Here is a 72,089-nt window from a genome sequence, read left to right as displayed (position 1 = left end):
ATGTCATAATCATTTTGTTGATGTCATAATCATTTGATGATGTCATAATCGTTAGATGATGTCATCATCATTTTGTTGATGTCATAATCATTTGATGATGTCATAATCATTTTGTTGATGTCAGAATCATTTGATGATGTCATAATCATTTTGTTGATGTCAGAATCATTTGATGATGTCATAATCATTTTTTTGATGTCATATGATTTGATGATGTCATAATCATTTGATGTCATAATCATTGGATGATGTCATAATCATTTGATGTCATAATCATTGGATGATGTCATAATCATTTTGTTGATGTCATAATCATTTGATGATGTCATAATCATTAGATGATGTCATAATCATTTTGTTTATGTCATAATCATTTGATGATGTCATAATCATTTGATGTCACAATCATTGGATGATAACATAATCATTTGATGATGTCATAATCATTTGATGATGTCATAATCATTTTGTTGATGTAATAATCATTTTGTTGATGTCATAATGATTTGATGATGTCATAATCATTTGATGTCATAATCATTGGATGATGTCATAATCATTTTGTTGATGTCATAATCATTTGATGATGCCATAATCATTTGATGATGTCATAATCATTAGATGATGTCATAATTATTTTGTTGATGTCATAATCATTTGATGATGTCATAATCATTTTGTTGATGTCATAATCATTTGATGATGTCATAATCATTTGATGTCATAATCATTGGATGATGTCATAATCATTTTGTTGATGTCATAATCATTTGATGATGTCATAATCATTAGATGATGTCATAATCATTTTTTTGATGTCATAATCATTTGATGATGTCATAATCATTTAATGATGTCATAATCATTTTGTTGATGTCATAATCATTTGATGATGTCATAATAATTAGATGATGTCATAATCATTTGATGATGTCATAATCATTTGATGTCATAATCATTGGATGATGTCATAATCATGTTGTTGATGTCATAATCATTTGATGTCATAATCATTGGATGATGTCATAATCATTTTGTTGATGTCATAATCATTTGATGATGTCATAGTCATTTGATGTCATAATCATTGGATGATGTCATAATCATTTTGTTGACGTCATAATCATTTGATGATGTCATAATCATTGGATGATGTCATAATCATTTTGTTGATGTCATAAACATTTGATGATGTCATAATCATTTTGTTGATGTCAGAATCATTTGGTGATGTCATAATCATTTTGTTGATGTCATAATCATTTGATGATGTCATAATCATTTTGTTGATGTCATAATCATTTTGTTGATGTCATATGATTTGATGATGTCATAATCATTTGATGTCATAATCATTGGATGATGTCATAATCATTTTGTTGATGTCATAATCATTTGATGATGTCATAATCATTTGATGTCACAATCATTGGATGATGTCATAATCATTTTGTTGATGTCATAATCATTTGATGATGTCATAATCATTAGATGATGTCATAATCATTTTGTTGATGTCATAATCATTTGATGATGTCATAATCATTTGATGTCATAATCATTGGATGATGACATAATCATTTTGTTGATGTCATAATCATTTGATGATGTCATAATCATTTTGTTGATGTAATAATCATTTTGTTGATGTCATAATGATTTGATGATGTCATAATGATTTGAGGTCATAATCATTGGATGATGTCATAATCATTTTGTTGATGTCATAATCATTTGATGATGCCATAATCATTTGATGATGTCATGATCATTAGATGATGTCATAATCATTTTGTTGATGTCATAATCATTTGATGATGTCATAATCATTTTGTTGATGTCATAATCATTTGATGATGTCATCATCATTAGATGATGTCATAATCATTTTGTTGATGTCATAATCATTTGATGATGTCGTAATCATTTTGTTGATGTCATAATCATTTTGTTGATGTCATAATGATTTGATGATGTCATAATCATTTGATGTCATAATCATTGGATGATGTCATAATCATTTTGTTGATGTCATAATCATTTGATGATGTCATAATCATTTTGTTGATGTTACAATCATTTTGTTGATGTCATAATCATTTGATGATGTCATAATCATTTTGTTGATGTCATAATCATTTTGTTGATGTCATAATCATTTTGTTGATGTCATAATCATTTGATGATGTCATAATCATTTTGTTGATGTCATAATCATTTGATGATGTCATAATCATTAGATGATGTCATAATCATTTTGTTGATGTCATAATCATTTGATGATGTCATAATCATTTTGTTGATGTCATAATCATTTGATGATGTCATAATCATTTGATGTCATAATCCTTAGATGATGTCATAATCATTTTGTTGATGTCATAATCATTTGATGATGTCATAATCATTAGATGATGTCATAATCATTTTGTTGATGTCATAATCATTTGATGATGTCATAATCATTTTGTTGATGTCATAATCATTTTGTTGATGTCATAATGATTTGATGATGTCATAATCATTTGATGTCATAATCATTGGATGATGTCATAATCATTTTGTTGATGTCATAATCATTTGATGATGTCATAATCATTAGATGATGTCATAATCATTTTGTTGATGTCAGAATCATTTGATGATGTCATAATCATTTTGTTGATGTCATAATCATTTGATGATGTCATAATCATTTTGTTGATGTCATAATCATTTTGTTGATGTCATAATCATTTGATGTAATAATCATTGGATGATGTCATAATCATTTTTTGATGTCACAATCATTTGATGATGTCATAATCATTAGATGATGTCATAATCATTTTGTTGATGTCATAATCATTTGATTATGTCATAATCATTAGATGATGTCATAATCATTTTGTTGATGTCATAATCATTTGATGATGTCATAATCATTTTGTTGATGTCATAATCATTTGATGATGTCATAATCATTTGATGTCACAATCATTGGATGATGTCATAATCATTTTGTTGATGTCATAATCATTTGATGATGTCATAATCATTAGATGATGTCATAATCATTTTGTTGATGTCATAATCATTTGATGATGTCATAATCATTGGATGATGACATAATCATTTTGTTGATGTCATAATCATTTGATGATGTCATAATCATTTTGATGATGTGATAATCATTTTGTTCATGTCATAATGATTTGATGATGTCATAATGATTTGAGGTCATAATCATTGGATGATGTCATAATCATTTTGTTGATGTCATAATCATTTGATGATGCCATAATCATTTGATGATGTCATGATCATTAGATGATGTCATAATCATTTTGTTGATGTCATAATCATTTTGTTGATGTCATAATCATTTGATGATGTCATCATCATTAGATGATGTCATAATCATTTTGTTGATGTCATAATCATTTGATGATGTCATAATCATTTTGTTGATGTCATAATCATTTGATGATGTCATAATCATTAGATGATGTCATAATCATTTTGTTGTTGTCATAATCATTTGATGATGTCATAATCATTTTGTTGATGTCATAATCATTTGATGATGTCATAATCATTTGATGTCATAATCCTTAGATGATGTCATAATCATTTTGTTGATGTCATAATCATTTGATGATGTCATAATCCTTAGATGATGTCATAATCATTTTGTTGATGTCATAATCATTTGATGATGTCATAATCATTAGATGATGTCATAATCATTTTGTTGTTGTCATAATCATTTGATGATGTCATAATCATTTTGTTGATGTCATAATGATTTGATGATGTCATAATCATTTGATGTCATAATCATTGGATGATGTCATAATCATTTTATTGATGTCATAATCATTTGATGATGTCATAATCATTTGATGATGTCATAATCATTTTGTTGATGTCATAATCATTTGATGATGTCATAATCATTTGATGTCATAATCATTGGATGATGTCATAATCATTTTGTTGATGTCATAATCATTTGATGATGTCATAATCATTAGATGATGTCATAATCATTTTTTTGATGTCATAATCATTTGATGATGTCATAATCATTTAATGATGTCATAATCATTTTGTTGATGTCATAATCATTTGATGATGTCATAATCATTAGATGATGTCATAATCATTTGATGATGTCATAATCATTTGATGTCATAATCATTGGATGATGTCACAATCATTTTGTTGATGTCATAATCATTTGATGTCATAATCATTGGATGATGTCATAATCATTTTGTTGATGTCATAATCATTTGATGATGTCATAGTCATTTGATGTCATAATCATTGGATGATGTCATAATCATTTTGTTGACGTCATAATCATTTGATGATGTCATAATCATTGGATGATGTCATAATCATTTTGTTGATGTCATAAACATTTGATGATGTCATAATCATTTTGTTGATGTCAGAATCATTTGGTGATGTCATAATCATTTTGTTGATGTCATAATCATTTGATGATGTCATAATCATTTTGTTGATGTCATAATCATTTTGTTGATGTCATATGATTTGATGATGTCATAATCATTTGATGTCATAATCATTGGATGATGTCATAATCATTTTGTTGATGTCATAATCATTTGATGATGTCATAATCATTTGATGTCACAATCATTGGATGATGTCATAATCATTTTGTTGATGTCATAATCATTTGATGATGTCATAATCATTAGATGATGTCATAATCATTTTGTTGATGTCATAATCATTTGATGATGTCATAATCATTTGATGATGTCATAATCATTTGATGTCATAATCATTGGATGATGTCATAATCATTTTGTTGATGTCATAATCATTTGATGATGCCATAATCATTTGATGATGTCATAATCATTTTTTTATGTCATAATCATTTGATGATGTCATAATCATTTGATGTCATAATCATTGGATGATGTCATAATCATTTTGTTGATGTCATAATCATTTGATGATGCCATAATCATTTGATGATGTCATAATCATTTTGTTGATGTCATAATCATTTGATGATGTCATAGTCATTTGATGTCATAATCATTGGATGATGTCATAATCATTTTGTTGACGTCATAATCATTTGATGATGTCATAATCATTGGATGATGTCATAATCATTTTGTTGATGTCATAAACATTTGATGTTGTCATAATCATTTTGTTGATGTCAGAATCATTTGGTGATGTCATAATCATTTTGTTGATGTCATAATCATTTGATGATGTCATAATCATTTTGTTGATGTCATAATCATTTTGTTGATGTCATATGATTTGATGATGTCATAATCATTTGATGTCATAATCATTGGATGATGTCATAATCATTTTGTTGATGTCATAATCATTTGATGATGTCATAATCATTTTGTTGATGTCATAATCATTTGATGATGTCATCATCATTAGATGATGTCATAATCATTTTGTTGATGTCATAATCATTTGATGATGTCGTAATCATTTTGTTGATGTCATAATCATTTTGTTGATGTCATAATGATTTGATGATGTCATAATCATTTGATGTCATAATCATTGGATGATGTCATAATCATTTTGTTGATGTCATAATCATTTGATGATGTCATAATCATTTTGTTGATGTTACAATCATTTGATGATGTCATAATCATTTTGTTGATGTCATAATCATTTTGTTGATGTCATAATCATTTGATGATGTCATAATCATTTTGTTGATGTCATAATCATTTGATGATGTCATAATCATTAGATGATGTCATAATCATTTTGTTGATGTCATAATCATTTGATGATGTCATAATCATTTTGTTGATGTCATAATCATTTGATGATGTCATAATCATTTGATGTCATAATCCTTAGATGATGTCATAATCATTTTGTTGATGTCATAATCATTTGATGATGTCATAATCATTAGATGATGTCATAATCATTTTGTTGATGTCATAATCATTTGATGATGTCATAATCATTTTGTTGATGTCATAATCATTTTGTTGATGTCATAATGATTTGATGATGTCATAATCATTTGATGTCATAATCATTGGATGATGTCATAATCATTTTGTTGATGTCATAATCATTTGATGATGTCATAATCATTAGATGATGTCATAATCATTTTGTTGATGTCAGAATCATTTGATGATGTCATAATCATTTTGTTGATGTCATAATCATTTGATGATGTCATAATCATTTTGTTGATGTCATAATCATTTTGTTGATGTCATAATCATTTGATGTAATAATCATTGGATGATGTCATAATCATTTTTTTGATGTCACAATCATTTGATGATGTCATAATCATTAGATGATGTCATAATCATTTTGTTGATGTCATAATCATTTGATTATGTCATAATCATTAGATGATGTCATAATCATTTTGTTGATGTCATAATCATTTGATGATGTCATAATCATTTTGTTGATGTCATAATCATTTGATGATGTCATAATCATTTGATGTCACAATCATTGGATGATGTCATAATCATTTTGTTGATGTCATAATCATTTGATGATGTCATAATCATTAGATGATGTCATAATCATTTTGTTGATGTCATAATCATTTGATGATGTCATAATCATTGGATGATGACATAATCATTTTGTTGATGTCATAATCATTTGATGATGTCATAATCATTTTGATGATGTGATAATCATTTTGTTCATGTCATAATGATTTGATGATGTCATAATGATTTGAGGTCATAATCATTGGATGATGTCATAATCATTTTGTTGATGTCATAATCATTTGATGATGCCATAATCATTTGATGATGTCATGATCATTAGATGATGTCATAATCATTTTGTTGATGTCATAATCATTTTGTTGATGTCATAATCATTTGATGATGTCATCATCATTAGATGATGTCATAATCATTTTGTTGATGTCATAATCATTTGATGATGTCATAATCATTTTGTTGAAGTCATAATCATTTGATGATGTCATAATCATTAGATGATGTCATAATCATTTTGTTGTTGTCATAATCATTTGATGATGTCATAATCATTTTGTTGATGTCATAATCATTTGATGATGTCATAATCATTTGATGTCATAATCCTTAGATGATGTCATAATCATTTTGTTGATGTCATAATCATTTGATGATGTCATAATCCTTAGATGATGTCATAATCATTTTGTTGATGTCATAATCATTTGATGATGTCATAATCATTAGATGATGTCATAATCATTTTGTTGTTGTCATAATCATTTGATGATGTCATAATCATTTTGTTGATGTCATAATGATTTGATGATGTCATAATCATTTGATGTCATAATCATTGGATGATGTCATAATCATTTTATTGATGTCATAATCATTTGATGATGTCATAATCATTTGATGATGTCATAATCATTTTGTTGATGTCATAATCATTTGATGATGTCATAATCATTTGATGTCATAATCATTGGATGATGTCATAATCATTTTGTTGATGTCATAATCATTTGATGATGTCATAATCATTAGATGATGTCATAATCATTTTTTTGATGTCATAATCATTTGATGATGTCATAATCATTTAATGATGTCATAATCATTTTGTTGATGTCATAATCATTTGATGATGTCATAATCATTAGATGATGTCATAATCATTTGATGATGTCATAATCATTTGACGTCATAATCATTGGATGATGTCACAATCATTTTGTTGATGTCATAATCATTTGATGTCATAATCATTGGATGATGTCATAATCATTTTGTTGATGTCATAATCATTTGATGATGTCATAGTCATTTGATGTCATAATCATTGGATGATGTCATAATCATTTAGTTGACGTCATAATCATTTGATGATGTCATAATCATTGGATGATGTCATAATCATTTTGTTGATGTCATAAACATTTGATGATGTCATAATCATTTTGTTGATGTCAGAATCATTTGGTGATGTCATAATCATTTTGTTGATGTCATAATCATTTGATGATGTCATAATCATTTTGTTGATGTCATAATCATTTTGTTGATGTCATATGATTTGATGATGTCATAATCATTTGATGTCATAATCATTGGATGATGTCATAATCATTTTGTTGATGTCATAATCATTTGATGATGTCATAATCATTTGATGATGTCATAATCATTTGATGTCACAATCATTGGATGATGTCATAATCATTTTGTTGATGTCATAATCATTTGATGATGTCATAATCATTAGATGATGTCATAATCATTTTGTTGATGTCATAATCATTTGATGATGTCATAATCATTTGATGATGTCATAATCATTTGATGTCATAATCATTGGATGATGTCATAATCATTTTGTTGATGTCATAATCATTTGATGATGCCATAATCATTTGATGATGTCATAATCATTTTTTTTATGTCATAATCATTTGATGATGTCATAATCATTTAATGATGTCATAATCATTTTGTTGATGTCATAATCATTTGATGATGTCATAATCATTAGATGATGTCATAATCATTTGATGATGTCATAATCATTTGATGTCATAATCATTGGATGATGTCATAATCATTTTGTTGATGTCATAATCATTTGATGTCATAATCATTGGATGATGTCATAATCATTTTGTTGATGTCATAATCATTTGATGATGTCATAGTCATTTGATGTCATAATCATTGGATGATGTCATAATCATTTTGTTGACGTCATAATCATTTGATGATGTCATAATCATTGGATGATGTCATAATCATTTTGTTGTTGTCATAAACATTTTGTTGATGTCATAATCATTTGATGATGTCATAATCATTTGATGTCACAATCATTGGATGATGTCATAATCATTTTGTTGATGTCATAATCATTTGATGATGTCATAATCATTAGATGATGTCATAATCATTTTGTTGATGTCATAATCATTTGATGATGTCATAATCATTTGATGATGTCATAATCATTTGATGTCATAATCATTGGATGATGTCATAATCATTTTGTTGATGTCATAATCATTTGATGATGCCATAATCATTTGATGATGTCATAATCATTTTTTTTATGTCATAATCATTTGATGATGTCATAATCATTTAATGATGTCATAATCATTTTGTTGATGTCATAATCATTAGATGATGTCATAATCATTTGATGATGTCATAATCATTTGATGTCATAATCATTGGATGATGTCATAATCATTTTGTTGATGTCATAATCATTTGATGTCATAATCATTGGATGATGTCATAATCATTTTGTTGATGTCATAATCATTTGATGATGTCATAGTCATTTGATGTCATAATCATTGGATGATGTCATAATCATTTTGTTGACGTCATAATCATTTGATGATGTCATAATCATTGGATGATGTCATAATCATTTTGTTGATGTCATAAACATTTTGTTGATGTCATAATCATTTGATGATGTCATCATCATTAGATGATGTCATAATCATTTTGTTGATGTCATAATCATTTGATGATGTCATAATCATTTTGTTGATGTCATAATCATTTTGTTGATGTCATAATCATTTGATGATGTCATAATCATTAGATGATGTCATAATCATTTTGTTGATGTCATAATCATTTGATGATGTCATAATCATTTTGTTGATGTCATAATCATTTTGTTGATGTCATAATCATTTGATGATGTCATAATCATTTGATGTCATAATCATTGGATGATGTCATAATCATTTTATTGATGTCATAATCATTTGATGATGTCATAATCATTTGATGATGTCATAATCATTTTGTTGATGTCATAATCATTTGATGACGTCATAATCATTTGATGTCATAATCATTGGATGATGTCATAATCATTTTGTTGATGTCATAATCATTTGATGTCATAATCATTGGATGATGTCATAATCATTTTGTTGATGTCATAATCATTTGATTATGTCATAGTCATTTGATGTCATAATCATTGGATGATGTCATAATCATTTTGTTGACGTCATAATCATTTGATGATGTCATAATCATTGGATGATGTCATAATCATTTTGTTGATGTCATAAACATTTGATGTTGTCATAATCATTTTGTTGATGTCAGAATCATTTGGTGATGTCATAATCATTTTGTTGATGTCATAATCATTTGATGATGTCATAATCATTTTGTTGATGTCATAATCATTTTGTTGATGTCATATGATTTGATGATGTCATAATCATTTGATGTCATAATCATTGGATGATGTCATAATCATTTTGTTGATGTCATAATCATTTGATGATGTCATAATCATTTGATGATGTCATAATCATTTGATGTCACAATCATTGGATGATGTCATAATCATTTTGTTGATGTCATAATCATTTGATGATGTCATAATCATTAGATGATGTCATAATCATTTTGTTGATGTCATAATCATTTGATGATGTCATAATCATTTGATGATGTCATAATCATTTGATGTCACAATCATTGGATGATGTCATAATCATTTTGTTGATGTCATAATCATTTGATGATGCCATAATCATTTGATGATGTCATAATCATTAGATGATGTCATAATCATTTTGTTGATGTCATAATCATTTGATGATGTCATAATCATTTTGTTGATGTCATAATCATTTGATGATGTCATAATTATTTGATGTCATAATCATTGGATGATGTCATAATCATTTTGTTGATGTCATAATCATTTGATGATGTCATAATCATTAGATGATGTCATAATCATTTTTTTTTATGTCATAATCATTTGATGATGTCATAATCATTTAATGATGTCATAATCATTTTGTTGATGTCATAATCATTTGATGATGTCATAATCCTTAGATGATGTCATAATCATTTGATGATGTCATAATCATTTGATGTCATAATCATTGGATGATGTCATAATCATTTTGTTGATGTCATAATCATTTGATGTCATAATCATTGGATGATGTCATAATCATTTTGTTGATGTCATAATCATTTGATGATGTCATAGTCATTTGATGTCATAATCATTGGATGATGTCATAATCATTTTGTTGACGTCATAATCATTTGATGATGTCATAATCATTGGATGATGTCATAATCATTTTGTTGATGTCATAAACATTTGATGATGTCGTAATCATTTTGTTGATGTCAGAATCATTTGGTGATGTCATAATCATTTTGTTGATGTCATAATCATTGGATGATGTCATAATCATTTTGTTGATGTCATAATCATTTTGTTGATGTCATATGATTTGATGATGTCATAATCATTTGATGTCATAATCATTGGATGATGTCATAATCATTTGATGATGTCATAATCATTTGATGATGTCATAATCATTTGATGTCACAATCATTGGATGATGTCATAATCATTTTGTTGATGTCATAATCATTTGATGATGTCATAATCATTAGATGATGTCATAATCATTAGATGATGTCATAATCATTTTGTTGATGTCATAATCATTTGATGATGTCATAATCATTTTGTTGATGTCATAATCATTTGATGATGTCATAATCATTTGATGATGTCATAATCATTTTGTTGATGTAATAATCATTTTGTTGATGTCATAAAGATTTGATGATGTCATAATGATTTGAGGTCATAATCATTGGATGATGTCATAATCATTTTGTTGATGTCATAATCATTTGATGATGCCATAATCATTTGATGATGTCATGATCATTAGATGATGTCATAATCATTTTGTTGATGTCATAATCATTTGATGATGTCATAATCATTTTGTTGATGTCATAATCATTTGATGATGTCATCATCATTAGATGATGTCATAATCATTTTGTTGATGTCATAATCATTTGATGATGTCGTAATCATTTTGTTGATGTCATAATCATTTTGTTGATGTCATAATGATTTGATGATGTCATAATCATTTGATGTCATAATCATTGGATGATGTCATAATCATTTTGTTGATGTCATAATCATTTGATGATGTCATAATCATTTTGTTGATGTTACAATCATTTGATGATGTCATAATCATTTTGTTGATGTCATAATCATTTTGTTGATGTCATAATCATTTGATGATGTCATACTCATTTTGTTGATGTCATAATCATTTGATGATGTCATAATCATTAGATGATGTCATAATCATTTTGTTGATGTCGTAATCATTTGATGATGTCATAATCATTTTGTTGATGTCATAATCATTTGATGATGTCATAATCATTAGATGATGTCATAATCATTTTGTTGATGTCATAATCATTTGATGATGTCATAATCATTTTGTTGATGTCATAATCATTTGATGATGTCATAATCATTTGATGTCACAATCATTGGATGATGTCATAATCATTTTGTTGATGTCATAATCATTTGATGATGTCATAATCATTAGATGATGTCATAATCATTTGATGATGTCATAATCATTTGATGTCATGATCATTGGATGATGACATAATCATTTTGTTGATGTCATAATCATTTTGTTGATGTAATAATCATTTTGTTCATGTCATAATGATTTGATGATGTCATAATGATTTGAGGTCATAATCATTGGATGATGTCATAATCATTTTGTTGATGTCATAATCATTTGATGATGCCATAATCATTTGATGATGTCATGATCATTAGATGATGTCATAATCATTTTGTTGATGTCATAATCATTTTGTTGATGTCATAATCATTTGATGATGTCATCATCATTAGATGATGTCATAATCATTTTGTTGATGTCATAATCATTTGATGATGTCATAATCATTTTGTTGATGTCATAATCATTTGATGATGTCATAATCATTAGATGATGTCATAATCATTTTGTTGTTGTCATAATCATTTGATGATGTCATAATCATTTTGTTGATGTCATAATCATTTGATGATGTCATAATCATTTGATGTCATAATCCTTAGATGATGTCATAATCATTTTGTTGATGTCATAATCATTTGATGATGTCATAATCATTAGATGATGTCATAATCATTTTGTTGATGTCATAATCATTTGATGATGTCATAATCATTTTGTTGATGTCATAATCATTTTGTTGATGTCATATGATTTCATGATGTCATAATCATTTGATGTCATAATCATTGGATGATGTCATAATCATTTTTTTGATGTCATAATTATTTGATGATGTCATAATCATTAGATGATGTCATAATCATTTTGTTGATGTCATAATCATTTGATTATGTCATAATCATTAGATGATGTCATAATCATTTTGTTGATGTCATAATCATTTGATGATGTCATAATCATTTTGTTGATGTCATAATCATTTGATGATGTCATAATCATTTGATGTCACAATCATTGGATGATGTCATAATCATTTTGTTGATGTCATAATCATTTGATGATGTCATAATCATTAGATGATGTCATAATCATTTGATGTCATGATCATTGGATGATGACATAATCATTTTGTTGATGTCATAATCATTTGATGATGTCATAATCATTTTGTTGATGTAATAATCATTTTGTTGATGTCATAATGATTTGATGATGTCATAATGATTTGAGGTCATAATCATTGGATGATGTCATAATCATTAGATGATGTCATAATCATTTTTTTGATGTCATAATCATTTGATGATGTCATAATCATTAGATGATGTCATAATCATTTTGTTGATGTCATAATCATTTGATGATGTCATAATCATTTTGTTGATGTCATAATCATTTGATGATGTCATAATCATTTGATGTCACAATCATTGGATGATGTCATAATCATTTTGTTGATGTCATAATCATTTGATGATGTCATAATCATTAGATGATGTCATAATCATTTGATGATGTCATAATCATTTGATGTCATGATCATTGGATGATGACATAATCATTTTGTTGATGTCATAATCATTTTGTTGATGTAATAATCATTTTGTTCATGTCATAATGATTTGATGATGTCATAATGATTTGAGGTCATAATCATTGGATGATGTCATAATCATTTTGTTGATGTCATAATCATTTGATGATGCCATAATCATTTGATGATGTCATGATCATTAGATGATGTCATAATCATTTTGTTGATGTCATAATCATTTTGTTGATGTCATAATCATTTGATGATGTCATCATCATTAGATGATGTCATAATCATTTTGTTGATGTCATAATCATTTGATGATGTCATAATCATTTTGTTGATGTCATAATCATTTGATGATGTCATAATCATTAGATGATGTCATAATCATTTTGTTGTTGTCATAATCATTTGATGATGTCATAATCATTTTGTTGATGTCATAATCATTTGATGATGTCATAATCATTTGATGTCATAATCCTTAGATGATGTCATAATCATTTTGTTGATGTCATAATCATTTGATGATGTCATAATCATTAGATGATGTCATAATCATTTTGTTGATGTCATAATCATTTGATGATGTCATAATCATTTTGTTGATGTCATAATCATTTTGTTGATGTCATATGATTTCATGATGTCATAATCATTTGATGTCATAATCATTGGATGATGTCATAATCATTTTTTTGATGTCATAATTATTTGATGATGTCATAATCATTAGATGATGTCATAATCATTTTGTTGATGTCATAATCATTTGATTATGTCATAATCATTAGATGATGTCATAATCATTTTGTTGATGTCATAATCATTTGATGATGTCATAATCATTTTGTTGATGTCATAATCATTTGATGATGTCATAATCATTTGATGTCACAATCATTGGATGATGTCATAATCATTTTGTTGATGTCATAATCATTTGATGATGTCATAATCATTAGATGATGTCATAATCATTTGATGTCATGATCATTGGATGATGACATAATCATTTTGTTGATGTCATAATCATTTGATGATGTCATAATCATTTTGTTGATGTAATAATCATTTTGTTGATGTCATAATGATTTGATGATGTCATAATGATTTGAGGTCATAATCATTGGATGATGTCATAATCATTTTGTTGATGTCATAATCATTTGATGATGCCATAATCATTTGATGATGTCATGATCATTAGATGATGTCATAATCATTTTGTTGATGTCATAATCATTTGATGATGTCATAATCATTTGATGTCATAATCATTGGATGATGTCATAATCATTTTGTTGATGTCATAATCATTTGATGATGTCATAATCATTAGATGATGTCATAATCATTTGATGATGTCATAATCATTTGATGTCATAATCATTGGATGATGTCATAATCATTTTGTTGATGTCATAATCATTTGATGATGTCATAATCATTAGATGATGTCATAATCATTTTTTTGATGTCATAATCATTTGATGATGTCATAATCATTTAATGATGTCATAATCATTTTGTTGATGTCATAATCATTTGATGATGTCATAATCATTAGATGATGTCATAATCATTTGATGATGTCATAATCATTTGATGTCATAATCATTGGATGATGTCATAATCATTTTGTTGATGTCATAATCATTTGATGTCATAATCATTGGATGATGTCATAATCATTTTGTTGATGTCATAATCATTTGATGATGTCATAGTCATTTGATGTCATAATCATTGGATGATGTCATAATCATTTTGTTGACGTCATAATCATTTGATGATGTCATAATCATTGGATGATGTCATAATCATTTTGTTGATGTCATAAACATTTGATGATGTCATAATCATTTTGTTGATGTCAGAATCATTTGGTGATGTCATAATCATTTTGTTGATGTCATAATCATTTGATGATGTCATAATCATTTTGTTGATGTCATAATCATTTTGTTGATGTCATATGATTTGATGATGTCATAATCATTTGATGTCATAATCATTGGATGATGTCATAATCATTTTGTTGATGTCATAATCATTTGATGATGTCATAATCATTTGATGTCACAATCATTGGATGATGTCATAATCATTTTGTTGATGTCATAATCATTTGATGATGTCATAATCATTAGATGATGTCATAATCATTTTGTTGATGTCATAATCATTTGATGATGTCATAATCATTTGATGTCATAATCATTGGATGATGACATAATCATTTTGTTGATGTCATAATCATTTGATGATGTCATAATCATTTTGTTGATGTAATAATCATTTTGTTGATGTCATAATGATTTGATGATGTCATAATGATTTGAGGTCATAATCATTAGATGATGTCATAATCATTTGATGATGTCATAATCATTTGATGTCATAATCATTGGATGATGTCATAATCATTTTGTTGATGTCATAATCATTTGATGTCATAATCATTGGATGATGTCATAATCATTTTGTTGATGTCATAATCATTTGATGATGTCATAGTCATTTGATGTCATAATCATTGGATGATGTCATAATCATTTTGTTGACGTCATAATCATTTGATGATGTCATAATCATTGGATGATGTCATAATCATTTTGTTGATGTCATAAACATTTTGTTGATGTCATAATCATTTGATGATGTCATAATCATTTGATGTCACAATCATTGGATGATGTCATAATCATTTTGTTGATGTCATAATCATTTGATGATGTCATAATCATTAGATGATGTCATAATCATTTTGTTGATGTCATAATCATTTGATGATGTCATAATCATTTGATGATGTCATAATCATTTGATGTCATAATCATTGGATGATGTCATAATCATTTTGTTGATGTCATAATCATTTGATGATGCCATAATCATTTGATGATGTCATAATCATTTTTTTTATGTCATAATCATTTGATGATGTCATAATCATTTAATGATGTCATAATCATTTTGTTGATGTCATAATCATTTGATGATGTCATAATCATTAGATGATGTCATAATCATTTGATGATGTCATAATCATTTGATGTCATAATCATTGGATGATGTCATAATCATTTTGTTGATGTCATAATCATTTGATGTCATAATCATTGGATGATGTCATAATCATTTTGTTGATGTCATAATCATTTGATGATGTCATAGTCATTTGATGTCATAATCATTGGATGATGTCATAATCATTTTGTTGACGTCATAATCATTTGATGATGTCATAATCATTGGATGATGTCATAATCATTTTGTTGATGTCATAAACATTTTGTTGATGTCATAATCATTTGATGATGTCATCATCATTAGATGATGTCATAATCATTTTGTTGATGTCATAATCATTTGATGATGTCATAATCATTTTGTTGATGTCATAATCATTTGATGATGTCATAATCATTAGATGATGTCATAATCATTTTGTTGATGTCATAATCATTTGATGATGTCATAATCATTTTGTTGATGTCATAATCATTTGATGTCATAATCATTGGATGATGTCATAATCATTTTATTGATGTCATAATCATTTGATGATGTCATAATCATTTGATGATGTCATAATCATTTTGTTGATGTCATAATCATTTGATGACGTCATAATCATTTGATGTCATAATCATTGGATGATGTCATAATCATTTTGTTGATGTCATAATCATTTGATGATGTCATAGTCATTTGATGTCATAATCATTGGATGATGTCATAATCATTTTGTTGACGTCATAATCATTTGATGATGTCATAATCATTGGATGATGTCATAATCATTTTGTTGATGTCATAAACATTTGATGATGTCATAATCATTTTGTTGATGTCAGAATCATTTGGTGATGTCATAATCATTTTGTTGATGTCATAATCATTTGATGATGTCATAATCATTTTGTTGATGTCATAATCATTTTGTTGATGTCATATGATTTGATGATGTCATAATCATTTGATGTCATAATCATTGGATGATGTCATAATCATTTTGTTGATGTCATAATCATTTGATGATGTCATAATCATTTGATGATGTCATAATCATTTGATGCCACAATCATTGGATGATGTCATAATCATTTTGTTGATGTCATAATCATTTGATGATGTCATAATCATTAGATGATGTCATAATCATTTTGTTGATGTCATAATCATTTGATGATGTCATAATCATTTGATGATGTCATAATCATTTGATGTCATAATCATTGGATGATGTCATAATCATTTTGTTGATGTCATAATCATTTGATGATGCCATAATCATTTGATGATGTCATAATCATTAGATGATGTCATAATCATTTTGTTGATTTCATAATCATTTGATGATGTCATAATCATTTTGTTGATGTCATAATCATTTGATGATGTCATAATCATTTGATGTCATAATCATTGGATGATGTCATAATCATTTTGTTGATGTCATAATCATTTGATGATGTCATAATCATTAGATGATGTCATAATCATTTTTTTTATGTCATAATCATTTGATGATGTCATAATCATTTAATGATGTCATAATCATTTTGTTGATGTCATAATCATTTGATGATGTCATAATCCTTAGATGATGTCATAATCATTTGATGATGTCATAATCATTTGATGTCATAATCATTGGATGATGTCATAATCATTTTGTTGATGTCATAATCATTTGATGTCATAATCATTGGATGATGTCATAATCATTTTGTTGATGTCATAATCATTTGATGATGTCATAGTCATTTGATGTCATAATCATTGGATGATGTCATAATCATTTTGTTGACGTCATAATCATTTGATGATGTCATAATCATTGGATGATGTCATAATCATTTTGTTGATGTCATAAACATTTGATGATGTCATAATCATTTTGTTGATGTCAGAATCATTTGGTGATGTCATAATCATTTTGTTGATGTCATAATCATTGGATGATGTCATAATCATTTTGTTGATGTCATAATCATTTTGTTGATGTCATATGATTTGATGATGTCATAATCATTTGATGTCATAATCATTGGATGATGTCATAATCATTTGATGATGTCATAATCATTTGATGATGTCATAATCATTTGATGTCACAATCATTGGATGATGTCATAATCATTTTGTTGATGTCATAATCATTTGATGATGTCATAATCATTAGATGATGTCATAATCATTTTGTTGATGTCATAATCATTTGATGATGTCATAATCATTTGATGTCATAATCATTGGATGATGACATAATCATTTTGTTGATGTCATAATCATTTGATGATGTCATAATCATTTTGTTGATGTAATAATCATTTTGTTGATGTCATAATGATTTGATGATGTCATAATGATTTGAGGTCATAATCATTGGATGATGTCATAATCATTTTGTTGAGGTCATAATCATTTGATGATGCCATAATCATTTGATGATGTCATGATCATTAGATGATGTCATAATCATTTTGTTGATGTCATAATCATTTGATGATGTCATAATCATTTTGTTGATGTCATAATCATTTGATGATGTCATCATCATTAGATGATGTCATAATCATTTTGTTGATGTCATAATCATTTGATGATGTCGTAATCATTTTGTTGATGTCATAATCATTTTGTTGATGTCATAATGATTTGATGATGTCATAATCATTTGATGTCATAATCATTGGATGATGTCATAATCATTTTGTTGATGTCATAATCATTTGATGATGTCATAATCATTTTGTTGATGTTACAATCATTTGATGATGTCATAATCATTTTGTTGATGTCATAATCATTTTGTTGATGTCATAATCATTTGATGATGTCATAATCATTTTGTTGATGTCATAATCATTTGATGATGTCATAATCATTAGATGATGTCATAATCATTTTGTTGATGTCATAATCATTTGATGATGTCATAATCATTTTGTTGATGTCATAATCATTTGATGATGTCATAATCATTTGATGTCATAATCCTTAGATGATGTCATAATCATTTTGTTGATGTCATAATCATTTGATGATGTCATAATCATTAGATGATGTCATAATCATTTTGTTGATGTCATAATCATTTGATGATGTCATAATCATTTTGTTGATGTCATAATCATTTTGTTGATGTCATAATGATTTGATGATGTCATAATCATTTGATGTCATAATCATTGGATGATATCATAATCATTTTGTTGATGTCATAATCATTTGATGATGCCATAATCATTAGATGATGTCATAATCATTTTGTTGATGTCAGAATCATTTGATGATGTCATAATCATTTTGTTGATGTCATAATCATTTGATGATGTCATAATCATTTTGTTGATGTCATAATCATTTTGTTGATGTCATATGATTTCATGATGTCATAATCATTTGATGTCATAATCATTGGATGATGTCATAATCATTTTTTTGATGTCATAATCATTTGATGATGTCATAATCATTAGATGATGTCATAATCATTTTGTTGATGTCATAATCATTTGATGATGTCATAATCATTTTGTTGATGTCATAATCATTTGATGATGTCATAATCATTTGATGTCACAATCATTGGATGATGTCATAATCATTTTGTTGATGTCATAATCATTTGATGATGTCATAATCATTAGATGATGTCATAATCATTTTGTTGATGTCATAATCATTTGATGATGTCATAATCATTTGATGTCATGATCATTGGATGATGACATAATCATTTTGTTGATGTCATAATCATTTGATGATGTCATAATCATTTTGTTGATGTAATAATCATTTTGTTCATGTCATAATGATTTGATGATGTCATAATGATTTGAGGTCATAATCATTGGATGATGTCATAATCATTTTGTTGATGTCATAATCATTTGATGATGCCATAATCATTTGATGATGTCATGATCATTAGATGATGTCATAATCATTTTGTTGATGTCATAATCATTTGATGATGTCATCATCATTAGATGATGTCATAATCATTTTGTTGATGTCATAATCATTTGATGATGTCATAATCATTTTGTTGATGTCATAATCATTTGATGATGTCATAATCATTAGATGATGTCATAATCATTTTGTTGTTGTCATAATCATTTGATGATGTCATAATCATTTTGTTGATGTCATAATCATTTGATGATGTCATAATCATTTGATGTCATAATCCTTAGATGATGTCATAATCATTTTGTTGATGTCATAATCATTTGATGATGTCATAATCATTAGATGATGTCATAATCATTTTGTTGATGTCATAATCATTTGATGATGTCATAATCATTTTGTTGATGTCATAATCATTTTGTTGATGTCATATGATTTCATGATGTCATAATCATTTGATGTCATAATCATTGGATGATGTCATAATCATTTTTTTGATGTCATAATTATTTGATGATGTCATAATCATTAGATGATGTCATAATCATTTTGTTGATGTCATAATCATTTGATTATGTCATAATCATTAGATGATGTCATAATCATTTTGTTGATGTCATAATCATTTGATGATGTCATAATCATTTTGTTGATGTCATAATCATTTGATGATGTCATAATCATTTGATGTCACAATCATTGGATGATGTCATAATCATTTTGTTGATGTCATAATCATTTGATGATGTCATAATCATTAGATGATGTCATAATCATTTGATGTCATGATCATTGGATGATGACATAATCATTTTGTTGATGTCATAATCATTTGATGATGTCATAATCATTTTGTTGATGTAATAATCATTTTGTTGATGTCATAATGATTTGATGATGTCATAATGATTTGAGGTCATAATCATTGGATGATGTCATAATCATTTTGTTGATGTCATAATCATTTGATGATGCCATAATCATTTGATGATGTCATGATCATTAGATGATGTCATAATCATTTTGTTGATGTCATAATCATTTGATGATGTCATAATCATTTTGTTGATGTCATAATCATTTGATGATGTCATCATCATTAGATGATGTCATAATCATTTTGTTGATGTCATAATCATTTGATGATGTCGTAATCATTTTGTTGATGTCATAATAATTTTGTTGATGTCATAATGATTTGATGATGTCATAATCATTTGATGTCATAATCATTAGATGATGTCATAATCATTTTGTTGATGTCATAATCATTTGATGATGTCATAATCATTTGATGTCATAATCATTGGATGATGTCATAATCATTTTGTTGATGTCATAATCATTTGATGATGTCATAATCATTAGATGATGTCATAATCATTTGATGATGTCATAATCATTTGATGTCATAATCATTGGATGATGTCATAATCATTTTGTTGATGTCATAATCATTTGATGATGTCATAATCATTAGATGATGTCATAATCATTTTTTTGATGTCATAATCATTTGATGATGTCATAATCATTTAATGATGTCATAATCATTTTGTTGATGTCATAATCATTTGATGATGTCATAATCATTAGATGATGTCATAATCATTTGATGATGTCATAATCATTTGATGTCATAATCATTGGATGATGTCATAATCATTTTGTTGATGTCATAATCATTTGATGTCATAATCATTGGATGATGTCATAATCATTTTGTTGATGTCATAATCATTTGATGATGTCATAGTCATTTGATGTCATAATCATTGGATGATGTCATAATCATTTTGTTGACGTCATAATCATTTGATGATGTCATAATCATTGGATGATGTCATAATCATTTTGTTGATGTCATAAACATTTGATGATGTCATAATCATTTTGTTGATGTCAGAATCATTTGGTGATGTCATAATCATTTTGTTGATGTCATAATCATTTGATGATGTCATAATCATTTTGTTGATGTCATAATCATTTTGTTGATGTCATATGATTTGATGATGTCATAATCATTTGATGTCATAATCATTGGATGATGTCATAATCATTTTGTTGATGTCATAATCATTTGATGATGTCATAATCATTTGATGTCACAATCATTGGATGATGTCATAATCATTTTGTTGATGTCATAATCATTTGATGATGTCATAATCATTAGATGATGTCATAATCATTTTGTTGATGTCATAATCATTTGATGATGTCATAATCATTTGATGTCATAATCATTGGATGATGACATAATCATTTTGTTGATGTCATAATCATTTGATGATGTCATAATCATTTTGTTGATGTAATAATCATTTTGTTGATGTCATAATGATTTGATGATGTCATAATGATTTGAGGTCATAATCATTGGATGATGTCATAATCATTTTGTTGATGTCATAATCATTTGATGATGCCATAATCATTTGATGATGTCATGATCATTAGATGATGTCATAATCATTTTGTTGATGTCATAATCATTTGATGATGTCATAATCATTTTGTTGATGTCATAATCATTTGATGATGTCATCATCATTAGATGATGTCATAATCATTTTGTTGATGTCATAATCATTTGATGATGTCGTAATCATTTTGTTGATGTCATAATCATTTTGTTGATGTCATAATGATTTGATGATGTCATAATCATTTGATGTCATAATCATTGGATGATGTCATAATCATTTTGTTGATGTCATAATCATTTGATGATGTCATAATCATTTTGTTGATGTTACAATCATTTGATGATGTCATAATCATTTTGTTGATGTCATAATCATTTTGTTGATGTCATAATCATTTGATGATGTCATAATCATTTTGTTGATGTCATAATCATTTGATGATGTCATAATCATTAGATGATGTCATAATCATTTTGTTGATGTCATAATCATTTGATGATGTCATAATCATTTTGTTGATGTCATAATCATTTGATGATGTCATAATCATTTGATGTCATAATCCTTAGATGATGTCATAATCATTTTGTTGATGTCATAATCATTTGATGATGTCATAATCATTAGATGATGTCATAATCATTTTGTTGATGTCATAATCATTTGATGATGTCATAATCATTTTGTTGATGTCATAATCATTTTGTTGATGTCATAATGATTTGATGATGTCATAATCATTTGATGTCATAATCATTGGATGATGTCATAATCATTTTGTTGATGTCAGAATCATTTGATGATGTCATAATCATTTTGTTGATGTCATAATCATTTGATGATGTCATAATCATTTTGTTGATGTCATAATCATTTTGTTGATGTCATAATCATTTGATGTCATAATCATTGGATGATGTCATAATCATTTTTTTGATGTCACAATCATTTGATGATGTCATAATCATTAGATGATGTCATAATCATTTTGTTGATGTCATAATCATTTGATTATGTCATAATCATTAGATGATGTCATAATCATTTTGTTGATGTCATAATCATTTGATGATGTCATAATCATTTTGTTGATGTCATAATCATTTGATGATGTCATAATCATTTGATGTCACAATCATTGGATGATGTCATAATCATTTTGTTGATGTCATAATCATTTGATGATGTCATAATCATTAGATGATGTCATAATCATTTTGTTGATGTCATAATCATTTGATGATGTCATAATCATTGGATGATGACATAATCATTTTGTTGATGTCATAATCATTTGATGATGTCATAATCATTTTGATGATGTGATAATCATTTTGTTCATGTCATAATGATTTGATGATGTCATAATGATTTGAGGTCATAATCATTGGATGATGTCATAATCATTTTGTTGATGTCATAATCATTTGATGATGCCATAATCATTTGATGATGTCATGATCATTAGATGATGTCATAATCATTTTGTTGATGTCATAATCATTTTGTTGATGTCATAATCATTTGATGATGTCATCATCATTAGATGATGTCATAATCATTTTGTTGATGTCATAATCATTTGATGATGTCATGATCATTTTGTTGATGTCATAATCATTTGATGATGTCATAATCATTAGATGATGTCATAATCATTTTGTTGTTGTCATAATCATTTGATGATGTCATAATCATTTTGTTGATGTCATAATCATTTGATGATGTCATAATCATTTAATGTCATAATCCTTAGATGATGTCATAATCATTTTGTTGATGTCATAATCATTTGATGATGTCATAATCATTAGATGATGTCATAATCATTTTGTTGATGTCATAATCATTTGATGATGTCATAATCATTTTGTTGATGTCATAATCATTTTGTTGATGTCATAATGATTTGATGATGTCATAATCATTTGATGTCATAATCATTGGATGATGTCATAATCATTTTATTGATGTCATAATCATTTGATGATGTCATAATCATTTGATGATGTCATAATCATTTTGTTGATGTCATAATCATTTGATGATGTCATACTCATTTGATGTCATAATCATTGGATGATGTCATAATCATTTTGTTGATGTCATAATCATTTGATGATGTCATAATCATTAGATGATGTCATAATCATTTTTTGATGTCATAATCATTTGATGATGTCATAATCATTTAATGATGTCATAATCATTTTGTTGATGTCATAATCATTTGATGATGTCATAATCATTAGATGATGTCATAATCATTTGATGATGTCATAATCATTTGATGTCATAATCATTGGATGATGTCACAATCATTTTGTTGATGTCATAATCATTTGATGTCATAATCATTGGATGATGTCATAATCATTTTGTTGATGTCATAATCATTTGATGATGTCATAGTCATTTGATGTCATAATCATTGGATGATGTCATAATCATTTTGTTGACGTCATAATCATTTGATGATGTCATAATCATTGGATGATGTCATAATCATTTTGTTGATGTCATAAACATTTGATGATGTCATAATCATTTTGTTGATGTCAGAATCATTTGGTGATGTCATAATCATTTTGTTGATGTCATAATCATTTGATGATGTCATAATCATTTTGTTGATGTCATAATCATTTTGTTGATGTCATATGATTTGATGATGTCATAATCATTTGATGTCATAATCATTGGATGATGTCATAATCATTTTGTTGATGTCATAATCATTTGATGATGTCATAATCATTTGATGTCACAATCATTGGATGATGTCATAATCATTTTGTTGATGTCATAATCATTTGATGATGTCATAATCATTAGATGATGTCACAATCATTTTGTTGATGTCATAATCATTTGATGATGTCATAATCATTTAATGATGTCATAATCATTTTGTTGATGTCATAATCATTTGATGATGTCATAATCATTAGATGATGTCATAATCATTTGATGATGTCATAATCATTTGATGTCATAATCATTGGATGATGTCATAATCATTTTGTTGATGTCATAATCATTTGATGTCATAATCATTGGATGATGTCATAATCATTTTGTTGATGTCATAATCATTTGATGATGTCATAGTCATTTGATGTCATAATCATTGGATGATGTCATAATCATTTTGTTGACGTCATAATCATTTGATGATGTCATAATCATTGGATGATGTCATAATCATTTTGTTGATGTCATAAACATTTTGTTGATGTCATAATCATTTGATGATGTCATAATCATTTGATGTCACAATCATTGGATGATGTCATAATCATTTTGTTGATGTCATAATCATTTGATGATGTCATAATCATTAGATGATGTCATAATCATTTTGTTGATGTCATAATCATTTGATGATGTCATAATCATTTGATGATGTCATAATCATTTGATGTCATAATCATTGGATGATGTCATAATCATTTTGTTGATGTCATAATCATTTGATGATGCCATAATCATTTGATGATGTCATAATCATTTTTTATGTCATAATCATTTGATGATGTCATAATCATTTAATGATGTCATAATCATTTTGTTGATGTCATAATCATTTGATGATGTCATAATCATTAGATGATGTCATAATCATTTGATGATGTCATAATCATTTGATGTCATAATCATTGGATGATGTCATAATCATTTTGTTGATGTCATAATCATTTGATGTCATAATCATTGGATGATGTCATAATCATTTTGTTGATGTCATAATCATTTGATGATGTCATAGTCATTTGATGTCATAATCATTGGATGATGTCATAATCATTTTGTTGACGTCATAATCATTTGATGATGTCATAATCATTGGATGATGTCATAATCATTTTGTTGATGTCATAAACATTTTGTTGATGTCATAATCATTTGATGATGTCATCATCATTAGATGATGTCATAATCATTTTGTTGATGTCATAATCATTTGATGATGTCATAATCATTTTGTTGATGTCATAATCATTTTGTTGATGTCATAATCATTTGATGATGTCATAATCATTAGATGATGTCATAATCATTTTGTTGATGTCATAATCATTTGATGATGTCATAATCATTTTGTTGATGTCATAATCATTTTGTTGATGTCATAATGATTTGATGATGTCATAATCATTTGATGTCATAATCATTGGATGATGTCATAATCATTTTATTGATGTCATAATCATTTGATGATGTCATAATCATTTGATGATGTCATAATCATTTTGTTGATGTCATAATCATTTGATGACGTCATAATCATTTGATGTCATAATCATTGGATGATGTCATAATCATTTTGTTGATGTCATAATCATTTGATGTCATAATCATTGGATGATGTCATAATCATTTTGTTGATGTCATAATCATTTGATGATGTCATAGTCATTTGATGTCATAATCATTGGATGATGTCATAATCATTTTGTTGACGTCATAATCATTTGATGATGTCATAATCATTGGATGATGTCATAATCATTTTGTTGATGTCATAAACATTTGATGATGTCATAATCATTTTGTTGATGTCAGAATCATTTGGTGATGTCATAATCATTTTGTTGATGTCATAATCATTTGATGATGTCATAATCATTTTGTTGATGTCATAATCATTTTGTTGATGTCATATGATTTGATGATGTCATAATCATTTGATGTCATAATCATTGGATGATGTCATAATCATTTTGTTGATGTCATAATCATTTGATGATGTCATAATCATTTGATGATGTCATAATCATTTGATGTCACAATCATTGGATGATGTCATAATCATTTTGTTGATGTCATAATCATTTGATGATGTCATAATCATTAGATGATGTCATAATCATTTTGTTGATGTCATAATCATTTGATGATGTCATAATCATTTGATGATGTCATAATCATTTGATGTCATAATCATTGGATGATGTCATAATCATTTTGTTGATGTCATAATCATTTGATGATGCCATAATCATTTGATGATGTCATAATCATTAGATGATGTCATAATCATTTTGTTGATGTCATAATCATTTGATGATGTCATAATCATTTTGTTGATGTCATAATCATTTGATGATGTCATAATCATTTGATGTCATAATCATTGGATGATGTCATAATCATTTTGTTGATGTCATAATCATTTGATGATGTCATAATCATTAGATGATGTCATAATCATTTTTTTATGTCATAATCATTTGATGATGTCATAATCATTTAATGATGTCATAATCATTTTGTTGATGTCATAATCATTTGATGATGTCATAATCCTTAGATGATGTCATAATCATTTGATGATGTCATAATCATTTGATGTCATAATCATTGGATGATGTCATAATCATTTTGTTGATGTCATAATCATTTGATGTCATAATCATTGGATGATGTCATAATCATTTTGTTGATGTCATAATCATTTGATGATGTCATAGTCATTTGATGTCATAATCATTGGATGATGTCATAATCATTTTGTTGACGTCATAATCATTTGATGATGTCATAATCATTGGATGATGTCATAATCATTTTGTTGATGTCATAAACATTTGATGATGTCATAATCATTTTGTTGATGTCAGAATCATTTGGTGATGTCATAATCATTTTGTTGATGTCATAATCATTTGATGATGTCATAATCATTTTGTTGATGTCATAATCATTTTGTTGATGTCATATGATTTGATGATGTCATAATCATTTGATGTCATAATCATTGGATGATGTCATAATCATTTGATGATGTCATAATCATTTGATGTCACAATCATTGGATGATGTCATAATCATTTTGTTGATGTCATAATCATTTGATGATGTCATAATCATTTTGTTGATGTAATAATCATTTTGTTGATGTCATAATCATTTGATGATGTCATAATGATTTGAGGTCATAATCATTGGATGATGTCATAATCATTTTGTTGATGTCATAATCATTTGATGATGCCATAATCATTTGATGATGTCATGATCATTAGATGATGTCATAATCATTTTGTTGATGTCATAATCATTTGATGATGTCATAATCATTTTGTTGATGTCATAATCATTTGATGATGTCATCATCATTAGATGATGTCATAATCATTTTGTTGATGTCATAATCATTTGATGATGTCGTAATCATTTTGTTGATGTCATAATCATTTTGTTGATGTCATAATGATTTGATGATGTCATAATCATTTGATGTCATAATCATTGGATGATGTCATAATCATTTTGTTGATGTCATAATCATTTGATGATGTCATAATCATTTTGTTGATGTTACAATCATTTGATGATGTCATAATCATTTTGTTGATGTCATAATCATTTTGTTGATGTCATAATCATTTGATGATGTCATAATCATTTTGTTGATGTCATAATCATTTGATGATGTCATAATCATTAGATGATGTCATAATCATTTTGTTGATGTCATAATCATTTGATGATGTCATAATCATTTTGTTGATGTCATAATCATTTGATGATGTCATAATCATTTGATGTCATAATCCTTAGATGATGTCATAATCATTTTGTTGATGTCATAATCATTTGATGATGTCATAATCATTAGATGATGTCATAATCATTTTGTTGATGTCATAATCATTTGATGATGTCATAATCATTTTGTTGATGTCATAATCATTTTGTTGATGTCATAATGATTTGATGATGTCATAATCATTTGATGTCATAATCATTGGATGATGTCATAATCATTTTGTTGATGTCATAATCATTTGATGATGCCATAATCATTAGATGATGTCATAATCATTTTGTTGATGTCAGAATCATTTGATGATGTCATAATCATTTTGTTGATGTCATAATCATTTGATGATGTCATAATCATTTTGTTGATGTCATAATCATTTTGTTGATGTCATATGATTTCATGATGTCATAATCATTTGATGTCATAATCATTGGATGATGTCATAATCATTTTTTTGATGTCATAATCATTTGATGATGTCATAATCATTAGATGATGTCATAATCATTTTGTTGATGTCATAATCATTTGATGATGTCATAATCATTTTGTTGATGTCATAATCATTTGATGATGTCATAATCATTTGATGTCACAATCATTGGATGATGTCATAATCATTTTGTTGATGTCATAATCATTTGATGATGTCATAATCATTAGATGATGTCATAATCATTTTGTTGATGTCATAATCATTTGATGATGTCATAATCATTTGATGTCATGATCATTGGATGATGACATAATCATTTTGTTGATGTCATAATCATTTGATGATGTCATAATCATTTTGGTGATGTAATAATCATTTTGTTCATGTCATAATGATTTGATGATGTCATAATGATTTGAGGTCATAATCATTGGATGATGTCATAATCATTTTGTTGATGTCATAATCATTTGATGATGCCATAATCATTTGATGATGTCATGATCATTAGATGATGTCATAATCATTTTGTTGATGTCATAATCATTTTGTTGATGTCATAATCATTTGATGATGTCATCATCATTAGATGATGTCATAATCATTTTGTTGATGTCATAATCATTTGATGATGTCATAATCATTTTGTTGATGTCATAATCATTTGATGATGTCATAATCATTAGATGATGTCATAATCATTTTGTTGTTGTCATAATCATTTGATGATGTCATAATCATTTTGTTGATGTCATAATCATTTGATGATGTCATAATCATTTGATGTCATAATCCTTAGATGATGTCATAATCATTTTGTTGATGTCATAATCATTTGATGATGTCATAATCATTAGATGATGTCATAATCATTTTGTTGATGTCATAATCATTTGATGATGTCATAATCATTTTGTTGATGTCATAATCATTTTGTTGATGTCATATGATTTCATGATGTCATAATCATTTGATGTCATAATCATTGGATGATGTCATAATCATTTTGTTGATGTCATAAACATTTGATGATGTCATAATCATTTTGTTGATGTCAGAATCATTTGGTGATGTCATAATCATTTTGTTGATGTCATAATCATTTGATGATGTCATAATCATTTTGTTGATGTCATAATCATTTTGTTGATGTCATATGATTTGATGATGTCATAATCATTTGATGTCATAATCATTGGATGATGTCATAATCATTTTGTTGATGTCATAATCATTTGATGATGTCATAATCATTTGATGTCACAATCATTGGATGATGTCATAATCATTTTGTTGATGTCATAATCATTTGATGATGTCATAATCATTAGATGATGTCATAATCATTTTGTTGATGTCATAATCATTTGATGATGTCATAATCATTTAATGATGTCATAATCATTTTGTTGATGTCATAATCATTTGATGTCACAATCATTGGATGATGTCATAATCATTTTGTTGATGTCATAATCATTTGATGATGTCATAATCATTAGATGATGTCATAATCATTTTGTTGATGTCATAATCATTTGATGTCATAATCATTGGATGATGTCATAATCATTTTGTTGATGTCATAATCATTTGATGATGCCATAATCATTTGATGATGTCATAATCATTTTTTATGTCATAATCATTTGATGATGTCATAATCATTTAATGATGTCATAATCATTTTGTTGATGTCATAATCATTTGATGATGTCATAATCATTAGATGATGTCATAATCATTTGATGATGTCATAATCATTTGATGTCATAATCATTGGATGATGTCATAATCATTTTGTTGATGTCATAATCATTTGATGTCATAATCATTGGATGATGTCATAATCATTTTGTTGATGTCATAATCATTTGATGATGTCATAGTCATTTGATGTCATAATCATTGGATGATGTCATAATCATTTTGTTGACGTCATAATCATTTGATGATGTCATAATCATTGGATGATGTCATAATCATTTTGTTGATGTCATAAACATTTTGTTGATGTCATAATCATTTGATGATGTCATCATCATTAGATGATGTCATAATCATTTTGTTGATGTCATAATCATTTGATGATGTCATAATCATTTTGTTGATGTCATAATCATTTTGTTGATGTCATAATCATTTGATGATGTCATAATCATTAGATGATGTCATAATCATTTTGTTGATGTCATAATCATTTGATGATGTCATAATCATTTTGTTGATGTCATAATCATTTTGTTGATGTCATAATGATTTGATGATGTCATAATCATTTGATGTCATAATCATTGGATGATGTCATAATCATTTTATTGATGTCATAATCATTTGATGATGTCATAATCATTTGATGATGTCATAATCATTTTGTTGATGTCATAATCATTTGATGACGTCATAATCATTTGATGTCATAATCATTGGATGATGTCATAATCATTTTGTTGATGTCATAATCATTTGATGTCATAATCATTGGATGATGTCATAATCATTTTGTTGATGTCATAATCATTTGATGATGTCATAGTCATTTGATGTCATAATCATTGGATGATGTCATAATCATTTTGTTGACGTCATAATCATTTGATGATGTCATAATCATTGGATGATGTCATAATCATTTTGTTGATGTCATAAACATTTGATGATGTCATAATCATTTTGTTGATGTCAGAATCATTTGGTGATGTCATAATCATTTTGTTGATGTCATAATCATTTGATGATGTCATAATCATTTTGTTGATGTCATAATCATTTTGTTGATGTCATATGATTTGATGATGTCATAATCATTTGATGTCATAATCATTGGATGATGTCATAATCATTTTGTTGATGTCATAATCATTTGATGATGTCATAATCATTTGATGATGTCATAATCATTTGATGTCACAATCATTGGATGATGTCATAATCATTTTGTTGATGTCATAATCATTTGATGATGTCATAATCATTAGATGATGTCATAATCATTTTGTTGATGTCATAATCATTTGATGATGTCATAATCATTTGATGATGTCATAATCATTTGATGTCATAATCATTGGATGATGTCATAATCATTTTGTTGATGTCATAATCATTTGATGATGCCATAATCATTTGATGATGTCATAATCATTAGATGATGTCATAATCATTTTGTTGATGTCATAATCATTTGATGATGTCATAATCATTTTGTTGATGTCATAATCATTTGATGATGTCATAATCATTTGATGTCATAATCATTGGATGATGTCATAATCATTTTGTTGATGTCATAATCATTTGATGATGTCATAATCATTAGATGATGTCATAATCATTTTTTTATGTCATAATCATTTGATGATGTCATAATCATTTAATGATGTCATAATCATTTTGTTGATGTCATAATCATTTGATGATGTCATAATCCTTAGATGATGTCATAATCATTTGATGATGTCATAATCATTTGATGTCATAATCATTGGATGATGTCATAATCATTTTGTTGATGTCATAATCATTTGATGTCATAATCATTGGATGATGTCATAATCATTTTGTTGATGTCATAATCATTTGATGATGTCATAGTCATTTGATGTCATAATCATTGGATGATGTCATAATCATTTTGTTGACGTCATAATCATTTGATGATGTCATAATCATTGGATGATTTCATAATCATTTTGTTGATGTCATAAACATTTGATGATGTCATAATCATTTTGTTGATGTCAGAATCATTTGGTGATGTCATAATCATTTTGTTGATGTCATAATCATTTGATGATGTCATAATCATTTTGTTGATGTCATAATCATTTTGTTGATGTCATATGATTTGATGATGTCATAATCATTTGATGTCATAATCATTGGATGATGTCATAATCATTTGATGATGTCATAATCATTTGATGATGTCATAATCATTTGATGTCACAATCATTGGATGATGTCATAATCATTTTGTTGATGTCATAATCATTTGATGATGTCATAATCATTTTGTTGATGTAATAATCATTTTGTTGATGTCATAATGATTTGATGATGTCATAATGATTTGAGGTCATAATCATTGGATGATGTCATAATCATTTTGTTGATGTCATAATCATTTGATGATGCCATAATCATTTGATGATGTCATGATCATTAGATGATGTCATAATCATTTTGTTGATGTCATAATCATTTGATGATGTCATAATCATTTTGTTGATGTCATAATCATTTGATGATGTCATCATCATTAGATGATGTCATAATCATTTTGTTGATGTCATAATCATTTGATGATGTCGTAATCATTTTGTTGATGTCATAATCATTTTGTTGATGTCATAATGATTTGATGATGTCATAATCATTTGATGTCATAATCATTGGATGATGTCATAATCATTTTGTTGATGTCATAATCATTTGATGATGTCATAATCATTTTGTTGATGTTACAATCATTTGATGATGTCATAATCATTTTGTTGATGTCATAATCATTTTGTTGATGTCATAATCATTTGATGATGTCATAATCATTTTGTTGATGTCATAATCATTTGATGATGTCATAATCATTAGATGATGTCATAATCATTTTGTTGATGTCATAATCATTTGATGATGTCATAATCATTTTGTTGATGTCATAATCATTTGATGATGTCATAATCATTTGATGTCATAATCCTTAGATGATGTCATAATCATTTTGTTGATGTCATAATCATTTGATGATGTCATAATCATTAGATGATGTCATAATCATTTTGTTGATGTCATAATCATTTGATGATGTCATAATCATTTTGTTGATGTCATAATCATTTTGTTGATGTCATAATGATTTGATGATGTCATAATCATTTGATGTCATAATCATTGGATGATGTCATAATCATTTTGTTGATGTCATAATCATTTGATGATGCCATAATCATTAGATGATGTCATAATCATTTTGTTGATGTCAGAATCATTTGATGATGTCATAATCATTTTGTTGATGTCATAATCATTTGATGATGTCATAATCATTTTGTTGATGTCATAATCATTTTGTTGATGTCATATGATTTCATGATGTCATAATCATTTGATGTCATAATCATTGGATGATGTCATAATCATTTTTTTGATGTCATAATCATTTGATGATGTCATAATCATTAGATGATGTCATAATCATTTTGTTGATGTCATAATCATTTGATGATGTCATAATCATTTTGTTGATGTCATAATCATTTGATGATGTCATAATCATTTGATGTCACAATCATTGGATGATGTCATAATCATTTTGTTGATGTCATAATCATTTGATGATGTCATAATCATTAGATGATGTCATAATCATTTTGTTGATGTCATAATCATTTGATGATGTCATAATCATTTGATGTCATGATCATTGGATGATGACATAATCATTTTGTTGATGTCATAATCATTTGATGATGTCATAATCATTTTGGTGATGTAATAATCATTTTGTTCATGTCATAATGATTTGATGATGTCATAATGATTTGAGGTCATAATCATTGGATGATGTCATAATCATTTTGTTGATGTCATAATCATTTGATGATGCCATAATCATTTGATGATGTCATGATCATTAGATGATGTCATAATCATTTTGTTGATGTCATAATCATTTTGTTGATGTCATAATCATTTGATGATGTCATCATCATTAGATGATGTCATAATCATTTTGTTGATGTCATCATCATTTGATGATGTCATAATCATTTTGTTGATGTCATAATCATTTGATGATGTCATAATCATTAGATGATGTCATAATCATTTTGTTGTTGTCATAATCATTTGATGATGTCATAATCATTTTGTTGATGTCATAATCATTTGATGATGTCATAATCATTTGATGTCATAATCCTTAGATGATGTCATAATCATTTTGTTGATGTCATAATCATTTGATGATGTCATAATCATTAGATGATGTCATAATCATTTTGTTGATGTCATAATCATTTGATGATGTCATAATCATTTTGTTGATGTCATAATCATTTTGTTGATGTCATATGATTTCATGATGTCATAATCATTTGATGTCATAATCATTGGATGATGTCATAATCATTTTTTTGATGTCATAATTATTTGATGATGTCATAATCATTAGATGATGTCATAATCATTTTGTTGATGTCATAATCATTTGATTATGTCATAATCATTAGATGATGTCATAATCATTTTGTTGATGTCATAATCATTTGATGATGTCATAATCATTTTGTTGATGTCATAATCATTTGATGATGTCATAATCATTTGATGTCACAATCATTGGATGATGTCATAATCATTTTGTTGATGTCATAATCATTTGATGATGTCATAATCATTATATGATGTCATAATCATTTGATGTCATGATCATTGGATGATGACATAATCATTTTGTTGATGTCATAATCATTTGATGATGTCATAATCATTTTGTTGATGTAATAATCATTTTGTTGATGTCATAATGATTTGATGATGTCATAATGATTTGAGGTCATAATCATTGGATGATGTCATAATCATTTTGTTGATGTCATAATCATTTGATGATGCCATAATCATTTGATGATGTCATGATCATTAGATGATGTCATAATCATTTTGTTGATGTCATAATCATTTGATGATGTCATAATCATTTTGTTGATGTCATAATCATTTGATGATGTCATCATCATTAGATGATGTCATAATCATTTTGTTGATGTCATAATCATTTGATGATGTCGTAATCATTTTGTTGATGTCATAATCATTTTGTTGATGTCATAATGATTTGATGATGTCATAATCATTTGATGTCATAATCATTAGATGATGTCATAATCATTTTGTTGATGTCATAATCATTTGATGATGTCATAATCATTTGATGTCATAATCATTGGATGATGTCATAATCATTTTGTTGATGTCATAATAATTTGATGATGTCATAATCATTAGATGATGTCATAATCATTTGATGATGTCATAATCATTTGATGTCATAATCATTGGATGATGTCATAATCATTTTGTTGATGTCATAATCATTTGATGATGTCATAATCATTAGATGATGTCATAATCATTTTGTTGATGTCATAATCATTTGATGATGTCATAATCAATTTGTTGATGTCATAATCATTTGGTGATGTCATAATCATTTGATGTTATAATCATTAGATGATGTCATAATCATTTGATGATGTCATAATCATTTGATGTCATAATCATTGGATGATGTCATAATCATTTTGTTGATGTCATAATCATTTGATGATGTCATAATCATTAGATGATGTCATAATCATTTTGTTGATGTCATAATCATTAGATGATGTCATAATCATTTTGTTGATGTCATAATCATTTGATGATGTCATAATCATTTTGTTGATGTCATAATCATTTGATGATGTCATAATCATTAGATGATGTCATAATCATTTTGTTGATGTCATAATCATTTGATGATGTCATAATCATTTTGTTGATGTCATAATCATTTGATGATGTCATAATCATTTGATGTCATAATCATTAGATGATGTCATAATCATTTGATGATGTCATAATCATTTGATGTCATAATCATTGGATGATGTCATAATCATTTTGTTGATGTCATAATCATTTGATGATGTTATAATCATTAGATGATGTCATGATCATTTTGTTGATGTCATAATCCTTTGATTATGTCATTATCATTAGATGATGTCATAATCATTTTGTTGATGTCATAATCATTTGATGATGTCATAATCATTTTGTTGATGTCATAATCATTTGATGATGTCATAATCATTTGATGTCATAATCATTGGATGATGTCATAATCATTTTGTTGATGTCATAATCATTTGATGATGTCATAATCATTAGATGATGTCATAATCATTTTGTTGATGTCATAATCATTTGATGATGTCATAATCATTTGATGTCACAATCATTGGATGATGACATAATCATTTTGTTGATGTCATAATCATTTGATGATGTCATAATCATTTTGTTGATGTAATAATCATTTTGTTGATGTCATAATGATTTGATGATGTCATAATCATTTGATGTCATAATCATTGGATGATGTCATAATCATTTTGTTGATGTCATAATCATTTGATGATGTCATCATCATTAGGTGATGTCATAATCATTTTGTTGATGTCATAATCATTTGATGATGTCATAATCATTTTGTTGATGTCATAATCATTTTGTTGATGTCATAATGATTTGATGATGTCATAATCATTTGATGTCATAATCGTTGGATGATGTCATAATCATTTTGTTGATGTCATAATCATTTGATGATGTCATAATCATTTGATGCCATAATCATTGGATGATGTCATAATCATTTTGTTGATGTCATAATCATTTGATGATGTCATAATCATTTTGTTGATGTCATAATAATTTGATGATGTCATAATCATTTGATGTCATAATCATTGGATGATGTCATAATCATTTTGTTGATGTCATAATCATTTGATGATGTCATAATCATTAGATGATGTCATAATCATTTTTTTGATGTCATAATCATTTGATGATGTCATAATCATTTAATGATGTCATAATCATTTTGTTGATGTCATAATCATTTGATGATGTCCTAATCATTTTGTTGATGTCATAATCATTTGATGATGTCATAATCATTTTGTTGATGTCATAATCATTTTGTTGATGTCATATGATTTGATGATGTCATAATCATTTGATGTCATAATCATTGGATGATGTCATAATCATTTTGTTGATGTCATAATCATTTGATGATGTTATAATAATTAGATTATGTCATAATCATTTTGTTGATGTCATAATCATTTGATTATGTCATAATCATTAGATGATGTCATAATCATTTTGTTGATGTCATAATCATTTGATGATGTCATAATCATTTTGTTGATGTCATAATCATTTGATGATGTCATAATCATTTGATGTCATAATCATTGGATGATGTCATAATCATTTTGTTGATGTCATAATCATTTGATGATGTCATAATCATTTTGTTGATGTCATAATCATTTGATGATGTCATCATCATTTGATGATGTCATAATCATTTTGTTGATGTCATAATCATTTGATGATGTCGTAATCATTTTGTTGATGTCATAATCATTTTGTTGATGTCATAATGATTTGATGATGTCATAATCATTTGATGTCATAATCATTGGATGATGTCATAATCATTTTGTTGATGTCATAATCATTTGATGATGTCATAATCATTTGATGTCATAATCATTGGATGATGTCATAATCATTTTGTTGATGTCATAATCATTTGATGATGTCATAATCATTAGATGATGTCATAATCATTTTGTTGATGTCATAATCATTTGATGATGTCATAATCATTTGATGTCATAATCATTGGATGATGTCATAATCATTTTGTTGATGTCATAATCATTTGATGATGTCATAATCATTAGATGATGTCATAATCATTTGATGATGTCATAATCATTTTGTTGATGTCAGAATCATTTGATGATGTCATAATCATTTTGTTGAAGTCAGAATCATTTGATGATGTCGTAATCATTTTGTTGATGTCATAATCATTTTGTTAATGTCATAATCATTTGATGATGTCATAATCATTAGATGATGTCATAATCATTTGATGATGTCATAATCATTTGATGTCATAATCATTGGATGATGTCATAATCATTTTGTTGATGTCATAATCATTTGATGATGTCATAATCATTAGATGATGTCATAATCATTTTGTTGATGTCATAATCATTAGATGATGTCATAATCATTTTGTTGATGTCATAATCATTTGATGATGTCATAATCATTTTGTTGATGTCATAATCATTTGATGATGTCATAATCATTAGATGATGTCATAATCATTTTGTTGATGTCATAATCATTTGATGATGTCATAATCATTTTGTTGATGTCATAATCATTTGATGATGTCATAATCATTTGATGTCATAATCATTAGATGATGTCATAATCATTTGATGATGTCATAATCATTTGATGTCATAATCATTGGATGATGTCATAATCATTTTGTTGATGTCATAATCATTTGATGATGTTATAATCATTAGATGATGTCATGATCATTTTGTTGATGTCATAATCCTTTGATTATGTCATTATCATTAGATGATGTCATAATCATTTTGTTGATGTCATAATCATTTGATGATGTCATAATCATTTTGTTGATGTCATAATCATTTGATGATGTCATAATCATTTGATGTCATAATCATTGGATGATGTCATAATCATTTTGTTGATGTCATAATCATTTGATGATGTCATAATCATTAGATGATGTCATAATCATTTTGTTGATGTCATAATCATTTGATGATGTCATAATCATTTGATGTCACAATCATTGGATGATGACATAATCATTTTGTTGATGTCATAATCATTTGATGATGTCATAATCATTTTGTTGATGTAATAATCATTTTGTTGATGTCATAATGATTTGATGATGTCATAATCATTTGATGTCATAATCATTGGATGATGTCATAATCATTTTGTTGATGTCATAATCATTTGATGATGTCATCATCATTAGGTGATGTCATAATCATTTTGTTGATGTCATAATCATTTGATGATGTCATAATCATTTTGTTGATGTCATAATCATTTTGTTGATGTCATAATGATTTGATGATGTCATAATCATTTGATGTCATAATCGTTGGATGATGTCATAATCATTTTGTTGATGTCATAATCATTTGATGATGTCATAATCATTTGATGCCATAATCATTGGATGATGTCATAATCATTTTGTTGATGTCATAATCATTTGATGATGTCATAATCATTTTGTTGATGTCATAATAATTTGATGATGTCATAATCATTTGATGTCATAATCATTGGATGATGTCATAATCATTTTGTTGATGTCATAATCATTTGATGATGTCATAATCATTAGATGATGTCATAATCATTTTTTTGATGTCATAATCATTTGATGATGTCATAATCATTTAATGATGTCATAATCATTTTGTTGATGTCATAATCATTTGATGATGTCCTAATCATTTTGTTGATGTCATAATCATTTGATGATGTCATAATCATTTTGTTGATGTCATAATCATTTTGTTGATGTCATATGATTTGATGATGTCATAATCATTTGATGTCATAATCATTGGATGATGTCATAATCATTTTGTTGATGTCATAATCATTTGATGATGTTATAATAATTAGATTATGTCATAATCATTTTGTTGATGTCATAATCATTTGATTATGTCATAATCATTAGATGATGTCATAATCATTTTGTTGATGTCATAATCATTTGATGATGTCATAATCATTTTGTTGATGTCATAATCATTTGATGATGTCATAATCATTTGATGTCATAATCATTGGATGATGTCATAATCATTTTGTTGATGTCATAATCATTTGATGATGTCATAATCATTTTGTTGATGTCATAATCATTTGATGATGTCATCATCATTTGATGATGTCATAATCATTTTGTTGATGTCATAATCATTTGATGATGTCGTAATCATTTTGTTGATGTCATAATCATTTTGTTGATGTCATAATGATTTGATGATGTCATAATCATTTGATGTCATAATCATTGGATGATGTCATAATCATTTTGTTGATGTCATAATCATTTGATGATGTCATAATCATTTGATGTCATAATCATTGGATGATGTCATAATCATTTTGTTGATGTCATAATCATTTGATGATGTCATAATCATTAGATGATGTCATAATCATTTTGTTGATGTCATAATCATTTGATGATGTCATAATCATTTGATGTCATAATCATTGGATGATGTCATAATCATTTTGTTGATGTCATAATCATTTGATGATGTCATAATCATTAGATGATGTCATAATCATTTGATGATGTCATAATCATTTTGTTGATGTCAGAATCATTTGATGATGTCATAATCATTTTGTTGAAGTCAGAATCATTTGATGATGTCGTAATCATTTTGTTGATGTCATAATCATTTTGTTAATGTCATAATCATTTGATGATGTCATAATCATTAGATGATGTCATAATCATTTTTTTGATGTCATAATCATTTGATGATGTCATAATCATTTAATGATGTCATAATCATTTTGTTGATGGCATAATCATTTGATGATGTCATAATCATTTTGTTGATGTCATAATCATTTGATGATGTCATAATGATTTGATGATGTCATAATCATTTGATGTCATAATCATTGGATGATGTCATAATCATTTTGTTGATGTCATAATCATTTTATGATGTCATAATCATTTGATATCATAATCATTGGATGATGTCATAATCATTTTGTTGATGTCATAATCATTTGATGATGTCATAATCATTAGATGATGTCATAATCATTTTGTTGATGTCATAATCATTTGATGATGTCATAATCATTTGATGTCATAATCATTGGATGATGTCATAATCATTTTGTTGATGTCATAATCATTTGATGATGTCATAATCATTAGATGATGTCATAATCATTTTGTTGATGTCATAATCATTTGATGATGTCATAATCATTTTGTTGATGTCAGAATCATTTGATGATGTCATAATCATTTTGTTGAAGTCAGAATCATTTGATGATGTCATAATCATTTTCTTGATGTCATAATCATTTTGTTGATGTCATAATCATTTGATGATGTCATAATCATTAGATGATGTCATAATCATTTTTTTGATGTCATAATCATTTGATGATGTCATAATCATTTAATGATGTCATAATCATTTGATGATGTCATAATCATTAGATGATGTCATAATCATTTTGTTGATGTCATAATCATTTGATGATGTCATAATCATTTGATGTCATAATCATTGGATGATGTCATAATCATTTTGTTGATGTCATAATCATTTGATGATGTCATAATCATTAGATGATGTCATAATCATTTTGTTGATGTCATAATCATTTGATGATGTCATAATCATTTTGTTGATGTCAGAATCATTTGATGATGTCATAATCATTTTGTTGAAGTCAGAATCATATGATGATGTCATAATCATTTTCTTGATGTCATAATCATTTTGTTGATGTCATAATCATTTGATGATGTCATAATCATTAGATGATGTCATAATCATTTTTTTGATGTCATAATCATTTGATGATGTCATAATCATTTAATGATGTCATAATCATTTTGTTGATGTCATAATCATTTGATGATGTCATAATCATTTTGTTGATGTCATAATCATTTGATGATGTCATAATCATTTGATGTCATAATCATTGGATAATGTCATAATCATTTTGTTGATGTCATAATCATTTGATGATGTCATAATCATTATATGATGTCATAATCATTTTGTTGATGTTACAATCATTTGATGATGTCATAATCATTTTGTTGATGTCATAATCATTTTGTTGATGTCATAATCATTTGATGATGTCATAATCATTTGATGTCATAATCATTGGATGATGTCATAATCATTTTGTTGATGTCATAATCATTTGATGATGTCATAATCATTAGATGATGTCATAATCATTTTGTTGATGTCATAATCATTTGATGATGTCAAAATCATTTGATGTCATAATCATTGGATGATGTCATAATCATTTTGTTGATGTCATAATCATTTGATGATGTCATAATCATTGGATGATGTCATAATCATTTTGTTGGTCATAATCATTTGATGATGTCATAATCATTAGATGATGTCATAATCATTTTGTTGATGTCAGAATCATTTGATGATGTCATAATCATTAGATGATGTCATAATCATTTTGTTGATGTCATAATCATTTGATGATGTCATAATCATTTGATGTCATAATCATTGGATAATGTCATAATCATTTTGTTGATGTCATAATCATTTGATGATGTCATAATCATTTTGTTGATGTCATAATCATTTGATGATGTCATAATCTTTAGAGGATGTCATAATCAGTTGATGTCATAATCATTGGATTATGACATAATCATTTTGTTGAAGTCATAATCATTTGATGATGTCATAATCATTTTGTTGATGTAATAATGATTTTGTTGATGTCAAAATGATTTGATGATGTCATAATGATTTGAGGTCATGATCATTGGATGATGTCATAATCATTTTGTTGATGTCATAATCATTTGATGATGCCATAATCATTTGATGATGTCATAATCATTTTGTTGATGTCATAATCATTTGATGATGTCATAATCATTTTGTTGATGCCATAATCATTTGATGATGTCATCATCATTAGATGATGTCAGAATCATTTTGTTGATGTCATAATCATTTGATGATGTCGTAATCATTTTGTTGATGTCATAATCATTTTGTTGATGTCATAATGATTTGATGATGTCATAATCATTTGATGTCATAATCATTGGATGATGTCATAATCATTTTGTTGATGTCATAATCATTTGATGATGTCATAATCATTTGATGTCATAATCATTGGATGATGTCATAATCATTTTGTTGATGTCATAATCATTTGATGATGTCATAATCATTAGATGATGTCATAATCATTTTGTTGATGTCATAATCATTTGATGATGTCATAATCATTTTGTTGATGTCAGAATCATTTGATGATGTCATAATCATTTTGTTGAAGTCAGAATCATTTGATGATGTCATAATCATTTTGTTGATGTCATAATCATTTTGTTGATGTCATAATCATTTGATGATGTCATAATCATTAGATGATGTCATAATCATTTTTTGATGTCATAATCATTTGATGATGTCATAATCATTTAATGATGTCATAATCATTTTGTTGATGTCATAATCATTTGATGATGTCATAATCATTTTGTTGATGTCATAATCATTTGATGATGTCATAATCATTTGATGTCATAATCATTGGATAATGTCATCATAGAATCATAGAATCATAGAATTGTAGAGTTGGAAGGGACCTCCTGGGCCATCTGGTCCAACCCCCTGCTCAAAGCAGGATTCGCTAAATCATCCCAGTCAGATGTCTGTCCAGCCTCTGTTTGAAGTCTTCCATTGAAGGAGAACTCACCACTTCTCGTGGCAGCCTGTTCCACTCATTGATCACTCTAACTGTCAAAAAGTTTTTTCTAATATCTAATCTGTGTCTCTTCCCATTCAGTTTCATCCCATTGCTTCTAGTCTTTCCTTGTGCAAATGAGAATAAAGTTGATCCTTCTACAATGTGACAGCCCTTTAGATATTTGTAGACAGCTATTAAGTCTCCTCTCAGTCTTCTCTTTTGCAAACTAAACATTCCCAAATCCTGCAACCTTTCCTCATAAGACAGGGTTTGCAGACCGGTCACCATTCTGGTCGCTCTTTTCTGAACTTGCTCCAGTTTGTTGATGTCTTTTTTAAAATGTGGTGCCCAAAACTGGACACAATATTCCAGATGAGGTCTGACCAAAGAGGAGTAGAGGGAAATAATGACTTCACGTGATCTAGACTGTATGCTTCTGTTAATACATCCAAGAATTGCATTTGCCTTTTTTGCTGCTGCGTCACACTGTTGACTCATATTCAGTCTGTGATCTATTAGTATACCCAAGTCTTTTTCACATGTGCTGTCACTTAGCCCTATTCCTCCCATTCTATATATGCTTTTTTCATTTTTATTGCCCAGATGTAGTACTTTGCATTTCTCCCTGTTAAAAACCATTCTGTTAGTTGCTGCCCACTTCTCCAGTTTATTTAAATCTTTTTGAATCCTCTCTCTCTCTTCTCTAGTATTAGCTATCCCTCCTAGCTTTGTGTCATCAGCAAATTTAATCAGTTTACCCTCAATTCCTTCATCTAAATCGTTGATAAAGATGTTGAACAATACAGGGCCCAGGACAGAGCCCTGTGGTACCCCACTTGAGACATTCTTCCAACTGGATGTGCAGCCATTTACGACCACTCTTTGGGTCCGATCACTAAGCCAGTTATGAATCCACCTAACAGTTACCTTGTCCATTCCATACTTAGTCATTTTTTCAATAAGGATTGTATGAGAGACTTTGTCAAATGCTTTGCTGAAGTCAAGATATACTATATCTACAGCATTTCCTTGATCCACCCAATCAGTGATACCGTCATAGAAGGAAATTAAGTTAGTCTGACATGACTTATTAGTTAGAAACCCATGCTGACTCTGTTTAATCACTTCATTCTTATCCAGGTATTGACATACATGTTGTTTAATAATTTGTTCAAAGATCTTTCCTGGTATAGAAGTCAGACTCACCGGCCTATAGTTGCCTGGGTCCACCTTCTTCCCCTTTTTGAAGATAGGAACAACATTTGCTCTTCTCCAGTCTTCTGGCACTTCTCCTGTTCTCCAAGAATTTTCAAAGATTATGGAGAGGGGTTCAAAAATTTCTTCTGCTATCTCCTTCAGTACTCTGGGGTGTAATTCATCTGGACCTGGAGACTTGAATTCATTTAGGTTAGCTAAGTGTTTCCTCACTATCTTTCTGTTTATAGATATCCTGGATTCTTCTATTCCCTTAATAGGACAGTGAATAACAGTTGATGTTGCATTTCCTTTCTGAGAGAAAACAGATGCAAAATAGGAATTTAAAAGTTCGGCCTTCTCAACATCCTGTCTTACCATTTCATCATTTTCATCCTGTAAAAATCCTATAGCATCTTTGACTTTTCTTTTACTTTTGACATATCCCCAAAATCCTTTATTATTGCTTTTGACATCTCTTGCAAGCCTCAGTTCATTTTCAGCTTTAGCTAATCTGATTTGTGCCCTGCAGGTACTGCAGACAGCATTATATTCTTCTTTAGATATGCCTCCCTCTTTCCATTTTATAAACATTTTTTTCTTCCTTTTTAGCATGTGCTTAAGTTTTGTGTTAATCCATCCTGGTTTCCTTAAATGCTTCCAATTCTTCCCTCTTTTCGGAATTGTTAACAACTGTGCTTTGAGAATTTCATTTTTCAAGATTTCCCATCCTTCCTGGACATTTTTGTCTTTAAGGATATCCAGCCATTGGATCCCTCCAATTCTCTTTCTGAATCCCTTAAAATCTGCCTTTCTGAAATCTAACCTTGACGTCTGAGTCTTCACAGGTCTTCCACCTCTAGTAATCCAAAATTCTAAAATAGCATGGTCGCTACCTCCTAGGGTCCCAGCCACTTTTACCTCCTCAACCATTTCCTCCCTGTTTATAAGGATTAGATCCAAGGTAGCAGTTCCCCTTGTTTTCTCCCTTACCTTTTGGAAGATAAAGTTGTCAGCAAGAGAGGATAAGAATTTCCTTGACCTGTTAGTTTTGCCTGAGAGAGCTTCCCAACAAATGTCTGGATAGTTGAAATCTCCCATGACAACTATGTCATATTTTTTGGAGAACTTGGCCATCTGTTGCATAAAGAGTTCATCTATATCTTCGGCTTGCACAGGCGGCCTGTAGTAAATGCCTACAATGGTGTCCTTTCCATTGTTCTGTCCTTGTATTCTTACCCAAACAGTTTCCACAGAACTCCCAGTCTCTGAAGCTTCAATCTCTGTGCAGATATACGCGTTTCGAACATACAATGCGACACCCCCTCCTTGTTTATCAAGTCTGTTTCTTGCAAATAAGTTGTATCCTTCTAGTCTTGTATTCCAATCATGTGTATTGTCCCACCAAGTTTCAGTGATTCCAATTACATCATATTTCTGTTCCTGTGTTAGTAGTTCCAATTCTCCTTGTTTGTTGCCCATGCTTTGTGCATTAGTATAGAAACATTTTAGTTTGTGATTGGTTTCTCTTTCTCCAATATTTTTATTAATTAGATTCTTTCGTCTTTGTTCTTCCTTTCCACTTCTAATAGCAGAGTTCTCAATAGCATTTGTCAGGTGTATGGCTTTTTCTGGTCTTTTGCTTCCCTTCCCATGTTGTTCTAGTTTAAAGCTCTCCTTACAAGTGTAGCAAGGCGACTTCCAAATACATGCTTTCCAGTCTTCGTAAGGTGCACCCCATCTCTAGCAAGTAGTCCATCGTATAAGTAGTTCACTCCGTGATCCAGAAATCCAAATCGTTGCTGACGGCACCATCGACGTAGCCAGTTGTTCACCTGCAGAATCTTATTCCACCTCCTTGTTCCATGGCCATCCACTGGGAGGATGGAAGAGAAGACCACCTGCACTCCCAGTTCTTTCACTTTCTTGCCTAAGTCTTCAAAGTCTCTGCAGATGGTTTCCAGGTCGTTTCTTGCGGTGTCATTTGTCCCCACATGTAGTAGCAGGAATGGGTAGTCATCTGTAGGTCTGAAGAGTCCTGATATCCTGTCAGACACATCTTTAATTTTTGCACCTGGAAGACAGCACATTTCTCTTGTAGTTATATCCGGTCTGCAGATAGCGGCCTCTGTTCCTCTCAGCAGGGAATCCCCCATGACCACCACTCTCCGTTTCTTCTTCACAACATTTTTCTTTCTCCATCCAGGAGGACTCTGAGGGCGTACAAGGTTGCTGTTTGTTGGCAAAGTCTTATCCTGATGTATTTCTTCATCGTTTTCCTGCGTGAGAGCCTGGTACTGGTTCCTGAGCAGTATGGGTGCTGACTGCCTCCTGATCCTCCTGCTTCTCTGGGTCACATGTCTCCATTCCTCTGTTTCTTCAGGTGCACTTCGAATTTCTTCTCTTTCTGTAACATGAAGAGATAATTGTGCTCTGTCCAAGAACTCTTCACCTTCCTTAATGATCTTCAACGTAGCTAACCTCTCTTCTAGATTTTGCAACTTTTCCTCCAACAGGGACACAAGCTTGCATTTGTGGCATGTGAAGTTTGGCTTTTCCACTGGTAAATCTGTGAACATGTAGCAAGAAATGCAGCTCACCAAATGGCTCCTGGCCTCTTCCATCTTGAGATTTCTTAAAAACGATGAAAGATGAGCCAAATTTTGCCGATAGGCGCGTGGTTTTTCTGATTTCCTCTTTTCAGCTGCAACGGCCAAAACCCAGTGATCGTTGAGCTCGCGGAGACTCTTCACTTATCCCAGAAGGCACTGGGAATATGCAAATGATCTCCTCAAGACTCTTCCCCTGGTTTTCCGATTTCCTCTTTTCAGCTGCAACGGCCAAAACCCAGTGATCGTTGAGCTCGCGGAGACTCTTCACTTATCCCAGAAGGCACTGGGAATATGCAAATGATCTCCTCAAGACTCTTCCCCTGGTTTTTGATGATGTCATAATCATTTGATGATGTCATAATCATTAGATGATGTCATAATCATTTTGTTGATGTCATAATCATTTGATGATGCCATAATCATTTGATGATGTCATGATCATTTGATGATGTCATAATCATTTTGTTGATGTCATAATCATTTTGTTGATGTCATAATCATTTGATGATGTCATAATCATTTTGTTGATGTCATAATCATTTGATGATGTCATCATCATTAGATGATGTCATAATCATTTTGTTGATGTCATAATCATTTGATGATGTCGTAATCATTTTGTTGATGTCATAATCATTTTGTTGATGTCATAATGATTTGATGATGTCATAATCATTTGATGTCATAATCATTGGATGATGTCATAATCATTTTGTTGATGTCATAATCATTTGATGATGTCATAATCATTTGATGTCATAATCATTGGATGATGTCATAATCATTTTGTTGATGTCATAATCATTTGATGATGTCATAATCATTAGATGATGTCATAATCATTTTGTTGATGTCATAATCATTTGATGATGTCATAATCATTTGATGTCATAATCATTGGATGATGTCATAATCATTTTGTTGATGTCATAATCATTAGATGATGTCATAATCATTTTGTTGAAGTCAGAATCATTTGATGATGTCGTAATCATTTTGTTGATGTCATAATCATTTTGTTGATGTCATAATCATTTGATGATGTCATAATCATTAGATGATGTCATAATCATTTTTTTTATGTCATAATCATTTGATGATGTCATAATCATTTCATGATGTCATAATCATTTTTTTGATGTCATAATCATTTGATGATGTCATAATCATTTTGTTGATGTCATAATCATTTGATGATGTCATAATCATTTGATGTCATAATCATTGGATAATGTCATAATCATTTTGTTGATGTCATATTCATTTGATGATGTCATAATCATTAGATGATGTCATAATCATTTTGTTGATGTCATAATCATTTGATGATGCCATAATCATTTGATGATGTCATGATAATTGATGATGTCATAATCATTTTGTTGATGTCATAATCATTTGATGATGTCATAATCATTTTGTTGATGTCATAATCATTTGATGATGTTATCATCATAAGATGATGTCATAATCAATTTGTTGATGTCATAATCATTTGATGATGTCGTAATCATTTTGTTGATGTCATAATCATTTTGTTGATGTCATAATGATTTGATGATGTCATAATCATTTGATGTCATAATCATTGGATGATGTCATAATCATTTTGTTGATGTCATAATCATTTGATGATGTCATAATCATTGGATGATGTCATAATCATTTTGTTGATGTCATAATCATTTGATGTTGTCATAATCATTAGATGATGTCATAATCATTTTGTTGATGTCATAATCATTTGATGATGTCATAATCATTTGATGTCATAATCATTGGATGATGTCATAATCATTTTGTTGATGTCATAATCATTTGATGATGTCATAATCATTAGATGATGTCATAATCATTTTGTTGATGTCATAATCATTTTGTTGATGTCAGAATCATTTGATGATGTCATAATCATTTTGTTGAAGTCAGAATCATTTGATGATGTCATAATCATTTTGTTGATGTCATAATCATTTTGTTGATGTCATAATCATTTGATGATGTCATAATCATTAGATGATGTCATAATCATTTTTTTGATGTCATAATCATTTGATGATGTCATAATCATTTAATGATGTCATAATCATTTTGTTGATGTCATAATCATTTGATGATGTCATCATCATTAGATGATGTCAGAATCATTTTGTTGATGTCATAATCATTTGATGATGTCGTAATCATTTTGTTGATGTCATAATCATTTTGTTGATGTCATAATGATTTGATGATGTCATAATCATTTGATGTCATAATCATTGGATGATGTCATAATCATTTTGTTGATGTCATAATCATTTGATGATGTCATAATCATTTGATGTCATAATCATTGGATGATGTCATAATCATTTTGTTGATGTCATAATCATTTGATGATGTCATAATCATTAGATGATGTCATAATCATTTTGTTGATGTCATAATCATTTGATGATGTCATAATCATTTTGTTGATGTCAGAATCATTTGATGATGTCATAATCATTTTGTTGAAGTCAGAATCATTTGATGATGTCATAATCATTTTGTTGATGTCATAATCATTTTGTTGATGTCATAATCATTTGATGATGTCATAATCATTAGATGATGTCATAATCATTTTTTGATGTCATAATCATTTGATGATGTCATAATCATTTAATGATGTCATAATCATTTTGTTGATGTCATAATCATTTGATGATGTCATAATCATTTTGTTGATGTCATAATCATTTGATGATGTCATAATCATTTGATGTCATAATCATTGGATAATGTCATCATAGAATCATAGAATCATAGAATTGTAGAGTTGGAAGGGACCTCCTGGGCCATCTGGTCCAACCCCCTGCTCAAAGCAGGATTCGCTAAATCATCCCAGTCAGATGTCTGTCCAGCCTCTGTTTGAAGTCTTCCATTGAAGGAGAACTCACCACTTCTCGTGGCAGCCTGTTCCACTCATTGATCACTCTAACTGTCAAAAAGTTTTTTCTAATATCTAATCTGTGTCTCTTCCCATTCAGTTTCATCCCATTGCTTCTAGTCTTTCCTTGTGCAAATGAGAATAAAGTTGATCCTTCTACAATGTGACAGCCCTTTAGATATTTGTAGACAGCTATTAAGTCTCCTCTCAGTCTTCTCTTTTGCAAACTAAACATTCCCAAATCCTGCAACCTTTCCTCATAAGACAGGGTTTGCAGACCGGTCACCATTCTGGTCGCTCTTTTCTGAACTTGCTCCAGTTTGTTGATGTCTTTTTTAAAATGTGGTGCCCAAAACTGGACACAATATTCCAGATGAGGTCTGACCAAAGAGGAGTAGAGGGAAATAATGACTTCACGTGATCTAGACTGTATGCTTCTGTTAATACATCCAAGAATTGCATTTGCCTTTTTTGCTGCTGCGTCACACTGTTGACTCATATTCAGTCTGTGATCTATTAGTATACCCAAGTCTTTTTCACATGTGCTGTCACTTAGCCCTATTCCTCCCATTCTATATATGCTTTTTTCATTTTTATTGCCCAGATGTAGTACTTTGCATTTCTCCCTGTTAAAAACCATTCTGTTAGTTGCTGCCCACTTCTCCAGTTTATTTAAATCTTTTTGAATCCTCTCTCTCTCTTCTCTAGTATTAGCTATCCCTCCTAGCTTTGTGTCATCAGCAAATTTAATCAGTTTACCCTCAATTCCTTCATCTAAATCGTTGATAAAGATGTTGAACAATACAGGGCCCAGGACAGAGCCCTGTGGTACCCCACTTGAGACATTCTTCCAACTGGATGTGCAGCCATTTACGACCACTCTTTGGGTCCGATCACTAAGCCAGTTATGAATCCACCTAACAGTTACCTTGTCCATTCCATACTTAGTCATTTTTTCAATAAGGATTGTATGAGAGACTTTGTCAAATGCTTTGCTGAAGTCAAGATATACTATATCTACAGCATTTCCTTGATCCACCCAATCAGTGATACCGTCATAGAAGGAAATTAAGTTAGTCTGACATGACTTATTAGTTAGAAACCCATGCTGACTCTGTTTAATCACTTCATTCTTATCCAGGTATTGACATACATGTTGTTTAATAATTTGTTCAAAGATCTTTCCTGGTATAGAAGTCAGACTCACCGGCCTATAGTTGCCTGGGTCCACCTTCTTCCCCTTTTTGAAGATAGGAACAACATTTGCTCTTCTCCAGTCTTCTGGCACTTCTCCTGTTCTCCAAGAATTTTCAAAGATTATGGAGAGGGGTTCAAAAATTTCTTCTGCTATCTCCTTCAGTACTCTGGGGTGTAATTCATCTGGACCTGGAGACTTGAATTCATTTAGGTTAGCTAAGTGTTTCCTCACTATCTTTCTGTTTATAGATATCCTGGATTCTTCTATTCCCTTAATAGGACAGTGAATAACAGTTGATGTTGCATTTCCTTTCTGAGAGAAAACAGATGCAAAATAGGAATTTAAAAGTTCGGCCTTCTCAACATCCTGTCTTACCATTTCATCATTTTCATCCTGTAAAAATCCTATAGCATCTTTGACTTTTCTTTTACTTTTGACATATCCCCAAAATCCTTTATTATTGCTTTTGACATCTCTTGCAAGCCTCAGTTCATTTTCAGCTTTAGCTAATCTGATTTGTGCCCTGCAGGTACTGCAGACAGCATTATATTCTTCTTTAGATATGCCTCCCTCTTTCCATTTTATAAACATTTTTTTCTTCCTTTTTAGCATGTGCTTAAGTTTTGTGTTAATCCATCCTGGTTTCCTTAAATGCTTCCAATTCTTCCCTCTTTTCGGAATTGTTAACAACTGTGCTTTGAGAATTTCATTTTTCAAGATTTCCCATCCTTCCTGGACATTTTTGTCTTTAAGGATATCCAGCCATTGGATCCCTCCAATTCTCTTTCTGAATCCCTTAAAATCTGCCTTTCTGAAATCTAACCTTGACGTCTGAGTCTTCACAGGTCTTCCACCTCTAGTAATCCAAAATTCTAAAATAGCATGGTCGCTACCTCCTAGGGTCCCAGCCACTTTTACCTCCTCAACCATTTCCTCCCTGTTTATAAGGATTAGATCCAAGGTAGCAGTTCCCCTTGTTTTCTCCCTTACCTTTTGGAAGATAAAGTTGTCAGCAAGAGAGGATAAGAATTTCCTTGACCTGTTAGTTTTGCCTGAGAGAGCTTCCCAACAAATGTCTGGATAGTTGAAATCTCCCATGACAACTATGTCATATTTTTTGGAGAACTTGGCCATCTGTTGCATAAAGAGTTCATCTATATCTTCGGCTTGCACAGGCGGCCTGTAGTAAATGCCTACAATGGTGTCCTTTCCATTGTTCTGTCCTTGTATTCTTACCCAAACAGTTTCCACAGAACTCCCAGTCTCTGAAGCTTCAATCTCTGTGCAGATATACGCGTTTCGAACATACAATGCGACACCCCCTCCTTGTTTATCAAGTCTGTTTCTTGCAAATAAGTTGTATCCTTCTAGTCTTGTATTCCAATCATGTGTATTGTCCCACCAAGTTTCAGTGATTCCAATTACATCATATTTCTGTTCCTGTGTTAGTAGTTCCAATTCTCCTTGTTTGTTGCCCATGCTTTGTGCATTAGTATAGAAACATTTTAGTTTGTGATTGGTTTCTCTTTCTCCAATATTTTTATTAATTAGATTCTTTCGTCTTTGTTCTTCCTTTCCACTTCTAATAGCAGAGTTCTCAATAGCATTTGTCAGGTGTATGGCTTTTTCTGGTCTTTTGCTTCCCTTCCCATGTTGTTCTAGTTTAAAGCTCTCCTTACAAGTGTAGCAAGGCGACTTCCAAATACATGCTTTCCAGTCTTCGTAAGGTGCACCCCATCTCTAGCAAGTAGTCCATCGTATAAGTAGTTCACTCCGTGATCCAGAAATCCAAATCGTTGCTGACGGCACCATCGACGTAGCCAGTTGTTCACCTGCAGAATCTTATTCCACCTCCTTGTTCCATGGCCATCCACTGGGAGGATGGAAGAGAAGACCACCTGCACTCCCAGTTCTTTCACTTTCTTGCCTAAGTCTTCAAAGTCTCTGCAGATGGTTTCCAGGTCGTTTCTTGCGGTGTCATTTGTCCCCACATGTAGTAGCAGGAATGGGTAGTCATCTGTAGGTCTGAAGAGTCCTGATATCCTGTCAGACACATCTTTAATTTTTGCACCTGGAAGACAGCACATTTCTCTTGTAGTTATATCCGGTCTGCAGATAGCGGCCTCTGTTCCTCTCAGCAGGGAATCCCCCATGACCACCACTCTCCGTTTCTTCTTCACAACATTTTTCTTTCTCCATCCAGGAGGACTCTGAGGGCGTACAAGGTTGCTGTTTGTTGGCAAAGTCTTATCCTGATGTATTTCTTCATCGTTTTCCTGCGTGAGAGCCTGGTACTGGTTCCTGAGCAGTATGGGTGCTGACTGCCTCCTGATCCTCCTGCTTCTCTGGGTCACATGTCTCCATTCCTCTGTTTCTTCAGGTGCACTTCGAATTTCTTCTCTTTCTGTAACATGAAGAGATAATTGTGCTCTGTCCAAGAACTCTTCACCTTCCTTAATGATCTTCAACGTAGCTAACCTCTCTTCTAGATTTTGCAACTTTTCCTCCAACAGGGACACAAGCTTGCATTTGTGGCATGTGAAGTTTGGCTTTTCCACTGGTAAATCTGTGAACATGTAGCAAGAAATGCAGCTCACCAAATGGCTCCTGGCCTCTTCCATCTTGAGATTTCTTAAAAACGATGAAAGATGAGCCAAATTTTGCCGATAGGCGCGTGGTTTTTCTGATTTCCTCTTTTCAGCTGCAACGGCCAAAACCCAGTGATCGTTGAGCTCGCGGAGACTCTTCACTTATCCCAGAAGGCACTGGGAATATGCAAATGATCTCCTCAAGACTCTTCCCCTGGTTTTCCGATTTCCTCTTTTCAGCTGCAACGGCCAAAACCCAGTGATCGTTGAGCTCGCGGAGACTCTTCACTTATCCCAGAAGGCACTGGGAATATGCAAATGATCTCCTCAAGACTCTTCCCCTGGTTTTTGATGATGTCATAATCATTTGATGATGTCATAATCATTAGATGATGTCATAATCATTTTGTTGATGTCATAATCATTTGATGATGCCATAATCATTTGATGATGTCATGATCATTTGATGATGTCATAATCATTTTGTTGATGTCATAATCATTTTGTTGATGTCATAATCATTTGATGATGTCATAATCATTTTGTTGATGTCATAATCATTTGATGATGTCATCATCATTAGATGATGTCATAATCATTTTGTTGATGTCATAATCATTTGATGATGTCGTAATCATTTTGTTGATGTCATAATCATTTTGTTGATGTCATAATGATTTGATGATGTCATAATCATTTGATGTCATAATCATTGGATGATGTCATAATCATTTTGTTGATGTCATAATCATTTGATGATGTCATAATCATTTGATGTCATAATCATTGGATGATGTCATAATCATTTTGTTGATGTCATAATCATTTGATGATGTCATAATCATTAGATGATGTCATAATCATTTTGTTGATGTCATAATCATTTGATGATGTCATAATCATTTGATGTCATAATCATTGGATGATGTCATAATCATTTTGTTGATGTCATAATCATTAGATGATGTCATAATCATTTTGTTGAAGTCAGAATCATTTGATGATGTCGTAATCATTTTGTTGATGTCATAATCATTTTGTTGATGTCATAATCATTTGATGATGTCATAATCATTAGATGATGTCATAATCATTTTTTTTATGTCATAATCATTTGATGATGTCATAATCATTTCATGATGTCATAATCATTTTTTTGATGTCATAATCATTTGATGATGTCATAATCATTTTGTTGATGTCATAATCATTTGATGATGTCATAATCATTTGATGTCATAATCATTGGATAATGTCATAATCATTTTGTTGATGTCATATTCATTTGATGATGTCATAATCATTAGATGATGTCATAATCATTTTGTTGATGTCATAATCATTTGATGATGCCATAATCATTTGATGATGTCATGATAATTGATGATGTCATAATCATTTTGTTGATGTCATAATCATTTGATGATGTCATAATCATTTTGTTGATGTCATAATCATTTGATGATGTTATCATCATAAGATGATGTCATAATCAATTTGTTGATGTCATAATCATTTGATGATGTCGTAATCATTTTGTTGATGTCATAATCATTTTGTTGATGTCATAATGATTTGATGATGTCATAATCATTTGATGTCATAATCATTGGATGATGTCATAATCATTTTGTTGATGTCATAATCATTTGATGATGTCATAATCATTGGATGATGTCATAATCATTTTGTTGATGTCATAATCATTTGATGTTGTCATAATCATTAGATGATGTCATAATCATTTTGTTGATGTCATAATCATTTGATGATGTCATAATCATTTGATGTCATAATCATTGGATGATGTCATAATCATTTTGTTGATGTCATAATCATTTGATGATGTCATAATCATTAGATGATGTCATAATCATTTTGTTGATGTCATAATCATTTTGTTGATGTCAGAATCATTTGATGATGTCATAATCATTTTGTTGAAGTCAGAATCATTTGATGATGTCATAATCATTTTGTTGATGTCATAATCATTTTGTTGATGTCATAATCATTTGATGATGTCATAATCATTAGATGATGTCATAATCATTTTTTTGATGTCATAATCATTTGATGATGTCATAATCATTTAATGATGTCATAATCATTTTGTTGATGTCATAATCATTTGATGATGTCATCATCATTAGATGATGTCAGAATCATTTTGTTGATGTCATAATCATTTGATGATGTCGTAATCATTTTGTTGATGTCATAATCATTTTGTTGATGTCATAATGATTTGATGATGTCATAATCATTTGATGTCATAATCATTGGATGATGTCATAATCATTTTGTTGATGTCATAATCATTTGATGATGTCATAATCATTTGATGTCATAATCATTGGATGATGTCATAATCATTTTGTTGATGTCATAATCATTTGATGATGTCATAATCATTAGATGATGTCATAATCATTTTGTTGATGTCATAATCATTTGATGATGTCATAATCATTTTGTTGATGTCAGAATCATTTGATGATGTCATAATCATTTTGTTGAAGTCAGAATCATTTGATGATGTCATAATCATTTTGTTGATGTCATAATCATTTTGTTGATGTCATAATCATTTGATGATGTCATAATCATTAGATGATGTCATAATCATTTTTTGATGTCATAATCATTTGATGATGTCATAATCATTTAATGATGTCATAATCATTTTGTTGATGTCATAATCATTTGATGATGTCATAATCATTTTGTTGATGTCATAATCATTTGATGATGTCATAATCATTTGATGTCATAATCATTGGATAATGTCATCATAGAATCATAGAATCATAGAATTGTAGAGTTGGAAGGGACCTCCTGGGCCATCTGGTCCAACCCCCTGCTCAAAGCAGGATTCGCTAAATCATCCCAGTCAGATGTCTGTCCAGCCTCTGTTTGAAGTCTTCCATTGAAGGAGAACTCACCACTTCTCGTGGCAGCCTGTTCCACTCATTGATCACTCTAACTGTCAAAAAGTTTTTTCTAATATCTAATCTGTGTCTCTTCCCATTCAGTTTCATCCCATTGCTTCTAGTCTTTCCTTGTGCAAATGAGAATAAAGTTGATCCTTCTACAATGTGACAGCCCTTTAGATATTTGTAGACAGCTATTAAGTCTCCTCTCAGTCTTCTCTTTTGCAAACTAAACATTCCCAAATCCTGCAACCTTTCCTCATAAGACAGGGTTTGCAGACCGGTCACCATTCTGGTCGCTCTTTTCTGAACTTGCTCCAGTTTGTTGATGTCTTTTTTAAAATGTGGTGCCCAAAACTGGACACAATATTCCAGATGAGGTCTGACCAAAGAGGAGTAGAGGGAAATAATGACTTCACGTGATCTAGACTGTATGCTTCTGTTAATACATCCAAGAATTGCATTTGCCTTTTTTGCTGCTGCGTCACACTGTTGACTCATATTCAGTCTGTGATCTATTAGTATACCCAAGTCTTTTTCACATGTGCTGTCACTTAGCCCTATTCCTCCCATTCTATATATGCTTTTTTCATTTTTATTGCCCAGATGTAGTACTTTGCATTTCTCCCTGTTAAAAACCATTCTGTTAGTTGCTGCCCACTTCTCCAGTTTATTTAAATCTTTTTGAATCCTCTCTCTCTCTTCTCTAGTATTAGCTATCCCTCCTAGCTTTGTGTCATCAGCAAATTTAATCAGTTTACCCTCAATTCCTTCATCTAAATCGTTGATAAAGATGTTGAACAATACAGGGCCCAGGACAGAGCCCTGTGGTACCCCACTTGAGACATTCTTCCAACTGGATGTGCAGCCATTTACGACCACTCTTTGGGTCCGATCACTAAGCCAGTTATGAATCCACCTAACAGTTACCTTGTCCATTCCATACTTAGTCATTTTTTCAATAAGGATTGTATGAGAGACTTTGTCAAATGCTTTGCTGAAGTCAAGATATACTATATCTACAGCATTTCCTTGATCCACCCAATCAGTGATACCGTCATAGAAGGAAATTAAGTTAGTCTGACATGACTTATTAGTTAGAAACCCATGCTGACTCTGTTTAATCACTTCATTCTTATCCAGGTATTGACATACATGTTGTTTAATAATTTGTTCAAAGATCTTTCCTGGTATAGAAGTCAGACTCACCGGCCTATAGTTGCCTGGGTCCACCTTCTTCCCCTTTTTGAAGATAGGAACAACATTTGCTCTTCTCCAGTCTTCTGGCACTTCTCCTGTTCTCCAAGAATTTTCAAAGATTATGGAGAGGGGTTCAAAAATTTCTTCTGCTATCTCCTTCAGTACTCTGGGGTGTAATTCATCTGGACCTGGAGACTTGAATTCATTTAGGTTAGCTAAGTGTTTCCTCACTATCTTTCTGTTTATAGATATCCTGGATTCTTCTATTCCCTTAATAGGACAGTGAATAACAGTTGATGTTGCATTTCCTTTCTGAGAGAAAACAGATGCAAAATAGGAATTTAAAAGTTCGGCCTTCTCAACATCCTGTCTTACCATTTCATCATTTTCATCCTGTAAAAATCCTATAGCATCTTTGACTTTTCTTTTACTTTTGACATATCCCCAAAATCCTTTATTATTGCTTTTGACATCTCTTGCAAGCCTCAGTTCATTTTCAGCTTTAGCTAATCTGATTTGTGCCCTGCAGGTACTGCAGACAGCATTATATTCTTCTTTAGATATGCCTCCCTCTTTCCATTTTATAAACATTTTTTTCTTCCTTTTTAGCATGTGCTTAAGTTTTGTGTTAATCCATCCTGGTTTCCTTAAATGCTTCCAATTCTTCCCTCTTTTCGGAATTGTTAACAACTGTGCTTTGAGAATTTCATTTTTCAAGATTTCCCATCCTTCCTGGACATTTTTGTCTTTAAGGATATCCAGCCATTGGATCCCTCCAATTCTCTTTCTGAATCCCTTAAAATCTGCCTTTCTGAAATCTAACCTTGACGTCTGAGTCTTCACAGGTCTTCCACCTCTAGTAATCCAAAATTCTAAAATAGCATGGTCGCTACCTCCTAGGGTCCCAGCCACTTTTACCTCCTCAACCATTTCCTCCCTGTTTATAAGGATTAGATCCAAGGTAGCAGTTCCCCTTGTTTTCTCCCTTACCTTTTGGAAGATAAAGTTGTCAGCAAGAGAGGATAAGAATTTCCTTGACCTGTTAGTTTTGCCTGAGAGAGCTTCCCAACAAATGTCTGGATAGTTGAAATCTCCCATGACAACTATGTCATATTTTTTGGAGAACTTGGCCATCTGTTGCATAAAGAGTTCATCTATATCTTCGGCTTGCACAGGCGGCCTGTAGTAAATGCCTACAATGGTGTCCTTTCCATTGTTCTGTCCTTGTATTCTTACCCAAACAGTTTCCACAGAACTCCCAGTCTCTGAAGCTTCAATCTCTGTGCAGATATACGCGTTTCGAACATACAATGCGACACCCCCTCCTTGTTTATCAAGTCTGTTTCTTGCAAATAAGTTGTATCCTTCTAGTCTTGTATTCCAATCATGTGTATTGTCCCACCAAGTTTCAGTGATTCCAATTACATCATATTTCTGTTCCTGTGTTAGTAGTTCCAATTCTCCTTGTTTGTTGCCCATGCTTTGTGCATTAGTATAGAAACATTTTAGTTTGTGATTGGTTTCTCTTTCTCCAATATTTTTATTAATTAGATTCTTTCGTCTTTGTTCTTCCTTTCCACTTCTAATAGCAGAGTTCTCAATAGCATTTGTCAGGTGTATGGCTTTTTCTGGTCTTTTGCTTCCCTTCCCATGTTGTTCTAGTTTAAAGCTCTCCTTACAAGTGTAGCAAGGCGACTTCCAAATACATGCTTTCCAGTCTTCGTAAGGTGCACCCCATCTCTAGCAAGTAGTCCATCGTATAAGTAGTTCACTCCGTGATCCAGAAATCCAAATCGTTGCTGACGGCACCATCGACGTAGCCAGTTGTTCACCTGCAGAATCTTATTCCACCTCCTTGTTCCATGGCCATCCACTGGGAGGATGGAAGAGAAGACCACCTGCACTCCCAGTTCTTTCACTTTCTTGCCTAAGTCTTCAAAGTCTCTGCAGATGGTTTCCAGGTCGTTTCTTGCGGTGTCATTTGTCCCCACATGTAGTAGCAGGAATGGGTAGTCATCTGTAGGTCTGAAGAGTCCTGATATCCTGTCAGACACATCTTTAATTTTTGCACCTGGAAGACAGCACATTTCTCTTGTAGTTATATCCGGTCTGCAGATAGCGGCCTCTGTTCCTCTCAGCAGGGAATCCCCCATGACCACCACTCTCCGTTTCTTCTTCACAACATTTTTCTTTCTCCATCCAGGAGGACTCTGAGGGCGTACAAGGTTGCTGTTTGTTGGCAAAGTCTTATCCTGATGTATTTCTTCATCGTTTTCCTGCGTGAGAGCCTGGTACTGGTTCCTGAGCAGTATGGGTGCTGACTGCCTCCTGATCCTCCTGCTTCTCTGGGTCACATGTCTCCATTCCTCTGTTTCTTCAGGTGCACTTCGAATTTCTTCTCTTTCTGTAACATGAAGAGATAATTGTGCTCTGTCCAAGAACTCTTCACCTTCCTTAATGATCTTCAACGTAGCTAACCTCTCTTCTAGATTTTGCAACTTTTCCTCCAACAGGGACACAAGCTTGCATTTGTGGCATGTGAAGTTTGGCTTTTCCACTGGTAAATCTGTGAACATGTAGCAAGAAATGCAGCTCACCAAATGGCTCCTGGCCTCTTCCATCTTGAGATTTCTTAAAAACGATGAAAGATGAGCCAAATTTTGCCGATAGGCGCGTGGTTTTTCTGATTTCCTCTTTTCAGCTGCAACGGCCAAAACCCAGTGATCGTTGAGCTCGCGGAGACTCTTCACTTATCCCAGAAGGCACTGGGAATATGCAAATGATCTCCTCAAGACTCTTCCCCTGGTTTTCCGATTTCCTCTTTTCAGCTGCAACGGCCAAAACCCAGTGATCGTTGAGCTCGCGGAGACTCTTCACTTATCCCAGAAGGCACTGGGAATATGCAAATGATCTCCTCAAGACTCTTCCCCTGGTTTTTGATGATGTCATAATCATTTGATGATGTCATAATCATTAGATGATGTCATAATCATTTTGTTGATGTCATAATCATTTGATGATGCCATAATCATTTGATGATGTCATGATCATTTGATGATGTCATAATCATTTTGTTGATGTCATAATCATTTTGTTGATGTCATAATCATTTGATGATGTCATAATCATTTTGTTGATGTCATAATCATTTGATGATGTCATCATCATTAGATGATGTCATAATCATTTTGTTGATGTCATAATCATTTGATGATGTCGTAATCATTTTGTTGATGTCATAATCATTTTGTTGATGTCATAATGATTTGATGATGTCATAATCATTTGATGTCATAATCATTGGATGATGTCATAATCATTTTGTTGATGTCATAATCATTTGATGATGTCATAATCATTTGATGTCATAATCATTGGATGATGTCATAATCATTTTGTTGATGTCATAATCATTTGATGATGTCATAATCATTAGATGATGTCATAATCATTTTGTTGATGTCATAATCATTTGATGATGTCATAATCATTTGATGTCATAATCATTGGATGATGTCATAATCATTTTGTTGATGTCATAATCATTAGATGATGTCATAATCATTTTGTTGAAGTCAGAATCATTTGATGATGTCGTAATCATTTTGTTGATGTCATAATCATTTTGTTGATGTCATAATCATTTGATGATGTCATAATCATTAGATGATGTCATAATCATTTTTTTTATGTCATAATCATTTGATGATGTCATAATCATTTCATGATGTCATAATCATTTTTTTGATGTCATAATCATTTGATGATGTCATAATCATTTTGTTGATGTCATAATCATTTGATGATGTCATAATCATTTGATGTCATAATCATTGGATAATGTCATAATCATTTTGTTGATGTCATATTCATTTGATGATGTCATAATCATTAGATGATGTCATAATCATTTTGTTGATGTCATAATCATTTGATGATGCCATAATCATTTGATGATGTCATGATAATTGATGATGTCATAATCATTTTGTTGATGTCATAATCATTTGATGATGTCATAATCATTTTGTTGATGTCATAATCATTTGATGATGTTATCATCATAAGATGATGTCATAATCAATTTGTTGATGTCATAATCATTTGATGATGTCGTAATCATTTTGTTGATGTCATAATCATTTTGTTGATGTCATAATGATTTGATGATGTCATAATCATTTGATGTCATAATCATTGGATGATGTCATAATCATTTTGTTGATGTCATAATCATTTGATGATGTCATAATCATTGGATGATGTCATAATCATTTTGTTGATGTCATAATCATTTGATGTTGTCATAATCATTAGATGATGTCATAATCATTTTGTTGATGTCATAATCATTTGATGATGTCATAATCATTTGATGTCATAATCATTGGATGATGTCATAATCATTTTGTTGATGTCATAATCATTTGATGATGTCATAATCATTAGATGATGTCATAATCATTTTGTTGATGTCATAATCATTTTGTTGATGTCAGAATCATTTGATGATGTCATAATCATTTTGTTGAAGTCAGAATCATTTGATGATGTCATAATCATTTTGTTGATGTCATAATCATTTTGTTGATGTCATAATCATTTGATGATGTCATAATCATTAGATGATGTCATAATCATTTTTTTGATGTCATAATCATTTGATGATGTCATAATCATTTAATGATGTCATAATCATTTTGTTGATGTCATAATCATTTGATGATGTCATCATCATTAGATGATGTCAGAATCATTTTGTTGATGTCATAATCATTTGATGATGTCGTAATCATTTTGTTGATGTCATAATCATTTTGTTGATGTCATAATGATTTGATGATGTCATAATCATTTGATGTCATAATCATTGGATGATGTCATAATCATTTTGTTGATGTCATAATCATTTGATGATGTCATAATCATTTGATGTCATAATCAATGGATGATGTCATAATCATTTTGTTGATGTCATAATCATTTGATGATGTCATAATCATTAGATGATGTCATAGTCATTTTGTTGATGTCATAATCAGTTGCTGATGTCATAATCATTAGATGATGTCATAATCATTTTGATGATGTCATAATCATTTGATGATGTCATAATCATTTTGTTGATGTCATAATCATTTTGTTGATGTCATAATCATTTTGTTGATGTCATAATCATTTGATGATGTCATAATCATTTTGATGATGTCATAATCATTTGATGATGTCATAATCATTTGATGTCATAATCATGGGATGTTGTCATAATCATTTTGTTGATGTCATAATCATTTGATGATGTCATAATCATTAGATGATGTCATAATCATTTTGTTGATGTCATAATGATTTGATGATGTCATAATCATTAGATGATGTCATAATCATTGGATGATGTCATCATCATTTTGTTGATGTCATAATCATTTGATGATGTCATAATCATTTGATGTCATAATCATTGGATGATGTCATAATCATTTTGTTAATGTCATAATCATTTGATGATGTCATAATCATTTTGTTGATGTAATAATCATTTTGTTGATGTCATAATCATTTGATGATGCTATAATCATTTTGTTGATGTCATAATCATTTTATGATGTCATTATCATTTTGTTGATGTCATAATCATTTTGTTGATGTCATAATGATTTGATGATGTCATAATCATTTGATATCATAATCATTGGATGATGTCATAATCATTTTGTTGATGTCATAATCATTTGATGATGTCATAATGATTTTGTTGATGTCATAATCATTTGATGATGCCATAATCATTTTGTTGATGTCATAATCATTTTATGATGTCATAATCATTTCGTTGATGTCATAATCATTTTGTTGATGTCATAATGATTTGATGATGTCATAATCATTTGATGTCATAATCATTGGATGATGTCATAATCATTGGATGATGTCATAATCATTTTGTTGATGTCATAATCATTTGATGATGTCATCATCATTAGGTGATGTCATAATCATTTTGTTGATGTCATAATCATTTGATGATGTCATAATCATTTTGTTGATGTCATAATCATTTGATGATGTCATAATCATTTTGTTGATGTCATAATCGTTTTGTTGATGTCATAATCATTTTGTTGATGTCATAATCATTTGATGATGTCATAATCATTAGATGATGTCATAATCATTTTGGTGATGTCATAATCATTTTGTTGATGTCATATTGATTTGATGATGTCATAATCATTTGATGTCATAATCATTGGATGATGTCATAATCATTTTGTTGATGTCATAATCATTTGATGATGTCAATCATTTTGTTGATGTCATAATCATTTTGTTGATGTCATAATGATTTGATGATGTCATAATCATTGGATGATGTCATAATCATTGGATGATGTCATAATAATTTTGTTGATGTCATAATCATTTGATGATGTCATAATCATTTGATGTGATAAACATTGGATGATGTCATAATCATTTGATGATGTCATAATCATTTTGTTGATGTCATAATCATTTGATGATGCCATAATCATTTTGTTGATGTCAAAATCATTTGATGATGCCATAATCATTTTGTTGATGTCATAATCAGTGGATGATGTCATAATCATTTTGTTGATGTCATAATCATTTGATGATGTCATAATCATTGGATGATGTCATATTCATTTTGTTGATGTCATAATCATTTGATGATGTCATAATCATTAGATCATGTCATAATCATTTGATGTCATAATCATTTTGTTGATGTCATAATCATTTGATGATGTCATAATCATTAGATGATATCATAGTCATTTGATGTCATAATCATTGGATGATGTCATATTCATTTTGTTGATGTCATAATCATTTGATGATGTCATAATCATTTGATGTCATAATCATCGGATGATGTCATAATCATTTTGTTGATGTCATAATCATTTGATGATGTCATAATCATTTGATGTCATAATCTTTGGATGATGACATAATCATTTTGTTGATGTCATAATCATTTGATGATGTCATAATCATTAGATGATGTCATAATCATTTTGGTGATGTCATAATCATTTTGTTGATGTCATATTGATTTGATGATGTCATAATCATTTGATGTCATAATCATTGGATGATGTCATAATCATTTTGTTGATGTCATAATCATTTTGTTGATGTCATAATCATTTGATGATGTCATAATCATTAGATGATGTCATAATCATTTTGGTGATGTCATAATCATTTTGTTGATGTCATATTGATTTGATGATGTCATAATCATTTGATGTCATAATCATTGGATGATGTCATAATCATTTTGTTGATGTCATAATCATTTGATGATGTCAATCATTTTGTTGATGTCATAATCATTTTGTTGGTGTCATAATGATTTGATGATGTCATAATCATTGGATGATGTCATAATCATTGGATGATGTCATAATAATTTTGTTGATGTCATAATCATTTGATGATGTCATAATCATTTGATGTGATAATCATTGGATGATGTCATAATCATTTGATGATGTCATAATCATTTTGTTGATGTCATAATCATTTGATGATGCCATAATCATTTTGTTGATGTCATAATCATTTGATGATGCCATAATCATTTTGTTGATGTCATAATCAGTGGATGATGTCATAATCATTTTGTTGATGTCATAATCATTTGATGATGTCATAATCATTGGATGATGTCATATTCATTTTGTTGATGTCATAATCATTTGATGATGTCATAATCATTAGATCATGTCATAATCATTTGATGTCATAATCATTTTGTTGATGTCATAATCATTTGATGATGTCATAATCATTAGATGATATCATAGTCATTTGATGTCATAATCATTGGATGATGTCATATTCATTTTGTTGATGTCATAATCATTTGATGATGTCATAATCATTAGATCATGTCATAATCATTTGATGTCATAATCATTTTGTTGATGTCATAATCATTTGATGATGTCATAATCATTAGATGATATCATAGTCATTTGATGTCATAATCATCGGATGATGTCATAATCATTTTGTTGATGTCATAATCATTTGATGATGTCATAATCATTTGATGTCATAATCTTTGGATGATGACATAATCATTTTGTTGATGTCATAATCATTTGATGTGATAATCATTGGATGATGTCATAATCATTTGATGATGTCATAATCATTTTGTTGATGTCATAATCATTTGATGATGCCATAATCATTTTGTTGATGTCATAATCAGTGGATGATGTCATAATCATTTTGTTGATGTCATAATCATTTGATGATGTCATAATCATTGGATGATGTCATATTCATTTTGTTGATGTCATAATCATTTGATGATGTCATAATCATTAGATCATGTCATAATCATTTGATGTCATAATCATTTTGTTGATGTCATAATCATTTGATGATGTCATAATCATTAGATGATATCATAGTCATTTGATGTCATAATCATTGGATGATGTCATATTCATTTTGTTGATGTCATAATCATTTGATGATGTCATAATCATTTGATGTCATAATCATCGGATGATGTCATAATCATTTTGTTGATGTCATAATCATTTGATGATGTCATAATCATTTGATGATGTCATAATCATTTTGTTGATGTCATAATCATTTGATGATGTCATAATCATTGGATGATGTCATAATCATTTTGTTGATGTCATAATCATTTGATGATGTCATAATCATTTGATGTCATAATCATTGGATGATATCATAATCATTTTGTTGATGTCATAATCATTTGATGATGTCATAATCATTAAATGATGTCATAATCATTTTGTTGATGTCATAATCATTTGATGATGTCATAATCATTTTGTTGATGTCATAATCATTTTGTTGATGTCATAATGATTTGATGATGTCATAATCATTTGATGTCATAATCATTGGATGATGTCATAATCATTTTGTTGATGTCATAATCATTTGATGATGTCATAATCATTTGATGTCATAATCATTGGATGATGTCATAATCATTTTGTTGATGTCATAATCATTTGATGTCATAATCATTGGATGATGTCATAATCATTGGATGATGTCATAATCATTTTGTTGATGTCATAATCATTTGATGTCATAATCATTGGATGATGTCATAATCATTTTATTGATTTCATAATCATTTGATGATGTCATAATCATTAGATGATGTCATAATCATTTTGTTGATGTCATAATCATTTGATGATGTCATAATCATTAGATGGTGTCATAATCATTTTGTTGATGTCATAATCATTTGATGATGTCATAATCATTTGATGTCATAATCAATGGATGATGTCATAATCATTTTGTTGATGTCATAATCATTTGATGATGTCATAATCATTAGATGATGTCATAGTCATTTTGTTGATGTCATAATCATTTGCTGATGTCATAATCATTAGATGATGTCATAATCATTTTGCTGATGTCATAATCATTTGATGATGTCATAATAATTTTGTTGATGTCATAATCATTTGATGATGTCATAATCATTTGATGTGATAATCATTGGATGATGTCATAATCATTGGATGATGTCATAATCATTTTGTTGATGTCATAATCATTTGATGATGTCATAATCATTGGATGATGTCATATTCATTTTGTTGATGTCATAATCATTTGATGATGTCATAATCATTAGATCATGTCATAATCATTTGATGTCATAATCATTTTGATGATGTCATAATCATTTGATGATGTCATAATCATTAGATGATGTCATAGTCATTTGATGTCATAATCATTAGATGATGTCATATTCATTTTGTTGATGTCATAATCATTTGATGACGTCATAATCATTTGATGTCATAATCATTGGATGATGTCATAATCATTTTGTTGATGTCATAATCATTTGATGATGTCATAATCATTTGATGTCATAATCTTTGGATGATGACATAATCATTTTGTTGATGTCATAATCATTTGATGATGTCATAATCATTTGATGTCATAATCATTGGATGATGTCATAATCATTTTGTTGATGTCATAATCATTTGATGATGTCATAATCATTAGATGATGTCATAATCATTTTGTTGATGTCATAATCATTTTGTTGATGTCATAATCATTTGATGTCATAATCATTGGATAATGTCATAATCATTTTGTTGATGTCATAATCATTTGATGATGTCATAATCATTATATGATGTCATAATCATTTTGTTGATGTTACAATCATTTGATGATGTCATAATCATTTTGTTGATGTCATAATCATTTGATGATGTCATAATCATTTTGTTGATGTCATAATCATTTTGTTGATGTCATATGATTTGATGATGTCATAATCATTTGATGTCATAATCATTGGATGATGTCATAATCATTTTGTTGATGTCATAATCATTTGATGATGTTATAATAATTAGATGATGTCATAATCATTTTGTTGATGTCATAATCATTTGATGAGGTCATAATCTTTAGACGATGTCATAATCAGTTGATGTCATAATCATTGGATGATGACATAATCATTTTGTTGAAGTCATAATCATTTGATGATGTCATAATCATTTTGTTGATGTAATAATGATTTTGTTGATGTCATAATGATTTGATGATGTCATAATGATTTGAGGTCATAATCATTGGATGATGTCATAATCATTTTGTTGATGTCACAATCATTTGATGATGCCATAATCATTTGATGATGTCATGATCATTAGATGATGTCATAATCATTTTGTTGATGTCATAATCATTTGATGATGTCATAATCATTTTGTTGATGTCATAATCATTTGATGATGTCATCATCATTAGATGATGTCAGAATCATTTTGTTGATGTCATAATCATTTGATGATGTCGTAATCATTTTGTTGATGTCATAATCATTTTGTTGATGTCATAATGATTTGATGATGTCATAATCATTTGATGTCATAATCATTGGATGATGTCATAATCATTTTGTTGATGTCATAATCATTTGATGATGTCATAATCATTTGATGTCATAATCATTGGATGATGTCATAATCATTTTGTTGATGTCATAATCATTTGATGATGTCATAATCATTAGATGATGTCATAATCATTTTGTTGATGTCATAATCATTTGATGATGTCATAATCATTTGATGTCATAATCATTGGATGATGTCATAATCATTTTGTTGATGTCATAATCATTTTGTTGATGTCATAATCATTTGATGATGTCATAATCATTAGATGATGTCATAATCATTTTGGTGATGTCATAATCATTTTGTTGATGTCATATTGATTTGATGATGTCATAATCATTTGATGTCATAATCATTGGATGATGTCATAATCATTTTGTTGATGTCATAATCATTTGATGATGTCAATCATTTTGTTGATGTCATAATCATTTTGTTGGTGTCATAATGATTTGATGATGTCATAATCATTGGATGATGTCATAATCATTGGATGATGTCATAATAATTTTGTTGATGTCATAATCATTTGATGATGTCATAATCATTTGATGTGATAATCATTGGATGATGTCATAATCATTTGATGATGTCATAATCATTTTGTTGATGTCATAATCATTTGATGATGCCATAATCATTTTGTTGATGTCATAATCATTTGATGATGCCATAATCATTTTGTTGATGTCATAATCAGTGGATGATGTCATAATCATTTTGTTGATGTCATAATCATTTGATGATGTCATAATCATTGGATGATGTCATATTCATTTTGTTGATGTCATAATCATTTGATGATGTCATAATCATTAGATCATGTCATAATCATTTGATGTCATAATCATTTTGTTGATGTCATAATCATTTGATGATGTCATAATCATTAGATGATATCATAGTCATTTGATGTCATAATCATTGGATGATGTCATATTCATTTTGTTGATGTCATAATCATTTGATGATGTCATAATCATTAGATCATGTCATA

This window comes from Dendrobates tinctorius, unplaced genomic scaffold (genome assembly GCF_039654945.1).
Source record: "Dendrobates tinctorius isolate UK_male_01 unplaced genomic scaffold, ASM3965494v1 ptg000019l, whole genome shotgun sequence".
NCBI classification, from domain to species: domain Eukaryota; kingdom Metazoa; phylum Chordata; class Amphibia; order Anura; family Dendrobatidae; genus Dendrobates; species Dendrobates tinctorius.
This window is presented reverse-complemented; position numbering follows the sequence as displayed.